A 66349-nucleotide genomic window follows, 5' to 3' on the forward strand; every position below is an offset into this window, starting at 1 on the left:
TCTTCCCTGAACCTAGTCATGGTCCTTACCAGCCATTGACCACAGTTGATCTCAAGTCACCTGCACACACAGAGACAAACCAACCGCTTCCGGGCACAGATATCGCAACCTGACCCACATTAGTCACACACACTCACACCAACACAATAACTGTTTACAAACTAAATCTATCAATTTACAAGCCAATTGTTCATCATAAAATATAGATCATGACTATGATCTTACAAGCTTTGCTTGCTTCAGTTGGATCTGGCGGTGGCCGGTCAGAGGCGTCGTTGTCCCTTGAGGTGGGACGGTTGGGTCAGTAGAGGAGTACAGGAACGCTGCAGGGGTTAAGAACTCGAGGACAGAAGGAGGAAGAAGGTCTTCACCGTCCGTTGATGGAGGATCCCGCAGCTGCCATGAAGAGGATAGGAGTGACCAGATCGCAATTCGCAAGAGGATAGGAGTGACCAGATTGCAACTCGCAAGAGGTAGGCGGCGGTAGGGAGTCACGGGACGGGATGACGGTAGGAGGAGCTAGGGTTTTCTCTGCTTTTATATCATTGGTATGGGTCTATGGCTGGGTAGACAGGTGGGCTTTTTTGTCTGGTAGATAACTGACAAGTGGTAAGCAAAAATCGGGGTCCCCGATGGGGAACGGGGACGGGGACGTGGGGAACGTTCCTCGCCCCGCTTTACCCGATGGGGATCATTTTTTACCTATTATGATCCTCGCGGGGAGTAAAATTAGCCCATTTTGATCCCCTAATGGATGAAATCCCCGCCGGGGATCGGGGATTGGGGCCCCGTTGCCATCTCTAGTCCATCCTTAACAAGCCATGCATGCTCATGATCCATGACATGAAGAGATTCATCTTGACCACTTCCAAAACTTTTGTATAACCGTGCTCATCCTTGGCAAGTCATGCTGATGTATCACAAAACAGATCCATGCTGTCCACTTGCAGCCACGATCGAGCATTCGTGGGACAGAGCCTTGCTAGATTTGAACTTCTTTATTTTGTCTATTTTAAATATAATTTTCAAAACTAGACTTTTGTTTTAAAAAAATAGCAAACCTAGCCTTCCAACACTCGGCTGGTGGACACGAAATATAAAATGCCCGCTAGTTGGACGCGTATACTATGTGACAAACAGCAAGAGGTGGACCCCTTGCCACCCAATAGCCAGATGTTTTATCCCCTGATAGGGGGCGCCTGCAAAATAGTCAAGGCGGTCAGTGGAGAAGGACTGACCATTTTGCATACGACCCTCTTGCCACCCTATAACTAGACGTTTAAGGCCAAGCAGGGGTTGCCTACAAAATATTTCTATCTCTAGTGGAGAGGAGAGAGTGTGCACCTTATTTTATTTTTTGATATTACCTATTCATCTAGGAGCACACGAGAACTAAGCACATAAATTTGTACTCAAATGGACGAAACATGTGACGCGCAGAATTTTTCATTGGTTTATCAAACGGGTTTCCGACACTTCTTGGCTCAAAAACGCAATCTTGCAGGTGAGCTATGCAATTTTTTCTTTAGACGTTTGTGAATATAAATTTTATCCTATTCCAGTTCCGTATGAGAAAGTTATCCTAATTTTAATGAATGACACTTGAATCACAATATTTATACCTCTTTGGTGGTTTTGCACACGTCCCCGGCTCGGGTTTAAAACACCCTCTTACTTGGTGGTGGGGGTGTGGAGGGCAGGGGGCATCTACAAGCAAAGGCCTCGACCCCTTGGCGCCCACTTTTATATTTGTAGATGGCCCCTACTAACGACAACGCGGCCGTCTATAAAAGTGACATTCTCCGTCCAACCGCCGCCATCATTCACCCAGTAGGTGTTTGCCATGTCAGAATTTGCGTCCAGTTAGTGGTTGTTTTATATTTCATGCCCACTAGATGAGTGTTGGGAGACTAGATTTGCAATATTTTAAAACAAAAATTTATTTTTATTTTTTAATCAAATACATTAAAAAAATACGTTAGATCGTAGGAATTTCTGGCAACAAATGGCAGCAACAGCTCTGCAGGCTCAGCCCATCCACAGCAAATACTAGCCCATGATCATCAATCTAATGGGACATTGAGTAATCTGAATGTGCATCAGATGTTCTGGCCTTCGGTACCAAACTGCTTATCATAAATATAACGGGCCCTGCTGAATCAGAAGTTCAGAACACATCCTTAAAACCGAGGTCAGAGAGAGAGACAGATAAAACTTGTGTTCACCATATTGCAATCTGCAGTATGCAAAGATGACAAAGGTGTAACACTGCTTCTTGATGAGTACATCTGCAGACGTAGCAACGAGGCGTAGCAAAAAGAAGGATGCATGAGGTGTGTGAAGATGAATTTTCATTATTTTCTCGATGTCAGCTGAATAGCCATAAAAATTAAAAAAATATTAACATGGTTTAATACAAAATACTAGCTTTATTTAAAATATAAGTATTTTTATTTTATTTACAGGGACAGAGCCATGATTTCAGGCACCGGGACACCGAGGTTAGAGCATCCCCAGTAGATCATCTAAATTTGGTCATCCATATCTTCATTTAGATTATCATCTAAAATATTTTCATCTTTCATATCGCTTTGTACTCCACCAGATCATCCATATATGACATCCTTCATATTTTTTTAGAGGATGGAGAAAATATCCAAATATAAAGTTTCTCTCCAAATATGGATGACATCTAAAAATAGAGGCGGCATGAGATGGATGTTCTGCTGGAGTTCAACTTTTAGTTTTACCTTTCATCTTCTATTTTTAGAATGGAGGATATGATAGATAAACTGTTGGGATGCTTTTATACTAGCCTAAGATAATACCGTGTTTTGCAGGGCTAGCTCTAATTCTAAGATCAAACTTTTAGGCTACTTACTTATCTTTAGATCCATGCGTTTTTGGAGCTAAATTAATTATGGATTGAAATGATGCATGTGAGATATTAATATTTTAGACAAAACAAAAGGTGTTAAATATTTTTTTTGTTATTTACACTATAAACTCGATATCAGCAATAACTTATGAGCTAGAGATAAAAGATTGGCTAACAACGCCTACTTCTTTTGGCCACAAAAGTACGCTCTCAAAGTTCTTTATTATCTAAAGAGGCATGATGTTTAGTACTACTTTTGATTAGCAGTAGAATTACTAGCCTAATTGACGTGTATATATATTTTGTGCGACCATCCTAATTGCATATATACATACACTAGTACATAGCTAAAATAGATAATTTGTAAACTAATTAAATATGCAAATAGGTTGTGTGATGGCAATGGGTTGACAATACTAATCAAATATATAAGAAGGATGTTGAAAGATGCACAGTTCTGATACTTTTATGTAACTATGTATTGCTAGCGTGTAGTCTGTGAATTGTTGCAGTTTAGTGGACCGGGGTCAACAACCATTTAATTAATAAAACATAATTTATTAATAAAAAATAGTGATCTAAAAGTAAATTTGAAAATAAAATATGATACTCTAAAATTAAGGTTGAAATACAAATTTTAACTTATAAGAATACGACGAGATCTGTAAACTTAATCACATCATACGGTCCAAGAGACCAAGATTTGTTTTTTTTACCAATGGTTGAATGTACGGTCTTATCTTTTTCTTCTGTTTATATTTGTCGACAAAATTTAAATTTTTACTTTAAATTTAGAGTTGATTTTAGGGTTTTTTATCGTAGTTTATTTTTCAGCATTGACTTTAGATTGCTAAGAACATTTATTTATATAAAAGTTTTACTCACATATTATTTTTCATTTGCATATATATTATTTGACCTGTTTCTTGAAAAAAGTCAAAAGATTGCCTATAATATTTAGACTGTCAAAACATCTCCAGCAGTTACGCTTCCTCACTCCTGTTTTAGACAGTAAATTCTAAAAACACATCGGTATTCGGTTACTCAAATAGCTATAATCTTTTTTAGGAAAACAACTAAGATTAATATGTAATACATTACTCCTTAAACACATAAATTCAAATTTGGTATAAAAACAAATTAAACTTTAACTAGTATACATATATTTAGTTATATTTTTTAATGTAACTTGTAAAATTCAAATTAGAAGTTGTTGCTTTGCAGAGTGGCATATCACATATTAATCTATTATTTTTTTAGTTTTTTCCAAAAATATTTGGATGGCATGCTGGACATCCCCTTGGCTGATTATACGAGTTTCCCCTTCACATTGCCTTGTATTGATGCCAAATTCAGTTCTATCACTCTATCAGTGCTAAGTACTACAACATCTTTTACATTAGGGAAGTCGTTTTACTCGTTCGCTACAGCGACTTACATTGTGTAACCGAGGGAACCAGTCATTTCTTTCTGGTGGAGATCAAAACCACCGCTTAGTTATTGTAACTTTGCAATTCAGTTCTTCTAAGATATGTAACCATGTATTGTTCGTGCAATTGCTAGAATATTTGTTTTGCAGACAGCGGATTGTTTAATATTTGGGGCGCATGCCAGTAAGCGATCTCTGTACGGAAAATGAGTATAGATTTAAATTCTCAACTATACAGATTTCTGAACGATTTTACGGTCATTAAAAAAATACTATGAGATATTAAAATTTTAATGTAAAATTTACTATCCTCGGTACCTACTTAAGGATATTGCTCTGGTCCTATGACTCGAAATCAAGTCCTGAGGTATACACTCACAGCTCAGCTGCAGAGCTGAAATGTGATGTTAACCAGTTGTGCCATATACTGAAAGCAGAGTGTCATGACCTGTAGGCGGGGTGTTCGTCCTCGTCATCGAATGCCGTGAGAGCCTTGGCGATGTCGTCCATGGTCGGCCTGCTGTTCCTTTCATCCATACACGCCAGAGAGATCCTCACCATTTCCATGGCCTGCCGAGGGTTGAACTGCCCCTGCAGCCTGGCATCCACCAGGGACATCACGTCGCCGCCGTCCAGCACATGCCTCAGCGCCTGCGCGATCTGCGGCATCTGCAGCCGCTCGCCGGCCGCCGTCCTCTGGTCGGCGACCCGGCTCCCGACAACGATCTCCAGCAGCACGATGCCGAAGCTGTACACATCCACCTTGGCGTTGATCGGCACGTTGAGCGCCCACTCTGGCGCGATGTATCCCGAGGTCCCCCTCATGTGCGTGAGCTCCACGCCGGCGCCGCCGTCCCGCTTGGACAGCTTGGCCAGCCCGAAGTCGGCGATCTTGGCGTCGAACTCCCGCGTCAGGAGGATATTCTCCGGCTTCATGTCGCAGTGGATGACCCACTCGAGGCACTCGTGGTGGAGGTAGGCGAGGCCCCTCGCCGTGCCCAGAGCAATTTTGTAACGCTCTTTCCACCCCAGCGTCGTCGTCTTGCTGCCGCTGCCGCCGCCGCCGTCGGACGCGTCGAACAGGTGCCGGTCCAGCGACTGGTTCTCCACGTACTCGTACACCAGCAGCTTGTGCTTGTGCTCGGAGCAGAAGCCCCAAATCCTGACAAGGTTCATGTGGTTGATCCGCCCGAGCACCGTCATCTCCGCCCAGAACTCCTCGTCCCCCTGCATCGACACCTCGACCGCCAGCTTCTTCACCGCCACCACCTTACCGCCGTCGAGCACGCCGCGGTACACCACGCCGGAGCCGCCCCGACCGAGCTCCTCCTTGAAGTTGCTCGTCGCGTCCTTGAGCTCGCGGTACGTGAATCGCCTGAATTGGCTCGTCAGGACCATCCTGTACCCTGCCTCCAGCGAGCTGGGGATGCTCTGCTTGCTGGAGAGGAACCACCAGCCCGTCGCGATGAACAGGAGGTCCAGAACTCCGAGCACGCCAGCGAACGCGAAGAAGTAGGTCCACTTCCAGCTGTTTCTTGCCGGCATCCCGTACACGGCAGCAGACACGGTCAACACGGGCACGACGGGGCTGCAGGCAAGGCCGGCCGCCGCGCTCTGCGCGGAGACCCGCAGCGCCGAGGCGTTGATGTCGAGGGGCACCTTGAGGTAGATGCTCCCCGGGAAATTCGCCGACGTGTAGCCGTTGAACAGCATGCCTTTCGTGTAGCATCTCCCCGCGCCGTCCAGCCTGTAGGAGAAGGCGACGCACTGGCAATCCAGCAGGCACTGCTCCCTGCATATCTCGAACGTCATCGACATGTTGAACTTGAGGTCGTAGCCGTAGAAGTCGGTTTGGGCCACCTTGAAGGACATGAACTTCTCCGACGCCGCCCCCTGGCTGCAGTTGCCGACGGCGAACGTCGGGTTGCAGCCTTTCCCCCAGTCCTGCGCGTCATTCATTACGTACCCTGGAGGGCAGGAGCATCGCTGGCTCGGCAGGTACTCGCAGATGCCGTTCTTGCCGCACAACCCGTGGGCTTGGCACGGCTGCTTGAGCGCCGACCATGTCACCGTCCAGCCACCGGTCGACGCGTTCAGGCTGTACATCCTCAGGTTGCCGTCCTGCTCGATGGTAAGTCGCCTCCTGACGCCGACGCCCATGTCGGAGGCCAGGGCCTGCAGCCTGTCGGAGGACCGGAAGACGCCCGCATCGTCGAGGATGGCGATCCTCGAGCTGTTGTAGCTTGTCCGGTCGTTGCCGAAGACGCGCAAGTCCGGCAGCGGCCAGTAGATGCTGGAGATCTCCGGGCCGTCGTAGAGCATGCGCAGCACGTTGTCGTTGTCGAAGTAGAGGCTGTAGTAGCCGGCGGCGAGCTTCGTCTCCTTGGTGAACGGCTGCGACGGGAGCAGCGTGTCCGTCGGCCAGTCGAAGCTCTGCCACACGGCGCGGCCAGTCGACGGGTCCACGACGACGAGGTTTCCGGTGTCGCGGAGGGAGACGGTGAGGCCCCGCCCGCCGCCGCCCGTCCTGCTCGCCCACACCGTAGTCCCGTTGGTGTCGGCGAGGGCCAGCTCGCCGTCGTGGCGGAACGAGATCCTCGAGCCCCTGCCGTTCACGGGGGAGTCGCGGTTGGCCGTCCAGACCACGGCACTGCTCTTGGCGGCAGTGAACCATACGGAGAAAGAGAAGGCGTTGTCGCCGACCTGGACGAAGCCGCAGGCGAAGGTGCCGTCCGGCGACACCAGGAAAGCCCGCGCCCTGTCCTCCACCGACAGGGAGGAGCCGGTGCCCAGCGTGTGCTGCGCCGTCGACGCCGACGAGCGCAGCAGCAGACACACCAGCGGGAGCTGCACGGCGAGGCAGAGGGTGCCCAATCCAGCCATTGTTTCAGCTCGCTGTTTGGTTGTACTTTAGTGCCAAAGAAATTTATGGGGCAGAGTGTATAAAAAAGGTGATCAAGCAGGCAACGCAACTAATGATCATAAATGTTATTTGGAGATGTGGATACGCAGCCGTGAGCTTAAGGAAAACGATAATTCCTTGTCCGTCTAATGATTAAATGTTTAAAAATTTTAAATCCATTAACCAAATTTAGTTATATTGTTGGATGATAACCTGAAGGCATGTATGTAAGTTAAAAATCTCATACTCTCCTCCCCCTCCAGCCCTATGCATTGCGCGTATGTTTAATAGAAAAAAAAATCAAACGTTTAATCAATAGTAAAAACATAATTCTTTCGAGTTTCCGCTAATTGGTGCGTCGAGATAATTAGTACTACATTCGGTCATGTTTATTTGACGTTTTGGATAAACATTTTAGCTTGTTTTCTTTATAATTTTATGGTCCTAAACGTCATTTATTTATGTCTGAGAGTAACATTTTCCTCTTTTGTTACTGGATTGTTCTTCGCAAGTTTTCGTGTGGACGAATGTGCTACTAGCTTGAATTCTGACACCAATATGTACAGGTCATTTTCTGGTCAAGGTCGTCGACTGGTTGTGCGTCACTAGTGCCATGCAAAGGGATAACCATTCATTCGTGAAGGGAAATTCCCCACGAGTGATCAAAAAAAGACCTTTTGACCATCAGCAAGACCCCAGCGTCCGCAGGATTTGATCTCCTCTTTTGATTTCGTCTTACCTGGTTTGCAGAGGTGTATGGGAACTAGGCATAATCGATCGGTATTGTCTTTGACTTTTGAGTTAGACTCGAATCAATTGGATGGGTTGTTGCACTATATGATAATTAAGCTCATAAAATATGATATGCTAGCTAGCTGTACGTCGGATTGTAGGGTTGGCCGACCAGCAAAAAATAGGCAAACAAAACTGCTCCTAGCTAGTTAATTAAGTATGTAGGTAGACGGTCGGGTTTTTAGATAATCGATACCAGTATATATCACACACGAAATGCGGGAAATTATTCTAATCTCTCGAGGAGATATACCCTCGTCTATTGCATACTCTCTAAATAGGCATCAAAAAGTTTAGAAAAAATTATAAAGATAGATTAATATAAGATATATCACTACACAAAAATGCAAGTTCAAATATGACTTATATAATTCATAAAAAAATGATAAATTGAACTCTGAATAATATATGTATTGATATATCTTATATTAATCTATCTTTATAATTTTTTTAAAATTTTTTAATAACTATTTTAATAACATATAATAAACGAGTGAGCATTTCCTCTAAGGGTTTAAAATTCATTTCCACGAAATGCTCATGACAGGTTGAGGGCGCTTGAGGGTTCTGACTTGTGTGCAATTTGCTACTACAGCCGTCTACAGGCGTGGCGGCGTGCAGATGCGTGCGTAAACTGGATGCTTTGAACCCGTATGTGTGTGTGTGTATATATATATATATATATATATATGATTTTTACTTTCATCTTTTCTTTTGTATCTCGAGGTATCGGTACCTCGCAGTACCAAATCGTTTCTGATTGTTGGATCGAATATTGCACATCCTACTTAGATCTAATGGTGAGAAACGATTTAGTACCTCGAGATACAAATGGAAGGATAAAAGTATATATATAGAAATCCTCTATCCTATTTGGTAGCTACTCCCTTCACGTCTAATTTTCATATATATATATATACATGTATATATATATATATATATATATATATACATGTATATATATATATATATATATATATATATATATATATATATATATATATATATATATATATATATATATATATATATATATATATATATATATATAAAAGAGAGGAACAACTCGCTGAAAGTGAACTGTTGATATCTCCTGTGCCGAAGCGTGATCGTGAGAGTCCATATGGTATTAGTGTCTAGTGATTTCTTAGTCCACGTTTGCGTGGGTACACATTTTTACGTCTGAAATCATGCAAATGAGTGTAGGGCTAGACCCGAGCGGCACTGTATTGGCTAAGTTATTTTTTTTTCTCCTTGTTTTTTTTAATTAATAAAGTACTCGTTGGTCTATGATGACTTTATTTTTCGCCGTCCCATTATAATTATTATCCACTTTATCTGCTTCTAATGTATTTATTCTCTACTTTCACACGCTCCAATAATACCAGGATTGCTTACCAATGAATTTATTTGGGGTAAAGAAAAGGTAGAGAAAAATGATCTAATTTATGGTAGGAGGTAGTATATTTTTTCCAATTTATCAATCACAGTTTTTATATCGATTTTGTTAATAAATATATAAAAGTAAGAACATGATATTACAGTGAAACTATGAGCTAAAAAATGGGTCTAATGCGTGCCAAACTTTGATAAGAGCAAAGGGTCGTCCAAACTGGGTAAAGCCATTTTGCCCTTTAAGTGGATATACCTCATTCTTTATATGTCAAATAAAAATTCCAAAGCAATTGATAATATAAATTATTAAGTAATATATCGCTACATAAATATACAAGTTTAAATTTGATATCTACAAATAGAAAAATATCAATTTACAAATAAAGTTTGGAACTATTTTTAGATGATAAATGACTATTGTTTTCAGATCTTTTATAACAATTTGATTTACTAGCTAAATACACGTGCTTTGCAATGGATAAAAATGAATTATGCACGTGGTAGCATTGTTTAGAGCAAATTAAATGTGAGATTTTTCAAACTTCCATCCCTACATATGGCCTTGCCTAATATCTGTCCCTACAAATACGTACAAGGATTTTTTTTAACATTAAATGACATGGAGTAGTTGGTAAAAAAACAACATATTAAGTGGAATTGCATATTCATCAGAAACATTGTCTTCTTTTAACTGTGTATAGACATAGATATTTGAGAGGTTAGAATAAACCAGGACGACTAATGATCTCGATCCGTCTAAAGTGAAATTCAAATATTCAATCTATCTTTTTCATGTCTTGAGAGGCTAGAACAACTGTTTTAGCTTTTAGGAGTTCCAAAACTGCTGTCCTGCTAGGAGTAGCGCCTTTTTGTTGATCATTGTGGTTGTGCATGAATAGCGTTGTTTTTTAAGCAAAAATATGTATTCTACATTAAAGGTTATCTCCTTGTTTATCATGTGCCTCTGTTCTTAGGTCATCATTCATAAACCGGGAACATGGAGTTTTGTTTATCCCCGAGCATGAGTGGCGATCTAGTTTTTTAATATGCATTAAACCTTTATGTTTATATATATATATTTTATTTTATTACTTATGTTTGGGTGTGTTTTAGTTGTGTGTATCCTATTTATGTATAGTCCCGGATCGAGTATTCTCAATTGAGTTATATCACTTTCTTATAATTAACAGATAGCGATAACAATAAATCTTCTACTGTCTTGTAAAATATTCTAGCTTAGTAGAAGAGAAGCAGAAGCATCACCAACCGCTACAAGACCAAACAGGTCGTTTTCAACAGCTAGCTAGCCTGAGAAATTGGAGGGTGGGGAGTCTTTTTTAGACCTTGTTCGGTTAGCTGGGAGTTGATCCATAAGAGGGGAGGGATTGGATGAATCCCTCCCATATCACCTAAACCCTTTGGGGGTTAAATTTCTTGTTTCCCTTAATCCCTCTCTTGAATCCCTCCGTTCGGTTCAAACTATAATTCTGGCTATAAAACATCATTTGCTTTTGATCAACTAGCTGTCAACATTAATTTGCTACATATCATTAGGAACAACCGAACAACAAGCATACTACATGATCGTTAAAATATCCAGAAGTTTATCAGTATTAATTTGCTTTCTGTTAATTAATCCATCAGACATAACTTCTAGATAAAACATCCATAATTTATCCAAAACAATCTTAAACTCTGTTTACTCCTAAATAACTGAACAATAGATGTTGCTCGTCAATAAATTGATCAAAAATATGGTCCGGATGCTACTGAAAATTGGAACCAATGAACATTGAGATATACATTTGTTGCTGCTGAACAAAACCAGCATCTTGCAGAGTTCCTTTTCTCTAAAGCCTGCATATAAAAAAGAAATATGCTTCAGTTTTCGATGGTAAACTACAATAATTTAAGCTATGCTTATATGCAGTTAGCAATGGACTAGAATTGGACCTTCAGAACTATTAACTAGCAATATTTACAGCTAATGTATACATAACATCCATTATGTATGTAGATAATATCAGATGCTACAGAAAGTCTGAACCTGTTCAGCTGCTACTGAATTTCACCATACAGTACGATTCTTATCTAGATTCAAAACCTTTTCTGATCCACATTTTGATCTGGTTCTACAATTTGTAAATTCGTATCTAGATTCAGAACCTTCTCTGATGCACATTTTGATTGGTTCTACAATTTCTAAATTCTTATCTAGATAATAAAATGCTAAGATTTGCATATTGTTCTGCAGCATAATGAAAAAATGTTCTGTAACATAATGTAAAATTTAGTTTTAATGAGAATCATGACCTACACCTTCAGAACTATCGGCTAAATAATTTTTTTGGTAAAAGATGGCAGTAATAAATTAGAGAATCGAAAGAAACAAGAATCTAAAGGATGCAGTATTTTGACCAGTTGAGCTACCTAATTAAAACTTAAATTACCAAAACCATTATTATGTTTTGATCTCTTATTGTTTTGATCTCTTCCCTCCTCTTTCTAACATGATCTCTTATTGTTGTAATCATTGCAAAACTAAAAAAAAAATTGAAGCCATACTTAAGAAATTGAAAAATGATAGAAATATTATGTTCACATCATTAAAATGCACAGGCTCCAAAATAAACAAGTCTTGATAGAAAACTGTTGCACAACTAAAACATGCATAAGTGAAAAACTCTAATAAAAGAAAATAAAATAGATCACGTACTTCTTGGAGATGGTACAGGGCTCCAAGATGGTGGGGGTTGGTCTTCTCCAACTCTAACTGGTACAGGGACAATCTACAAAGTAGATATAACGTAGATGAGTAAAATTTTGGAGATATAGAGTAAATCAAGTTTGTCAAATACTACTCAAGTTAGGTTAGTGTGGGAGAAGTCAGAAGAGTTATCATATTTAACACTGGTTGTCACAAAATTAAGGCAGAAACATATATGGTTGTCACAAAATTAAGGCAGAAACAAAATAATTTAGATATTGAACATGTAGTTATGGGCTCAAACAAAATAATTCCCTTATATCACAAGAAAAAACTGAAATGAAGGGAAAATGAATCAATTCTTCAAACAAATTTAAAAAGTTTACCTTTCAAACATGTATAAGTTACTTCTGAAAATGGTTAAAATTACATATAACATCTAGAAACATTGATTATACTTTATTGGTTTTAGTTGGTTCTTGTTTATTCCTTTTATAGTGAATATGTAGGTATAGGCTCAAAGTAAAAAAAAAATCAGATACTGCAAGAGAAATGTGAAAAGAGGAGAAAAAATCAATTCTCTAAACAGATTTGCAGAAAGTTACTTCTAAAACATGCAGAAGTTACTTCTTTGTAACATATAAGTTAATTTTGGAATTGTTAACATTACTTCTAAATTTCAAACATCAAAGTAGCAGCATGTAGGCAAATAATTGAATCACTCTTGAAATTACATAAATGAGAGAAGGAGAAAACATGGAAGCATCTTAATGAATTTTTAGAACTCAGCTGTTAGAGAAGCAACATGCATACAAGCAGCTGAATCACAATTCAGATCCATAATCGGAGAATCAACTAGCATGCAATGAAATAATCTCTACTCACTGCTCTACTCGATAGTGCTTGTTTCTCTGTTACTGCAGTGCTACTTCTACTCATTTCCTCCACTGCAGCACAAACTACAAATCTACCGTCATGGTAACAACCAAGGAAGAAAACATAACGAGTTAGCACATCACACAAGCCTACATCTCACTAATCACCAGTGCAGAACAGCAATGGATCTCACTAATCACTATCGCTGCGCACCAAATGCCACCTCGGTCGTTGTCTCACTGGATGATTTATCCTTTGACAGGCTCGAGGGGGTCACACCACCGCTCTTGGCAATGGCGCGGACCAGCTTTGCGGACTCGTCACGGACAGCGAACCACGACTGGGCGCAGCGGTGGTCGCAACATGCTCCGAGAGGTGGCAAGGTGCTCGCCCAGGAAGGAATAAAGAACCCTAACCCTAGGCAGAAGATGAAGGAGGTGAGGAGATGTGGGGAAGAAATAGTTACTTACCGGCGAGAAGGTGGCCACCGGAGAGGACGAGGATGACCACTAGAGAAGCGGACTCAGTCCCTTCACCGTCGGCTGTAAGTCGCATGCGCTGCCATAGCCACCTTCTCCTCGGCCTCTCAGCGATTTTTTTCCACGCCTTACACCCTGGATCTACGTGACTTTTTTTTTAAATCCCTGTCACATCGAATGTTAGATACTAATTATAAGTATTGAATATAAATTATTAATAAAATCCATATCATACTCTGAACTATTTCACGAAACAAATCTAATAAGCCTAATTAATTCATGATTAATGAATGTGATACTACAGTAAACATTTGCTAATCATGAATTAATTAGTCTTAAAAAATTTATCTAATGAAATAGCATTTATTTATGTAATTAGTTTTATTATCAATTTATATTTAATACTTTAATTAACATCCAAACGTCTGATGTGACAAAAAAAAGTCCCCGGATCTAAACACCTTAGCCCTAGCCGTTTTTTCCCCGGCTCGAAACGAGGGGATGGCACCGGGTTGGGCTTGGTTAGTATCTCTCCGGGGCTGAACCGAACGTGCTTTTTTCATTGGGTTAGGATTTTTCCCACACCGAGATGATCCACAGGGATTTCGGCCCAATACCGATCATTCCCGGCCCAACCGAACAAGCCCTTACTGGGCAGGGCTGTGAAGTATTGGAAGAGAACGAACCGTTAGATCACTTCGCTGTCTTCTTCCTTTCGATGGAAGCTTTTACTTATGTTTTCGTTCGTCGCTTTTGCTTATGCTTACGATTACATATTAAAATTTAAATTTTCAACATTAAAATTGGAGTACACTTTAAAGTTTTCTCACCATACTTTATTTTTTAGGATTGTTTTTTACTCATTGAGAACACTATATAAAACTTTTATTTATAAATTATTTTTACTTTGTAAATGTGTCGTCTGGCTTCAATCACCCCCTTTATTTTAGGGAAAATTAATTATTTATCATCCCTTCACGTGGTGTTTAATAAATATGTCTATATATGACATGTGGGTTTAGATTTTAAATTAACTTTAAATTCAAGATTAAAATTTTCAAATTTTAACTTATAAACATAAGCAAAAGTGAAAAGATGGGATGATAATATGGGCCGCATTAGCGTGATCGAGGGTTCAGACGTCATGTATGATTCGTCAATAATTTTTCAACAAGCGAGGGCGCGTCATAATACCGGACGGGGTTAATTTGGATTTATCCCAATCATAAGCATACAAAAAACGGTCATATCCAAATCAGTTTGCTCTGACTATATGCATTGAATCCTGTATGATGGTAGGCGAAACCGATGAATCCCTCGCTGGATTCTGTCGATATCTCCTGTACGGTCCAAGAGTGACGGCTTGAGTCCATGAGACCAATATTATGAGTAACCTGAGCACACAGACTTTGTCCAGTTTAGCACGTTTGAAATCACGCTAGAGATGGAGAATCACTTTAGCACGGGACGCACTTATGAGTAGACAAAAAGCCGTGGCTTAAATCAGCTCGTACTAAGTTCGATCCGGATCAACTCGAACCGGTAGTCTTAATAAGTCGATCCAAGCTCTAATTTTAGCTCATAATTTTAACAACTCAGCTCATCAGCTACTCATTTAGATCGTTGAAAAAACACTATTTTTTCATATACTTATGAATTTTAATTAGTAGTTAGTCTTATAGCCACATACTGTTTGTGAGTTATTTATTAGATAATGTATAATAAAATGATATATTTAATTATTATAAAAATAATTTTTAAGTGATATATACTACTAGATCGTTAACAAGTTTAACGAGTTTAACAAGTTAGCTCGCTCAAAACACGAGCTTAAAGTGAAGTTTTTCGCATTACTGTTGTTACTTACTCCATCGATCTGTCGCCGCTCGTTGGCCCCGACGGCTGCGGACTTTGCACGGCAGGTAAGGAGCACCTCTCCTGCTCTTTGTGTTAGCCGACTCCTCTACAGAATCCTCGTGAGCACCGCGTGGATATTCCGCACTCTGTTACATTGGTAGGAAAGAGCAAGTTTACCCCACTAACCTATATAATCTTGAATATATATAGGTTATTGTTCATTGTAAAGCCACAGGAATGAGTTTAGATCTTCTACAGTACTGTAGTATGGCTCATTGACATGTGGAACAATACTGCAGAAGCAGTACTGTAGAAAATCTCATTTCACAAGAACGTGTAGACATTAAGCAGGCTATTAGCCTTTGATTTTTTTTCGGGTGTACGTAGATGCCGTTGGAAACTACCGGGTGCATTCTTAGGATAAGGATCAGATTACTAAGATTGTTTGAGAAGTATTACTTCATTTATTCACCCTTTGTTGTAATATTCTACAAGAACGTGTAGACATAGGCATTGTTGTGGAAGGCTGATAGATCTAATTGAAAGTGTACTAGTCTCTCACCTCACAAGCTAATTTCAGGCATAGGGAAGCCCTTGCAATACAGAAATTTACTTCCCATTCTAAAGCCATCTAGAACACTATTTTCCTCGTATATGATAACCTGGAGTTGGAATCTTTTCTTTTGTACACTTTGTTAGTCCAAAAGTCTGCTATTTTGGCTTTGCAATCTTAGATCATGGGTTTTCTACAGAATTGTTGGATGCACCTCATAACGGAAAACCCATTCAAGGCACTCATAGTGGACATAAGCCAGGGCTTCGTAGTTCCCAAATCAATATTGATTTGAACCACTTACTTCGTGTGAGCAAGTTTTGGTTGATGTTAATGCCTAACAGGTACCCACAAATCTCTATACCGCTACTTGTGTTCTACATTTTAGCAAAATCCCCTATCCCAATTGAATTCATACAATTGAGAACAAGAAATTCCGGTAACAAGAAAAATAGATTTCCTATCACTGAGATGAAGCCTTTTTGTTTGTGAATACAAGTAGTCTAGCAATTGAAAGAGGAACCATAAGGTCGGGAAGTATATATAACTGGGTAACTTACTAGAAAAGGATAAAGAGAATTATTAATCTACAAACATATAGTATCAAACATAAACATTAATAGCATTCATTGACATGAACACATTGTAAGTTTGATTATATAGCTTTTTACATCCATGCATCTGAATGGTCCTTTTGCTTTGTTTTTATACTTTTGGCTTAACATTGCTAATTTTGACGAGACTAGTTACATTTTTCTATTGCATGCTATTGTATATACTATATATATTTATCTTCACAAGAACATGCCATTAGAGCTTTGACGATTTCATCCATTGTTGGCCTCTTATTTCTTTCTCCTATGCATGATAAGGATATCTTTACCATTTCCATTGCTTGGAGATGGTTAAACTGTCCATGTAGCTTAGCATCCACTATGTGTGTAACATCTCCACTAGCTACCAATTGTTTTAGTGCTTCCAATATTTGTGTCAAATCCAATTTCTCCCCTTCTGTCGTTGTCTGGCTAGAAATCCTAGCTCCCATCACAATTTCAAGAAGCACAATTCCATAGCTAAAAACATCAACCTTTGCATTAATAGGCAAACTCAATGCCCATTCAGGAGCCATATATCCTATTGTTCCTCTCATATGGGATAACTGCAAGCTAGAGCAACTTCTTTTGGATAGCTTTGCTAGGCCAAAGTCCGCTATTTTCACTTCAAAGTCTTGGGTCAAGAGTATGTTTTCTGGCTTCATATCACAATGCACAACCCACTCAAGGCACTCATGGTGGAGGTATGCCAAGCCCCTTGCTGTTCCTAGTGCGATGATGAACCTTTGGCTCCATCGAAGAAATCTTTTTGCATCTATGCTTTCAAAGAGATGCTTTTCCAATGACTCATTCTCCACATAATCATAAACCAATAGTTTGTGTTTGCCTTCTGAGCAAAAGCCCCAAGTCCTAACCAAATTAATATGATTAATCCTACCAATTACGCTTATTTCTGCCTGAAACTCCTCTTCAGCTTTTGTTGCATTTGTTAGTCTTTTCACAGCCACAACTCTTTTTTTGTCAAGTACGCCTCTGTAAAAAACTCCAGAGCCACCCCTTCCAAGCTCTTCCTTAAAATTTCCTGTAGCCTCCTTCAACTCTCTATATGAGAACTTCTTGAAGTGCTCAGTCATAAATTCATAACCATCCAATACTGATTTTGGAATATTTTGTTTGCTTTGTAGGAATACATAGGCTATTGTTATGAAGATCAATTCTAGCCCTCCAAATATTGCAGCACATATATAGTAGTACAACAACTTTTCAAGATGCTGATGCATTTCATGTGTATTATTATGTCTGCAAGTCAAGCCATATTGTTTCACAATCAAGATGTTGGTAGTTTTGGGTATCTTGAAGTATGTGCTTCCAGTAATGGATGGAGTCTTTCGGCCATTGAAGAGCTGACCTTTAGCAAAGCAACGACCATGTCCAGCGCGGTATGAATAAGCAACACATGAATTCATTGCAGAACAAATTTTCTCACAGCCTTCCAATGAAATGGGCATATTATAGGCCAGATCAAATCCATGAAAATCAACTTGTTGCATCTCTACAAACATGAAATGATCTACAACTTGGCCATAGTTGTTTGTAAACATTAGCTGACAACCTTTGCTCCAATTCTCTAGATCAACCATCTCATAACCTAGAGCACAGGAACACCGAGGACTAGGAGAATACTCACATATGCTATTTCCCCCACATAGTCCATGTACCCCACAGATTTGAGGCATGGCCTCCCATGTGACTGTCCATTTTTTTTCCAGTGTATTTAAGCTATACAATCTAAGATTGCCATCTTGATTGATCGTGAGCCTTCTATTTATCCCAAGACCCGAGTCAGAAGCAACAATGTTTAGGCCATCACTTGACATGAAATGACCAGTGTTGTCGAGGATTCCAATCCTGGAGCTGTTGTAGGTAGTTCGTCCATTATCAAATATTGAATAATATGGGTTTGGCCAATAAATACTTGAGATCTCTGGTCCATCATATTTGAGTTGAAGGACATTATCACTGTCATAGTAGAGACTGTAGTAGCCAGACACCAACCTTTTATCCTTGGTAAGGAGCTGCAAAGGTAATAAGGTATCAGTGGGTGAATCAAAGCTTTGCCACACAACACAATCCTTGGAATCGGTGATGACAAGATTGCCTGTTTCAAGTAGAGCAACTCGAGAGCCCTGTCCGGACATCATCTTGTTGTCCCACACAATGGAGCCTTTGCCATCACTGAGGACTAAGTTACCCTCCAGATAAAAGGATAACTTGGATCCATGACCATTCACCGGTGAGTTGGGGTTTGCTACCCAAACAACAGTTTTGTCAATTGTATTGGTAAACCAGATGGAGAGGGAGAAGGCATTGTGACCTACTTCATAGAATCCAAAAGAGAAGGTATTGTGGGGTGAAATGAGAAATGGTTTTTCATAGTCTTCTACCGATAAGAATGAGTTGGTTCCTAGCGTATGCTCTGGTGATGCCGAAGAGCATGCCATAATCTGTAGTGATGAAAAGAGGATGAGGTAGGGAATTGTTTTCATCATATTGGGTGCCTAAGTGCACAAAAATATGATTGTCTTGTGACTTATATGGAGGATGGGAATGGTGCATTTGCACGGTATTTATATAGCATTAGAAGAGCGTTATTCTTCTCTGAGGTCAAGGTTCGTTTAGTCTTCCTCCACAAGCATATGTGCTTCTGAAGACTAGCAAATGATGCCAAAAGTTCCTTCCATTGTTTCTTGCAGACCACTTTTGTAGTTTTCTTGATCATTTTTGTCAATCATAGGTGGTCCTTGTTTTGATAGTGTGGACTATGGACCGTGGAACGGATTTTGTGCCAGGTCTCCACGTAAAGTTTATTTCGGAAAAAAGAAAGAAAAAAAAAAGGAAACTTGGGTTCTCCCTTTCCTTCTGGTCACTTATGACTATAGAAGCTCGTCAAAGTATGCTAGTACTAGATTAGTGGATTGTGTTGAGTTGTTAACTCTTACGGAAGAGAAAAATTGTCATGTTGTAATACCAATTTGGATACAAGAATAGCTCCTTTTTTTCCGTGACTTGTACAAGGAACTGAACTGTGTAAGCTGTGAGAAGCAAAATTTTCCCTTGTTTCAGAATTCAGGGACAGACAAGCCAACACCGGGCAACCACTTCATCTCTACGACCCGGGGTATGCATGTTAACAGATGCATGCATTCACGTTGAAACGTGATTTCCCCAACTTACAAAACAAAGTGTCCTAAATGTCTTTATTTTTGTTCCAAGTGTGTCCTAGTTCAACAAACTCTTTGGTTTTTTTTCTGCGACAACTTAATTGTGAATTGGCAGAGTTCATGGCATGTGTCGTTTCAAGAAAGAAAATAAAAGTTAAAGAAGGAAGATAAAATAACTTGAACTAGCTCAAATTGTCCCTACTTTGTCCTGTGCTTTGCAAATGAACAAAGCGATTATGAACAGCCGATGCTGCCATTTACTGATTTACAAGATATTGTCTAGAAGGGAATTAAGTATGTTTTGAAGATCATCATCTGCGTTGGATTTGCACCGGAATCCAACATATATTACTTATGCGGCAGCATACTCCAACTAGACTCAAAAGGCTTATTTATGATGTCAGGTGCAAAGCAAGGATTATTATGCCCCACAAAGAAAAGAGGCCCTCAAGAACAGTATCGCCACTTGAAATTATGTTGTAGAAGAGCATGTCCCAACATAGAGCTTAAAAACATAACGGTACATGTAAATGCGGATTACTAAGAGAGTTTGAGACAAAAAATTGTATTAAGCGGTTGAAAGCTTAAAATCGAATTATGACAGTGATCAGTTCACCATTTCATCATCCCATGCGATTCTGTCCCTGAGCCCTACGAACAGGAACTTACACCCTTTCAGCCTTTCAGCTTTCTTTAGAAGTCAGCACCATTACTATTTATAATTATGGAGTAAAATTTAAATTTTTAATTTTAAAGTTGGAGTTGATTTTAGGTAATTTTCTCATCGAAATTTATTTTTCTAGCCTTGCTTATAGACCGTTAAAATATGTTATATAAAAATTTTATTTATAAATTATTTTTTATTTGTAATTTTGTCGTCAGTATTTTCTATGAAACAGCCAAACGGAAATACTTTCTAAGGACAATTCAACCAGCGTTCGGAGTTTTTTCAGGAATCACGTGACAGCATATCTTACAGCACTTGGCATGGGGTTGTCGGTGAGGATGAGAGGGGCTTGCTAGCTTTGCCCCACAATTACTAGGAAATCAGTAAGCAACTCGATGGTGTTTTCTTAATCTCAGCCTGAAGAACTTCCACTGACAAAACTGAACCATCATGATGAGAGGGACTTGCTAAGCTTTCTCCACAGCTACTAACAAATCAGAATCAGTAAACAACTTAAAATTTCAAAGAAAAAAAAGTAAACTCAAGGGTTTTTTTAATCTTCTTCACTACTATCTTTTCGCTTACAGTTAGTTTTATGAGCTAAAATTTTAAACTATTAACACATTAAATTTCTTATTTTTTAGCTTTGATTTCAGAACGCTAGAAACATACATATAAAATTTTTATTTACAAATTATTCTTTTTACACGTATATCGTTTACGATCGCCCAATTTACCGCTGACAAACTGAAACATCAATACAAAGACAAGGTGCATAAAAAAGCTTCAGGCCACGAACACGTCGAGCATGCACCAAAGGTTACGCAATTGAATGAATCCACGATGCTTATGGCCATCAGGCCATGTTTATTTTCTAAAAGTTTTCGTGTTCTCCAATTATCTTCACATACATGTATATAGTATTAAATATGGGTAAAAAAATAACTAATTACATAATTTGGAAGAAATTTACGAGACGAACATTTTAAGCCTAATTAATTCATGATTAGTCATACTGCTACGGTAACTCATATATGCTAATGACGGATTAATTAGACTTAAAAAATTCGTCTCGTACTTTCTGACGACCTATATAAGTAGTTTTTAATTAATCGTCAAAATAGTTCTCTAACATCAAATCAGATATCCCACGTGATACTAACCTAAAAATTTTCGAGAACTAAACTTAACCGTCCGATCTGATACGGGAGTCCTAGATCCAGAAGATGTACACATACGGGATATAGTTAGCGTTAGGAGACCGCTAATTACACCGGCGGCGGCGGCCACGAGAAGTCCGTCGACGAGCTGGCGAGGTCCGGGGTAGGAGCGGTCTGCTGTTGCCGCCACGCATAGGGGAGAGTGGGAAACCCCCCGCGTGAACTGCCTACCCCTGTGAGATGCCGTCGACGATGGGGCAGATAGTGGAGAGGATGGTAGTGGCCCGCAGGACGGGATAAATTTGATGATTTGACATTTTTTTGTTGGTCAATTGTTTATGTTGACACTCGTGAGTATGACATGTGAGATCATCTGAGTCAATAACAATGGGTCAAGATGTTAAATAATCGAATCTTAATGTTACGAGTGTTAAAAAGTCAAATCGCCGGAATCCCCACATGGGCGATGGAAGGGGGCGGAAAGGGTCCCGACCATTCGACGGGGATCCGACGCAGGGGGGATTAGCAGTTTGGTCATCCCCATGGTCCCAGTCGCGGTGTCGGTGGCGTCCCGGTCGACGGCGCTGCCACTTGTCCGTCGACCTCATCCAAGGTGACACCTCTCTCTTCTTCTCTTCGCCGACCTCTCTCTTCTTCTCTTCGCCGTGCTGTTATGCAGTAATTTGGTTCGTGGTTTTTCGATTCGAAATTGACATAGTACATAAATTGGTAGAAGATGCTACTGATCTTGGTGTTTCATATAATGAAAGGTTGACATGGCTTACCAAATAACTATGTTACTCCAGTACTTTAGGGAATAGATATTAGACCCTTTATTATTGTGGAATTATCAGTATTTAAACAAAATTTGGAGATTTATAAACAATTCTGTGCTGCAAGAACAAATAAAAAAAATCAGTGTGCTTATACAAAACAAACTTGAAAGAGTAGGTATTTCTATGGCCCTTGAGATGTCATCGGAAGTTACCATATTTTTTATTACAAAAGATAGTTAAAAATCCTGATAAGTCGTACTCCTTTCATCCTAAAATATAGCAACTTGTGGTTATAATGTCTAGATTCACAGACGGAAGTTGTTATGTTTTGGAGGGAGTACAATAACTAGACAATGCATGAACTTGATTTTCACACGAAAAGGATAACTGGTGGATATTGGCCAAATGACAGGAGACAAGAAGTAATGTCTTGTCCTTTTTCCTGTCAGGTCTGAATATGTGTGCAAAACATTGCTAACAATACAACCTTGTTCTTTTACTGCTTTTAGTCCCTGTTGTTTGCAGATCCATTGACTAATGAAATAGCCAGGTTATTCTTTACAGTCCAGGAGAGTTTTGACAACTTCATGCATGGTAGGCCTCTTGCTTCTGTCTTCTTCAAGACATGATACAGCAATTGTCAACATAACCATTGCCTGCTCAGAATTAAATTGGTTATGAAGCCTACCATCCACGATGCACTTGGTATCCCCAGCAGTTAAAGCCTCCCTGACGTTCTCAATAAATTGTTTTGACTTGATAACTCTGCTTTCCCTTGTTGTATGGCTTGAAATTCTCTGTCCAGCCACAATTTCCAAAAGCACCACTCCATAGCTGAAGACATCTACCTTTGCATTGATTGGCAAATTAGTTGCCCACTCCGGTGCCATGTAGCCTACTGTTCCTCGCATTTGGGAAAAGTTGAAGCTGGAGCCCTCTCTCTTATACAATTTTGATAGTCCAAAGTCTGCTATCTTGGCTTCGAAATCTCGGGTCAAGAGTATGTTCTCGGGCTTCACATCACAATGGAAAACCCACTCAAGACACTCATGGTGGAGGTAAGCCAATGCCCTTGCTGCTCCCAAGGCAACATTAAAACGTTCTCTCCACATGAGCAATCTTTCAGTACTGACGGTATTGAACAGATATCTGTCCAGTGACTCGTTCTCCACATACTCGTATACCAGTAGCTTGTTTTTTCCTTCTGAGCAGAAGCCCCATATCCTGACCAAATTCATGTGGTTGATCTTACCAATTAAACTCATTTCTGCTTGGAATTCAGCTTCACATCGTGCGACATCGACAAGCTTCTTCACTGCAATGATCCTCTTATCATTGAGCACTCCTCTGTATACGATTCCAGAACTACCTCTTCCAAGCTCTTCCCTGAACTTTCCTGTTGCTTCCTTCAGCTCTTGGTAAGTAAACCTCCTGAATTGATTTCTTATCATCATGTAACCTCCCTCTGCTGAATTCTGAATGTAACTTTTTTTGGAAAGAAACCACCACGTTGTCAGAACGAAAACTAGTTCCAAGGCTCCGAATACTCCAGGGAATATATAGAAATATAGCCATCTTGTATGATCTGAAGATGTTGCAATCTCCTGACTGCCAAGGGAACATGTGAGAACTGATTGTTTTGACGAGGCCTCTATGTTAGCGCTGTAGGGCACTTTAAGATATAAACTTCCTGGAAATGCGGGAGATTTGTAACCATTGAACAGCAGGCCTTTAGGGTAACAAACACCAGTTCCAGTTAGCCGGTAAGAGAAAGCAATGCAAGAGCACGTCTTTAAGCAAATATTTCGGCACTCTTCAAATGAGATAGACTCGTTAAAGCCAAGATCAAAGTCATAAAAGTCGGTTTGGGGAATCTCAATGAACTTGTACCTCTCTTGCCCACAATTATAGCTAAATGTCGGCCTACAGCCTCTGCTCCAATTCTGTGGATCAACCATCTCAAATCCAGGAGGACATGAACAACTAGGTTCGGGTGAGTACTCACAAAACCCATTCTTTCCACACATGCCGTGCACATAATGCATCTCCACTATGGCTTGCCATGTGACTATCCAACTTCGATTTGATGCATCAAGGCTGTAAATTCTGGGGTTGCCATCGTAGTCAAGAGTCAGTCTTCTCTTGATCCCAAGACCAAAATCAGATGCCTGTACTGTAAGGGCATCACTTGAGAAGAAACCACCTTTGTCATCTAGGACCGCAAGCCTGGAGTTGTTCTTGACTTTGATGCCATACCGGAACATGGTATAATCATCATTTGGCCAGTAGATGCTTGAGAACTCAGGTCCATTGTATACAAGACGAAGGCTATTGTCGTTGTCGAAGTAAAGGCTATGGTATCCGGATACTAACCTCGTGTCTTTGGTCAATTGCTGTGCAGGGAGCAAGGTATCCGTTGGTGAAGTGAAGCTTTGCCACATGGCTGTGCCGCCTGAATCTCTGACCACAAGGTTTCCACTCTCCAGCAGCTCAGCCGTCGACCCCTCGCCTGCGCTCACTGTGCTCATCCAGATCGTGGAACCATTGACATCCGTCAGGACCAGGTAGCCATCGTCATGCAGCGATACCTTTGATCCATGCCCATTCACTGGGGACTGGGGATTTGCAGACCAGACGATAGTCCTGTCCACCGTGTTTGTGAACCAGATGGAGAAGGTGAAGGCATTTGTCCCAACTGGGTAGAAGCCACAGGAGAAGACGGAATTCGGTGATGCCAGGAACGTATGCTCGTGGTCTTGCACTGAGAGAGACGAGCCTGTGTTCAGTGTCAGCTGGGGCGAAGCAGAAACGCTGAACAGCCCAAGAAAGAGGAAGGGTGAAAGGATGATCAGATGGAGAAATATTGCCATTGTTTTTTTTTCTTTTCCAGCTTGTCTTGTTTGATATCATTGGCCAGGTGCTTCCATATGATCCGCAACTGAAGACCGAAGTCTTATGTTCATATTTGACGCATATCTTTTTGGTGATGGATGATAGCTTGGACCAGCGAAGATTCCGGTGCTTACCTGGGCGAGAGGTACGTGTTTGTCATATTAGAGTTAGGCACATATTAGTGTCTTTTTCTTTGTGGAATTTTGGGGGTGTTTGTTTCTAAAGGCTAAACTTTAGCCCTTAGTCACATTGATGTTTGAATACTTATTATAAATAGCAAACATAGTGTATAAATAAAACACATCCATAATCTTGGACTAATTCACGAGACGAATCTAATGAGCCTAATTAATCCATGATTAACGTATGTGATGCTACAGTAAATATTTGCTAATTATAAATTAATTAGACTAAAAAATCGTCTCGTGGATTAGCTCTCATTTATGAAATTAGTTTTTTAATTAGTCTATGTTTAATACTTCAAATTAGTGTTCAAACATCCGATGTGACATGAGGCTAAAAAGTTTAGCCCCATTTAAACAATCCTTTCTGTACACGTGAATTTTAGTGTGGATAGGGTAGGATAGGATATGAGTATGCCAGTTGACATAAAGAATGAAATTTTCATTTGTTCCGTGTGGAACAGACGCCTGAATTTTAGTGTGGAACTTTGAATAGGATAGGAGGATGCCAGTAGTCAGTTGACATAAAGAAACCAGCCTTCTTGCAACTGTTGCTGATTGTTGTGTGATCATGTGATATTCAAGCTTCATATAAATTGAAGAAGGATAATGGTATGCGACTATGCGTACAAGAGTATTTCCGAACCTTTTTTACAGCAATGATGTTGCATTAGAGCGATGCACAACCGAAGGATTCGTAAGTCCATTTCTAGTAGGATTTTTAATTATTCATCCCATCTTTTTTCTTTTACTTATACTTATAAGCCAAAATCAATTTTTAACTTAAATATAGAGTTGATTTTATGGTTTCTATCATAAATCGCTAAGAACACGTAAATAAAAGTTTTATTCATAAAATATTTTTTATTTACAAATATACCGCTTGGTTTTTTCCTTCAAAAGCGAAAAAAGAGACCATGTTTGTGTTTCCAAAAGTGGGACATAAGCAACGAGACATTTAATAGATAGTTGAAATAGGTCATGCAATGCAATTGTTTCATTTTGTTATTTCATAGACATTATACATATAAAAGATAAATTGTATTAGAAACAATCTAGAAATGGTTTTTATCTAAGATGAAACTCATGGTTTTGCTTTCTTCATTGATTCTTTATCACATTATCAAATATGTCATCCTATTTAATGTGAATGGAACTCTTATAGGGAGTGGCCTAATAATCATTTCGTGTATCTATGAATTACTAAAAGCTATTGATCTGGTCTATAGCTCCTATCATTTTGTGGTGCTGATTATAAGCTAAAATTTGTATTTTAAAACTTAATTTTGGAGTTGGTTTTGTGATTTGTTTCGTCATATTTTATTTTACAGTATTTTCTTTTGAATTGCTATTGACAAGTATATAAAAGTTTTACCTATAATTATTTTTTGTTTACAAATAAGTTGTTTTGTTTTGTTCCAAAAAGCAAAACAATGGGACCCTATATATTTATTATCAAGCTGGATGCATTCATATGGGAGTTCGACCTTGAGCATTCTTCGGGGTGATTGTTAGGCTACCTTTGAAAGAGCCTTTCCCAATTGCCACTCCCTTATTTTTCACGCACATATTTATTGAAGTGATAAACGGTATGGTTTTTGTAAAAAGAAACTGCTGATTTTAAATTATGCTAATCTGTTTTAAAACGTTTTAGCAAATACTTAATTAATTATGCGATAATCGGTTACCCTATTGGAGTAAGGGTTTCCAACCCTTAAAACGAACGCAGCAGAAGAAGGTAAGGGTACTTGCACTGGCTCATGGCATTGTTAGTCATTTGTGCTGTGTAGTGCACGGTTGCGCGAAGGGTACTCATCTTTGGTTTTGTTGCCCAATTAGCCTAGCCTAGCAAGGGCAAATCAATTCTTTGCCTGCTAGCTAGACTTACCATACTCCATTTTGTTTGGTTGGTTTGCTTGCTGTGTACTGGATTTTTGCAATCAAAGGAGGACCACTTTGTCTCGCCCTTACCAATGAGACTTTCATGGCCCCTTGAGGTTAGCTTGCCCCTTGAAGCTAGCTATTTTTTTGTGAGTTTTTTTATCATCCTTAAAAAAATATCTTATGATACCATACTTTTTAGTGTAAAAGTTTAGTATCTTGACGTATCAAAATTTTGCACTAAAATTTTTGATACCTTAATATACTTCTCAAATATGATAAAAAATATCTTTTTTTCAGTTTGAAACAACTAGCCTAGCCAAGCAAGTCTAGAGTAAACCTAGCTTAGAAATTAGAATCCATATCGGCGAAAGCAGTTGAACCCACCCCTAAAACTACTGTGTTTGCATTGCATCTGTGTTCGCATTGCATGTAGGGGTGAAAACGGTTCAAAATTTTTCCGGAATCCGAACCGATTTTTGGATACGGAACCAATCGGTCAAAATCTTTTCAGAAATGGTATCGGAATCGGATTTTTTTTTGAAAACGGATACGGTAAACATACTATCCGGCGGAACGCTGGATCAGTCGGAAAAATTCCGAAAAAATTTTTGGAATTCCAAAAAATAACATCATATAAATTAATGAAAGTGGCCCAGCCCAAATTCCAAATCGGCCTAGGCGGCCCATGAGTGCTAGCCGGCTAGCAGCCTAGCCAGCGAACCACCACGGCACCACTACACAGATGGGAGGCGGCAGATCGGCGACCGCACCTATGCGTGCAGGCGAAGGGGGCTGCAGCGGTGCTGCCTCGCGTCACCGGCGTCATTGCCCGCTTCTAGCCCCGCGTCCCCTCCTACCCCCGCTGCCCTCCTCTGTCAGCCCTAGCGTCGGCGAGATCTCGCTCCACCCCGTAGGTGCCGGTCCCCGACGCCGCCTCTACTCCATCCACCTGCCTGCATCGCCAGCGCCGGCCATGGACGCCTCCGGCCCCCAGCGCCGCCTCTAGCTGATGTCTACTTTTATTCTACTGTATAAATATGAGCCATGAATGTTTTTTCTTGTGACACGTGGTATTTTAGAATTTATGATGTGTTATTTTTTGGGTTCCTTTGAGAATATGATATGTCGTTTTAGAGATCTTTATACTCATTTTAAGGTATTTTTATATTTCGATAAATTTTTGATACCGTATTCAGTCCGTTTCGTATCCGCTCCGTTTTCGTTTTCGATATTGTCCCGATGGCGAATCCGGGGTTTTCGGTTCCGGTTCCAAAAAAATATGGAAATGAAAACGATAGAGGTGGTTTCTGTCCGTTTCCGAGCCATTTTTATCCCTAATTGCACGGAGGCTTAGATGAGCCCACCACCAAAATCATTTTCTCCTCCCACCTACCTGACTACCTCCCTCAAGAAAATTAATGAAAGACACATCACTTGTGTCCCCGGTTCCATCTCCACTAGCAAAGAAGCGGAAGCGAGCGAGCGCAAGGCAAGATCGTAGCGGTCGAGCAGGAATTAACATCGGGCAAGGTTGCAACGGACATGGATAGGACAGTGAGCTAGTAGATATAGGCAAATCTCTGACGTACTCCCTATTTTTTCCATTCCCCATCATCAATCATCTCTTGCCCCATGTTTCTCCAACCTCAAAGCCAATGGTTGTCACTGCCCTACCACCCCTGACTCAATTGCTGCTTGGACCAGGGCTAGACGAGGGCCTAGGCAGGAGGGGCGACCGCCTAGGGCCCCAGCCCGGCAATCTGGATTATCTGATGTAGCGAAAAAAGTCACAAAAACGCTAAGTAATATGTGTCTTGCGCTACAGTACCCTGACTTTAAACACCGTAGCTACAGTAAAAAACCGTAAATATACTGTGTCATATGTACTGTTTACCAGTAATGTAGCGATCGATCTCGAGCGCTCGTTGCAAATCGGACTGCTGAAAATATATCCAAAGTCACGGTACAGTGTATATCAGACTTTTGAACGAGATGTTACATAATCCCGTTCGCCAACCGGGAGGGGGAAGTCAAATTTATATTTATATGCTCATATGGTTTGATTTATGCTTCTATTCTTTCTACAAGTAGACGATTAATCGACTTACAAAATTAATACATGATAATAATCTATTGGTCAAAATTAGTAGTTCTATCATCTACTTGTTGGCTTATTGTCATAGCCAAAATTTGAATTTTGAAACTTAATATTAGAGCTGATCTTAATGTGTTCTTATTGTAATTTATTTTTAAGCATTGGTTTTTAAATTGCTATGAACACAAATGAAAAGGGTTTTTTATTCAGTTCATTTTTTATCATTTTATTTATTTTAGTTTTCAATTTACTATCAACATTCAAGATGTAGAACCGAGAATATATTGTATATTAACTCTTAAGAGTCAGTACTTTTTTTATCATGTTAGTGATATTTATTTATGTCACTTTTGCGAATAAATGATTATATAATATATATTAAAAATAAAAAATATTTAGCCTACGACACTAAATTCACCTAGGGCTCATCAAATTATGGAACCGACCCTGGCTTGGACCACTACTTCTCTTCCTAAACATCACATCCTCTTCAAACAAGACATTTTTTATCATCTCTCCTCCATGGTAGTTAGAAATGGCAATGGGTCAGGTTTAGGGCAGGTTTTATGAAAAAAACTCACCCGCTACAAAACCCATGAACATAAGCTAAAGCCATACCCATAAATCTTCATGGATGTAAAACTAAACTCGTATCCATACCTGCTAGATACCCGAAACTCAATAGATATCGACTGGGAGAAATCATGTCAAACAAAAAACATTTTAATCGAGACATCTCCACGAGTATATTAAGGTTTCTCATTATTTAATTGTAGGCAACAAGCAAATAAGCATAGAACATAGTCGATTGATTAATATAGCAACAAGAAAATAAAAAAGGTACAATAGTAAGCAAGTAAAATTAAGCTCATCGAATTCTAACGTTCAGTATCCAATCACATCAATGCAAACATCAAATCATGCATCAACAATAGTCTCGTGCTCTCGGCTTATAATACTAAACAATAAACATGCTCTATACCGAATATTTCAAGGTGTCGCTAGATTTTTGGACCTCAATGGACACCATGGGTTAAATTTAAAACCCGCACCCAACCTATAGCTTCACGGGACCCCATCCACAAACCTATAGGTGTAAATCTTCGCCCATACCTACACCTATTGGGTACAAAACCCGTTAGGCCCCGGACCTATGGGTCTAATTGCCATTCCTAATGGCAGCTTGACCCCAACGTGGATTGACAAAACCACTCTAGTAGAGTGTTTTTTAAAGGTGGCAATGGATACCCATAATCCAAAGCCCGATGGATATTACTCCATTAAGGTCTTTAAGTAGGTTTGGTTATGTATCCGTCTGTCACTTAACGAGAAAAAACACCATCCAACATTTAAGTGGTATGGGTATGAATTTGTTCTATCCATACAGTTTCCCAATGGACACCCATTATATTACATAGTCAACTTAATTTTTGGTCCATATACCATCTAAAATTAAATGAAAATAGTTGCATGCTCGGTTAACCCAATAGCTAGCGTATAAAATAGGAGAAACCTTGGAGCATGTAGATGTAGCCTCCAGGAAATAGAGCTTTACACATTCTCTAAGTGGTAAACTTGTTGAATTGTTAAATTCAGAATGGTTGTATTACGTTATCTGTAAGTATTGGTTTATTGTCCTACTATTTTTATCTATATTCATATGATTGTCACTTGATGGGGGTGACTTGTTGGGTCCGTTTGTGGATCACCCACTAGGTACCCATTACTCGCATGCATATGGGTTTAAGGAAAATTTATACCCAGAAGTTTATTTTGATCCTCCAATAGAAAAACTCATCTCATCCATCGTGAAGGTGGATACGTGGTGGCGATACCCGACGGTTATAACCCCATTGCCACATTTACGCTCTAGGGTTGTTTGTTGAGAAACACAGCCTGGAAGAGTGGAAGAGCAGTACTTTCCGCATCCTTCTCAGCTTTTATTGTTTCGCCCTTGCATCACTATACGTTCCAGGAGCAAACAAACACCTCCGAACGATCGCCAAACTTTGGAGATTGGAAAAAGATCCTGTCTTATCGCACAAGCCCTCTAAATTAGAAATTGGAAATGAAGTGTTGCTAACATAAATAAGTCATCTAGAAGAGCTTGTCTTAACGTGCAACTGAAAATCGCAAGGTCACGCAACATAAATGCTGATTACAACGAAAGCTTAAAAACATGAGTTACACTAGAGATTCAAAGCTTAGAAGTACTTTAGTGTTGATTTCCTCCTTTTCATCATCCAGGATGTGGCCTGACAAAATGCTAGTAATTGGAGGCAACAGCACGTAGAGGGATGAGATAGCCAGAATGGAAGTTTTGTCCACCACCAGTAAAAGAGGGACACTCAAAATACCGCTGGTCACTATTTCTGCATATACTCCCCGGATACAGCAAGTGTATCAGATCATCGTATTCACTGCTGAAATATCAACCACCCTGCCAACAACAGGTCTTTGCTCATGAACCTGTAAATTTATTTCAGTTAACAAACAGTTACAGGAAGAAGACGCTATAAGAATATTTCATAGAGCCCATACCGTGGCACAACTGCTTCCTAGTGATTTTGGCATCTGTGAATTTAAAGACTGGAACCGAGAATGATAACTGGCATTGCCACAATCCACTTCATTGCCTGCCTGGGTCTTTTCAGTCAAAGATATACCAAAGATTTTGCAGCCATTTGTATTAAGACACTTGTTATTTGATTCATGCTCTGCACCGCTAACAGGGGAGTTCAACTTCTCAGTTCCCATACATCCATCTAGTGCTTTACCTGACATACGACGAGGCCAGAGTCGTAATGTTTCATCAGTTCTTCCTATATCTTGGGTAGGTCCAACCTTAAAACGTCGGCTATTCTCATTTCTGTCCAGGCATCCATATATGTATTCAAGGCCAGGCATCTTTGAACTAGTTTGTGGAAACATTAGCACAGATGATGGAGAGGACGCTTGCGGCAGAACTGGTGTGGTTATCCCATGCTGACCACATCCTTGTGGTGCAAGCCATTTAAGCGCTGCACCAGATGCATGGTTGCCATCAGGTTGACGGAAGCCAGAACCTCTTATACAGTCATCAGATAAAATCCCTCCTTGGTAAGGACGAAACACTTCTTGACCTTGCAAGACCTCTTGGAATCTTTGAGATTCCCCAGAGCCTAAGCAATGGTAGGAAAACCCAGGGTTTCCACTTGGAGTTCTCACACCAAGTCTTGGAACCCCTAAGATATTGTTACTCATGTTGATAGAGCAACTCCGTTCATCAGTGTACTGAAAATTTCTTGCTTCAGTCGCCTGAGAAGCTGTATTAACAGTACCACCATGGTTTTTTAAACCCAACAATTCTTGACCTTGCAAGACCTTGTGGAATCTGGCAGACTCCGCAAAATCTGAAGAAACACTTCCATCTGCCAGTATGGGAAAAAGACAAGTTCAGCAGGGAATATGCAGCATAGAAAGTGATTGTACTTTGACTTGTCAATGGGACCTACTTGGAAGCAGAACATCTGAATTAACTTGAGGGAAGCATGGTTTCAGCCGTTTTGAATGGGGAGTGGATAGATGAGATCCTGAAGCTGATCCACTAAGCTCAATCTCCCAAGGAGATACCCCATTAGGCCGAAGGCACTCCACATCATCATCCCATTTCACCTAGCATCATCACAATACAGTATAAAAATCAAGAACATGATAAAGACTGGAATCTAAATGGAGAAAACTTTAACGAAGTAAAGACGATACCCTACCCATCATGGCATGTAAAGTATGCCTTTCAAACCCTACATACTATGCCAACCTATAAGGTAACAAGCAGAAATGCAGGTTGATATTTTCAGGGTTCATGTGATCTTGTTAAGTGTATTAAGCTTTAGCATATTGCATGCTTCTAAACTTATTTGATCAGAAATTCATAGATATAGATATAACATCTGAATTATACATGAATGCACAAAGAATTTACGTCTATACTGCAAACATTGACATTTTTACCGATAGTCCCTCGTATAAGTTCATAAAGGAGCTTTAAGCTAGTTTATTTCACATACGAAGGTTAAATACTTTGGTTTCAGTACTTTTTCAAAATTTTGACTGTACAAACTATAATTTCCCAACAGATGAAAAGCTAAGATATGGGATTTGAACAACATGGACCCACAAGGCAGTACAGCATCACTTAATAGAAATACTGGCATCCATCTGATATGCAAAGCAATATATAAGTGAGCATACCACCAAACATTTCCACTTCGAACCATGCCACATTGGGTCTGCCTCTCTGCTTCCAATTATTATCCCAGTGCGCCTGAAAACAAATTCTTGTGCATAACCAAGCACGAACTAGAAATATATTTACTGGTGCGATCCCATTGACAAAAGATAAATATAACTATTTCATTGCACCTTCTTTCAGAAGCATCCTCGTTCTCATATATCAATTTGAATCTCATTCCAACAGAGAAGGGTTGACTGAAGCTTCTCATAAACTTCCAATAGGGTATAATGAACTCAGACTGACTTAACCTGCAAGTCCAACTAACTTATTAAAGGCAGGAAATGACTTCAAGACATATCCAACAAGAGAGAGGCGGAAAAATATATAACTCTGAAGACCTTTAACCATCTCGATATTCAGGAGATACTATGTCCCAAAATACAGCTACCTTTGCAGTTCAAGAGGGAGTAGAATGCAGAAGAACAGCCAGAATTTGTACATTAAAAATTCATGCATATCATTTGGAAGAAAGAACACTATCACTGCAACGAAACTAAAAATTATCATTTGTTCACTTATTTTATCTGATGCCTCACATGACCATTTCCAAACAAGAAATTTAGAACTATAGTGTTCAGGCGGGCAGTTGTAGGCGACAGAGCGCACTTGTTCCCACATCCGCTACCTGGTAATATTTGTTGTCAATGGTTTTATTATAATTTCGAACTATATATTCGAAATTAATTTCTTTTTTTACAGCAAGGTACTATTTAGTTGATGCAGGATATGCTATGACGACGGGGTATTTGGCACCTTACAAAGGTGAGAGAAACCACGTGTCGGAGTTCCGACATCATGAGCCTGATGGAGTTCAGGAGTTCAACTATGCACATGCGTCGTTGCGCAATGTCATAGAACGAGCTTTTGGTCTCCTGAAGAATGAATGGCGGATGCTGCTCCAAGGGGATCCTTTGTACAGAGGAACCGACAAATGTAGATAATTATTGCATGCTTTGCTCTCCACAATTTTGTGCTTGATTCTGGGTCTGACGATCCGGACATTAATAGTGTGGAGTTCGATGAGAATTATGTGCATGCGCATGGTAAAGCTGATGAGGATGCTGACCCGGACAATGACAATGATTACATGAAGAATTTACATGATTACATGGCGTACAATCTGTACGTATGATAGCTATTTATGTTCCAGTCAAGCAGTAACTTATTATTTGTAGGACACCGATATGTAATATTGATAGTCTGTAAGACGTAATTCTGGGTTGTAAACTTGTAATCACCCCCTGGCGACCGTGTTTGGATGTTATGGTACGACTGAAATTAAGTACTGTAGCAAAATCCAAAATTCCTAATCAGCTTATTAACCATATAGAAATTATGTAATCCATCATGTATGGGCTAATTACGGTTGCCAAATTGTAGTAATGCAACCAGCTGGCCGTGTATAAGTGTATTCACATTTGCCACAAGAAAATCCTAAATCACCTAATTACCCTAAACACCCAATTGATGGGCTGGCTGCCGCTGCTGCTTGCTGCCAGCCGCACCGCCTGCTGCAGCCAAACGATGGCCATTTCTGTGCATATGTGACTTGAACAACTTTTTTTGGATAATGGTGACTTGTACAAACATCTGTGCAGAGATATTTAAATGTTACCTGGGATTGTAGTAGATATGAAAAATATTTTTCACGGCAACAGCATGCGCAACTTCACTAAGACTTGTAGTGCTTGAGATCTGATTATGAAGGGCAGGAAAAGGGGTGACATTTTTTAGCTGAGCAGCGCGGCGCACTCCCAATCGAAGCTCTCCATCTTCACCTCTGGAGATCATTACAAGAGGGAAGCTTCAGTACGTTTCTAGTTAGTGGTTCATGAGTACATGAGCTATAGACCTACCTGAGGAATAACACTGCATCCCCTGAAATTAGCTTCTTCTTAGTGATAAACCCACTCCATCCAGTGGTTAAAAGGTGCCTCCGTGGTTGACCTGTAACGATGGGAGGCAGACCTATGAGATATTATGGATCATAATTTCTGTAAGATTCCTTCAAAATGCAATTAGCCTAACTATTTGAACTTTTGTCACAATAGTTGTAGAAGACCGCAGTTTCTGAATGAAAAGCAAAGACTTAACCGGTACCAGAGTAAGTGAGCAGAACCTAAAGAGAATAAATAGCTTAGTTTGCTCGTTTCTATCCTGTCGGAACAATTTCTAGTAGTCTTTTTTTTTTTTTTGCTTGTTTCATCAAAACTGGCCACCTCAAACAGTTTGCCGTCCCTAGGCATGGTAAAAGGTATCTGAAATGGGACCTGGTTAATCATTACCAAAACACAGAACTATAATAATGTGCTGTTCGTTGAACAAAGTACACTAGTTCCGCCTGAAGAGCCTGCTGATGTGCTATAGGAAGGTGTATGACCGTAGCTTGTACGTTACTAGGTTCTATCGCGCGTTAAGCAAATTAATCCCATGTTCCCGGGAAGAAACCAAACAACCACGCTGTATGTATGTACATATATGGTAGTTAGTGTCTAGTACGGCTGATATCCCCATCGCAAAGATAGGCTAAACCGGTGAATCACCTCGATAGATATGTCTGAACCTCCATTCCGTGCCGTGCAGATCCTTGGCCACGAGCTCCTGGGACGGCCTTTGCAGGCTGTAGTCCTGCAGACACCAAGCTGAACAGAGTCACCACACGAGCAATCCACAAATCACAGCGAGGTAAACTAGTCCCAATCGCAAACGCCCGGCCAGTACCAACGGCGGGAAGCAGTCCTCGGCGGCGCGGCGCGGCACGGAGAAGCCTCCGTGCGTGCTGGTGTCGGAGGCCGTGAGCGTCTTGCAGAACATGTGGGGAATCCGGGCCGGCCGCTTCACGGCGTCCTCGCCCTCACCGTCGCAGCCCGCGCCGTGCTCCCTCTCCCGCATTCGCCTCTTCGCTTCCTGCAGCAACCACCCCAAAAGATAGTAACTCTGTCTGAGCTACTAGCACTGACCGAACTCCCAGATATCATCCCATTTTTGGATCAGCACACACGAACGCACCTCGTTGTCGACGACCAAAGAGACCTGCGCGTACACCTCGTCCGACGCGGCGTCCGCCTGCACAGCACAACGGAAGCAGACCGTCAAATCAATATCTCGAACACATTGCGCTCGCGCGCGACAGAGCACCGGGGGCGAGTAGCAAGCGGGCGGGCGCGCCGCACTCACGTGGAGGCTGACGTCGAGGACGCGGCAGAACACGTGCGGCGGCACCGCGGCGACGGCGGCGCCTGGCGCGGCCCCGAGGTGCTCGAGGTGGCCCTGCGGCAGGTACACCACGGCGCTGCCCTTCCGCGGCAGCGGCGCCACGGGGCCGGCGCAGGCGTGCCACAGCTCAAGGCACACCCCGCCACCCGCCTTCGCCGGCGCCGGAGGAGTGCCGGTGCCTCCCTCCGCTTCGTCCTCCTCCTCCTCCTCCTCCACGGTGTTGAGGTCGATGCCCACCATAGCCGCCGCCGCGCTCTCAAGTCCAACGCACGCTCGCGGCCGTCAACGGAGACAGCGGAGGGCGGAGAGCTAATCAAGGGAAGCGATCGAGGCGGAGCTTGCTTGGGTTTTAATGGAGAGGAGCGCGGAGTGGGTGAGGAGAGGCGGAGGTGAGGAGGCGACACATGGTGGTGATGGCCATGAATGGCTTGGGTATACGGGGAGGTGGTGGTGGGGGGAGGGCTCGTAGGCGGCAGAGGGGAGGCCAGGGCTACGGCCTTACAAATATTGTTGGATAAAGAGAGCGCTAGGGGAATGCAGTGTTCGAGCAGGCCCCAGTAGCTTTGGATTTTTTTTTTCTACTAGTAACAGTTCAGTACTCCATCCACACTATTTTTGTCGTCTATTATTTATCTTAAAATAAAGTTATTTCTTAGCATGCCTAACAGTTTATCAAAATTTAATCTTCTCTATATTGAATCTAGATCATCTCCGGTATTATTCCTACCGTGCTACTCACTGGATACCGCAGAAGATCTCATTTATTATATCTTCATTTAAATAATCATCTAAAAAAAAGTTTTCCCCTCCATATATGATTTTACTCCAGCAGCAGATCATCATATTATATCATTTATATCACATCCAATTATATTTTATTAACAAGGGAAAATGTGTTTTTGACCCTATTTAAAGTCTAAGTACCAATAACTTCAATCAATCAAGATTATTCTTCATCTAATTTTCTCATTTATATATTCTCTTATAAACCAATCATGACTTTTCTCCAATAATTTTCACATATTTTCTTAATTCCCGTGTTCTAAGAATGGTTATTATTTTCCAAAATACCCTATACTTTCAAATATATAATTATTTCTAAAATTTAAATCTTGTATCAAAATATAATCATTTATATTTGTCCTAGGAATCACTTCTCGATCAAAATCCCTCATTTTATCCTCACTTATACTCTCACTCACATTTATTTCTTATTTATTAAGGTGCATCATATATTTTACTTTTTAACCTTAATTTCTACTAAACGGCATAAATATTTATGTTTTTTATGTTTTGGGATAGAGTTAGTATTACATTTCTAGACGTGGGTATGAGTATTAAGAAAGTAGATGCAAATGATTGGGCAAGTGTTACCATTGGTTAAGAAAAAAACATAGATATAAAAGTTAAATGGAGAATAATTATTGAGAAGGTCGATCGAGAAATAACAATATTTTAGGATAAACGACGAGGGTTAGAAATAGTTTTATTTTAGAACATAAATAGTAACATCTTCTACTACCTTCGTCCTACCAAGATTATACTTTTGTTTTTCTCTCATTTTTCCTAAAAAAATCTTTATTTCTTAAGTTACTGTTACATTAGAATTTTACAAAGTATGGGACAAGTACACTAAATTTAAGCAGGAGACATATGCACCGAGACATTTTAGTCCTTGTGACTTGTTTATTTATATGAGGTAGGCTAAAATGGAGTTCTTTTCTAGAGGGAGGTTCTAATACTTTACAAATGAAACCTCGCTAAAACATTGTGCACGTGACAAAATTGTTCATTTCTAAAACAAAGTGTAAGTGGTTTTTAAAAAAAATTAAAAAAAAACTCATAGCTTTGACATTTTTCCGCTCCGAGTAGCAGCGGAGGTGGTAATGCATGCACCCCATCTTTTGGCTTTTACTTATTGTTATAAGCTAAATTTTAAATTTTAAATGTAAAGATGATTTTGAGGTTTTTATTGTAGTATATTTTCTGTTTTAAATTTTAGAACGCTATGAATGCATCTCTAAAGTTTTATATGTAATTATTTTTTATTTACAAATATAATATTAGTTTTTTTCTTAAAAAGACAACAGATGACACATGGACAGTGATAAATAAATTCTACTGTTGCTTCCTTAAATTATCACATTATTACTTGCTCATAGCAGTACCGGCTTTTGCAGTAAAAGGAGACAGGCAGCGCAAGAGGCGGGAGCCGAGCGCAGTGATGGAGGGGAGACGAAGGGCGCGCAGAGCAGAGGCAGCCCACTGCGGCCGGCAGCGGCAGAGGCTGCCGCAGTGAGGCTGTCCCGGTGGTGAAGCGCTGGCAAAAGTCTTTATTGGTGTTAAAAACGTAATGCTGCTGCTGCGTGCTTGCTTTGCGTCACTGGCTCACTACTGCCTTTGCTGCAGTCTCGGCAAACATATGGGGCCAGCAGTCACTTGGGGGTACGGAGCCACATCTCTCACGAGTACTTGCGTACTTATTTACATGTTTGTTTTCTAAAAGTTGGATGGCTTCTGAATGTTGATTTCTTGTACAGTACAGTTTACCTAAAGGGCATTAAATGATGCAAATCGCACTTGCATTAGTAAAAACCACTCTTGAAGGTGAACTCCTCGATCGGGAAGTCGGTGGACCATCTATTCATGTTTGGCTCGTTAAGCGTAGGGAAAGCCACAGAACACGGATGTTACGGTTCGAGAGATAGAAGAGAACGAGGGCCGTTTGGCACAACTCTAATTTTTAACTCTAATTTATCTAGAGCTAGAGTTATGTCAAACGGTATATATTCTATGTTATTTAGTGGAGTTAACAAAATTGCTCCTAGAAATGAACTATAGGGGCAAAGCTGGTTTTCTCTACTCTACAACTCCACTCCATCAAAAAAAAACCCCATTGCACTATAGTTTATGATGTAATTAAGTAAAAGTCTCGCTCACCTACCCCTAAAACCACAATTGTATTATTGTCAATATACACATATAGTCTCTTCCAAGAATTCTTGAGCTGAATGAGCTATCCAAACAATTTTGAGTTGTTCTCCATCTTAGGGTCGGCGGTTACCCCGTGGGACAGGGAACTAGGTGGGGACCCACACCAATGGAGTCGGGGGAGCGGGAAGGGGCAATGCAAATTCATGTGTGGTGCCTAGAAGTCTATCTTACCCCCTTCATCAAAAAATGGCATATTGGAAAAAAGCCTAATATGCCCAACATACTAGAGGACCCTAATTCTAAATCCTCAATCCTCATTGTTGCTAGCACCTAGCTTGTCGCCACCACCGCCCAACAGGCCAAACAGTTTTGAGCTGTACTTTAGCTTAGGGTTGGCGGTTATCCCGCGAGGTTAGGGACTCGGTAGGGACCTGCACCAACAGGGTCAGGGCCCCTGCAATTGCCGAGGAGAGGACGGGGAATGCAATTCACCCACGAGGCCCCAAAGTCTATATTGCCCCTTTATCAAAAAAAATAGCATATTGGAAAAAAAAAACCCAATATGCCCAACATCCTAGAGGTATATATACTACGCAGTAAACCATATTCCCAATCCTCAATCCTCACTGTTGCTAGCACCTAACTTGTCAATGTCGCTACCCAATAGGTCTGCCAGCCATCGCCCCCACCGCCACCTTCGTGGCCCTTGCCTCCACACAAACGTGCTCTTGTCTCGCTAGCCGTTGTTGCCTTCGAGTCCACAGGACCACACCCATCATCGCGCCAGCCAACACTACCCTCAACTCAGCCATCGCTGCCTCCGTGCACACCACCTCGTTGAGAGGTCAGGCCCTTGCCATCTACTTGCAAGGCCTCGGTTGGGGGCCGGGCATGTTTTGGACCGGTTTTGGCTTTAGGGCTGGGGAAGAAATCAAGGCGGGGCAAGGCCGTTCTTGACCTTCCTAGCCTCGAGCACCACGTTGTGAACCCTACTCTAGCTCTCACTGGAGTAGGAATTTGGAGTTAGGAGTTAGAGTTTAGAGCCTTACCAAATAGGGTCGGAGTATGAGTGAGAGAAATCCCACGAACAAGATGATTTATCCATATTCAAACCGTGTGGAGGCGTAATACCCTACTCATGTGGTATTTGTGTGATTTTTTTTGTGGAATACAGGTAGAAGATCAAGCTAGAATTCCCCTTCTATCAGGCATGACCCCATATATTGGTGGCTCTTATAGTCCTCTGAGTCCCTATATTCTCTCCTGGGCATAACCCTCTTTATTAATCTCAATTGGCAACACATTACCTCAAAGGGTAGCTATAGAAGCCTCATTAACGAGAGAATGTAGTCTAGTAAGCGGTTGTACGCCATAAAGAAAGTGATGTTATTGACGGGACTAATGATACTAAAAAGAGGTATCCCTTCTTCTATGTTCGGTGCTTGTTGATGTTAGGAGTTTTCCTATTATATTTAATGCATCGAGTGGTAAAAGGTGTGTTAGACACCATGCATGCGTTGGTCCTGATATGTGATGGGGAGGCAAAGAGGTCCCGAAAACCGGTTGGCATGGTTGTAGAGAGGTCAAGGTGGCTCGACTGCCCTAAACAGAAGTCGAGCCCAAGATCCCAGAGGCAGGAGGGGGTGAAGGACTTGGTTCGACCGCAGGGGATCCGCATGGTCGTCCGACCCCTTTGAAGAATGAGCATGCCTAGGTCCCATGTGCCACAAGCTACTAATACGAGGACCCTTGTTCCCATGACATCGACAACCACACTTCTAAGAAAGTTCTCTAGTTTTTTATATTTGGGATATTTTTTATTGGATTCCTTGTTTTATCTTAATTTGTTGATAAGTTCAATACTTTATACTAAACCATAAATATCAAATACTACACACACACACACACACACACACACACACACACACACACACACACACACATATATATATATATATATATATATATATATATATATATATATATATATATATATATATATTGTGTGTGTGTGACGTGTGTGTATTTGTATGTATATGTATATAATCCCACCGTATCGTATCCTTTTCCCCGACCCCTCACTAGCTTTGATCCCATCTTTCCCTCTTCCTTCCCTATCAGCCCCGCCTCTCCTCTTCCTCCCCCAGCGGCTTCCTAGTGCCTTTGCCCTTTCCCATCTCTTTTTATGATTGCAACCTCAGACAAGCTCCTAGCCGACGAGTGTCGTGTCAAAGGCAATGTACCCTAAGATCTCAACGCAGTCCAGATCAAAGTGGCGCCTTGGCTGTGAGCACAAATCGAGGTGGCGTGGCACTTCCTTGGACTCTTCTCCTAGGTCACCATTGCATCTTCTCTTCTCATCACTACCTACGGATATGCTCCAAGCAGCGTCGTTGTCAACATATTTGCCTAAGTGGTGGTGTCAAAGACGGATTTGGCATGAACAGTGATCTAGGCAATGACTCCAAAGCCCACACGGTCATGGCTTATCTTCCCATCAGTTGTTGTCGCCAGCGGTCCCCACTCCAACCGGCATAGATCGGGAGCTTGCTTGGTAGGTGATGGCCTCAACAGTGGTGAAACCAACACAGATCGATGCGGCGAGGGTCAACAAAGGTTTCGCCAGCCTAAATCAATGGTATTTTGCTCGGTCTATTTCACTCAAAGAGTGGCAACATGCATGCTAGGGGGTGAAAGATGTTATTTTAGGGTGAGGCTTGGCGAGACCACATGTATCTTCTATCTTCTGCGAGGCACGCAGGGCCTACAGAAGCCACTCACCCATATACTCTCTCTCCACCGCAAAAGGTAATATCCGATATGGCATGTTGCAACCACTTGCCATATCCTTGTGCATGGCCTTATGATTTTTGGATTGGTTTTAACGTGGACAAAGTACTGTTCTTGATTCTTTTAAAAAACTTGATGTTCCTAACCAGCCATAACTTACTGCCTCTGTTTTAAAATGATGTTGTTTCTTGAACTAGACACTAGAATTAAGGTGATTGAATGGAGTTTATGATTGGCTGATAAGAAAATATAATTAAATAGACGACGCTTAGGATTAGTTATGAGAGCGTGGATGGAGAAATAGCCATATTGTAGATAAAAAATTGAGTGGTACACGTTCAAAAAAAAAATGAGTGGTAGAAATAGTTTTATTTTAGACCAGAATATCTCTTAACCAAATAGCTGCCCAACCTGGCAGCCTCCCATAGATGCTAACTACTACTATATTTTCAGGTACTCCACTACGCCAACACAGGAGGATAGTTCATATTTCAGTTTTTGTTATGGTCTTTTTTGGGGCTGTTTCGATCTAGTGATTTTTTTAAGTCTCTTATCGCATCGGATGTTTGGACGTTAATTAGAAGTATTAAATATAGACTAATAACAAAACTAATTATATAAATAAAGGCTATTTCACTAGATAAATTTTTTAAGCCTAATTAATCTACGATTAGCAATTGTTTACTGTAGCATCATATTCGCTAATCATGGACTGATTAGACTCAATAGATTCGTATCGCGAAATAGTTCAGAGTATGAGGTAAGTTTTATTAATAGTCTATATTTAATACTTCTAATTAATATTAAACATTCGATGTGTGACTTAAAAAAAATAGGAGGGATCCAAACACCCCTTTTATTCGTCGCCTCCAACCGTATAGCCTCCAACATGATAGCTAGGTTCCGTATACCTCTAGCTTCATGTATAGCTAGTATAGCCACCGCCGCTATTAATTGTCATGGTTTCGTATGACAACACCAAGTTATAAGGAGTAAACCGTAAGCTAATAATCATGGTCGGAGTCGGATCAGCATCTCGTGTTCACTGTACACATGGTGAGGAGCGTGTGAAAGTTGGAAAGAGTGGGGAAGAGTCAAGGATGGCAACTTGACTCGTCCTAGTTTTTTCGCTTCTGTTTATAAGTTAAAATTTAAATTTTTAACTTTAAATTAAAATTAATTTTAAAGTTTTTTTATATTGGCGAAAAGACGATGGTGAAATTGCAAACTCCATAACTAGCTTTATTCGATTATACGATTTTTTCCCATGTTTGCGAAAATCAAAGATTAGATGTACATGGAGTGATTTGTAGAATTAAAATCAACTAGGCAAAAATTTCATGCAGCATGGCTTACGTACTAAGATGCTCATGAGGTTGTGTAATTCGTTAATTATTATAAATTGCATTTTTTTATGGATGCTCCTTATTGTTGTGCTGATTTTTTTTAGACCACTCCTCTTTCATCCATTATTTAATACTGATCTCATATTGTTCAGCTAGCTATATCCATATCCACATTTAAATTTACTATATTTTTTCAATTTTCTAATTATTTAGTATGACAAACAACACATCATGCAGTCATGAATAATATTTTAATCTTTATCTAGGTCTATTTTGTGCCAATTATACATTCAAATTTTAGTTCATTCATAAGGGCATAATGGATATTTTAAATCAAGCTAACGTGCAAACTGATGTGAGAGGCATGGAAGGGATCCACGTGAAATATCGAGGAGACATGGAAGATCGACTATATTTCAGGTGTACAGAAGATTGAGTAAGTTTCGAAGCACATACAAGGAATTTTTCCTATTTATACTATTAAAATTGGTAGATTATTTAGTTTTTTGTTACGGCTAGAATATAATGAATGAAAGATAACACTTTATACCTACAAAATTTCAACGTGATACTAAGGGTGACTTGGTTTGCGCAAATCAGCCGAGCAACTTCCTCATTTTCCGTTAACACGCTTTCTAAATTGCTAAACAGTGTATTTTTTAAAAAAATCTATATTAAAATTGCTTTTAAATCAAATAAACCCACTTTCAAATTGAAAATAAATAATGTTTAATTGCTAATAACAGCTGCCTCGTTTTCCGAGCAACAAAACTAGCCCACACTTTTGCCCAAACGAACTCGGCCTAAAGCAAACTAAACCCCCACAGCTTTTCCTCGCTGGTCCACCGAGCGTCTGGACCCTGATTAAACAGCATTGATCTTGGTGGATTTTAGGGGCCATGCTGCCCAAAGAAAGAACGGTTAGCCGGTGGCGCCTTCAACAACGCCGGCCCCCCGCGCCGTCCACATTGGCATTACTATCAACTTCCTGTAGCCATCTGAGCATGTTCTTGTCCATGTCTTTTCCCTCCTCCCCCCAGCCCCATTTAGTTCCCAAAAATTTTCACCCAAAGTATCACATCAAATCTTTAGATATCTAAATAGAGTATTAAACATATATAAATCGAAAAACTAATTGCGCAGTTATGTAAGAAATCGTGAGACGAATCTTTTGAGCCTAATTAGTACATGATTAGCCATAAGTGCTACAGCAACCCACATACGCTAATGACGGATTAATTAGGCTCAAAAGATTCGTCTCGTGGTTTCCATGCCAACCGTGAAATTCGTTTTTTCTTTCTTATCCAAAAACCCCTTCTGATATCCGGTCAAACGTCTAATGTGATATATAAAAATTTTTATTTCACCAACTAAACACCCCTAAGATGTGCTAGTACTACAACACAGTGCTCGCGAGTAATAGCAATGGGGGCCGGCCTGCACTGCATCCCACCCGGGACGGGACATGATTCGTTGAGCTGTTTCCGAAAGATCCTCCCCTTGCTTGCGTGCTAACAAACTTTGGTTGCGATGTTACCTTCCCCCCCGGTTGGCCCCGGCTTGGCTCCGTGGTCCATAGCGAGCTTAGATGTGTGTGTGATACTGTGACTTTTCGGGTGTATTTTGGGGCAATGATTTGATTTGCTTTGTGATGTTGCATCCTACATTATTGGAGTGAAAGAGTGGATGTGCTTGTCAATTATTATATATCGAAATTGCTCTTTGTCGATCTTCTGGTGAAAACTCCTCTCTTTGTCCTTCTCTAGAGTGATGTGGTTTTACAACATATGAATTCAAAAAAATTTCCATCGCACGTGTAAAATAATTTGAGTGAAATACACTAATAGTCCTAAACTTACTCGTTTGTATGACATATATCCCTCAGCTTTAAAAATACAACATAAATATAGATTTCAAAACTTGCTAAATTGTGTCATCTCGCTAGGAGCTAGCAATGGGTGTCCTAGGAGAACACGTTTTGTTTTCGGTACCGTCAAGATCAAGATCAACCTTCTTGTTGCTATGATGTAAATTTCAAGATTTTCAATACAAACAAAGACACGTGATAATACGAAAGGAATAGGTAGATAGTTGTACCTCATACAAAGTGTGCAAATTATAAACAATGAAAATATTATCCAAATTAAAAGTCTAGGTAAATAATCATATATGAAAATTAGACCTCGCAATATGAGAAACAAATTACATGTCTTGCAATTATTAACTACCACCTTCATCCCAAAATACAGTAAAATTTATCTATATATTTGATCAAGCACTTTGTTAAGATACATAAACCAAAAAATGTTATATTTTAGCAGAGAGATACTAGTAATTTAGGAAATTGAATTGAAGTGAATAGACAAATTATACATATGGAATGAGGTTTGGTTAATATTAGCTACCTACGTATATAGACAATATATACATGATAATTATATACTTGAATTAAAATGCAATAACAAAATTATTATTTTTTATTTGTTGGGGGTACATGGTGGGCTGTCGTTGGCGGAGGGCAGGCCCCCTGGCTGCGCCCTGCCAATGGCTGAATGAATCACTGACCAGAGCTATTGTCTTGCCCCTTCAGATAGATGGAAGAAAGGGGAAGCAGGGGTGAAAAGAGGAGGAAAACAAAGGGAAAGCAAAGAGAGGATGTGATGGTTTTGGACTGAAATAACATAGGTTAGCAACTTTTTGAGACTCGGGTATGCATTTTTTAAGTTGAGGGATCTACATGCCACATGCCAACAAATTTATGGAGTGCTTGTTTTTCTAAATGAAAAATGGAGTAGGTGACTTCCAACAAATTTTCTAACCCGTGATTTGGTTGGAGTATATCATTTTACACTTATTTATTATAAATATATTGTGCAACATATTATTAATAGAAAATCATGACCATACGAAAGATAGAAATGCACATATCTGTGCATAGTATAATCAAATTATGATCAGAGACGTCACTCGATGGGAAACCAACACACATATAGAAGCTAGGGAAAGACTCCAAGTAAAAAAGACATAAGAGCACATCCAATCTGTTGAAGAGGTTTGCAACATGTTTTATAAGGATTTAGTGTTCATTGTCTTAAAATTACCACCGTGTGACAAACACGCCATTGGTATTCTTATGACCAGCTCCTTGGTAGGGATGGGCTGGAAGTGCATTTAGACATACTCGTCCAAGATCAACAGTGTTCTCCATACTCGTGTCTATCGCCACTGATGGTGTTTGTCCATTGTAAAAAAAAAAAATATGTGTAGTGTATATGAATGTAACATGAAGTAATCATTAAACTCGTGCACGGTGGAATGCTTTGGTGTACACACGATAAAATATATATCCATCGATGTATTATCATTGTGCTGTTTTTTTCCTAGTAAAACACAGAGTGAATAAATAATGTATAAAAACATCATGTTGTACCATGAGCGTAAAGTTTTTATTGGTTCAGAAACAAAGAGTAAACAAAATCACTCATGTTCGGTAGAACATTTAAGTTTTTATCAGTTCATAAACAGAGAGTAAATAAATTACATATAGAAACATCATATTCGGTAGAATAGAGTAAATAAACTACTAAGATAAAGTTTAGTGAGTAAATAAATTACTAAGATAAAGTTCCGTGGCACAATATTCGTTTACAAAAAGCACGAAGACCAGATCAAGTAGAAACTGTTTTATTTAGGTATCTTTTAACTTTTGAGATGAAGAGTCAGCACTTAGCAGTAAACTTTTTATTCGCCGGTAGCAGAGAAGAGGTGTGTAGCCCACTCATAGTAGGACATGTGCGGGGATAATGGATTAAACGAGAAAAAAAAACAAAAAACTTGTTTACGTGAGCCGGTAGCAGAGAAGAGGTGTGTAGCCCACTCATAGTAGGACATGTGCGGGGATAATGGATTAAACGAGAAAAAAAAACAAAAAACTTGTTTACGTGAGGCGCTCGTTGTCGTTATTTAAAGGTAAAGCTTATTATCAACTTTTATCTGATTCATGTCAGCAACAAAAATTTATTTTATAATAATACGTATAAATATAGAGTCAGATGTGATTTCTATATTAATACAATAAAATATATTTTATTGCACTGGTTTCCTTTTTATCCATCCTCATGTAAGAAAGTTTCCTTTAATAAATGCTAAGAGTCAACTCTAAGCCGTTGTCATGTATAACAACGGCTTTTCTCTCTCCTTTCCTCCATGTCATCAAATTTGCTTACGTAGCAATTAAGAGAGTCAAATAATAAGTAGTTTTACACACATACACATGCGTGCATACACACGTGGATGCATTAAAGCACACTCCGTGCGGGTTTTTTTAATAGACCCTACATCTCACAAGTACGTCCTCCCTGGTTTTTCTGTTCCCTCGCATATATGGTTCTCTTAGGCCTAGTTTAGAGCAACTTCAACAGCTTCCCATCCTAACTTGCCATCTCTGTTCTTTGGCAAATCGTAAAAAAATTGTCTCCAACAGTTTGCCATCCGGGTTCCTAAATTTTAGCAAGTTGTCATATCCTCTCGTTTGCGCGCATATATGGGAGTCCGAATTTTACTTGGCATCCATAAAGTACGACGTTGGGTTTCTCTCACGCCTCCACCAGAAAATTCGCGTGCTTCGTTCTTCTTTCCTGTGTGTCGTCCCGTCACCGTCCCGTCGCCGCACGGCGGCCGAGGCGCCGCCGTCCAGCGTTCCGCCGTCGCCGCCCGGCATCCCGCAGTCACCGGGTTCTGTTTCCGTCGCCGGCGGCTGCTGCGCCCCCGGCCGTGCCTCGTCGGCGGCGCCAGCTACCCGCTCATGGACTAGGTCCTGGTCCAGTGGTCCCCTACACGCACCAGAGCCTGACGTGGACGCAGCATGCCTTCAACAAGAAGGTGGACGACCACCGGCGCGTCGCCGTGGACGCGTTCGCGCGTCTCAAGGCACGGTGGGCGTGCCTCCAGAAGCGCACGGAGGTGAAGCTCCAGGACCTCCCCGTCGTGCTGGGCGCCTGCTACGTCCTGCACAACATCTGTGAGACACGCGACGAGGTGCTCGACCCGGAGCTCTAGTACGAGCTCGTCGACGACGAGACCTCGCCGGAGATACCTGTCCGCTCCGAGGCCGCCAAGCGCTCCAGGGACAACATCGCCCACAACCTCCTCCACCGCGGCCTCGTCAACACCACCTTCTTCTGACGATCCATCGGTCGATCGGTCACACCGCCGCTGCTTCTTGACTGGTTTCGCATTATCATTCCCTCCCCCCTTGGTACAAAATTCGTATTTGGGCAGGTTTTGTTTTCAAAATCAAGACAAGATATATACAGTTCAATTTATAACAAGGACACAGAAAGACAGACATGATTGAATTCAAGAAATACTTGCAACATCTGCATTGTTATCGTGTTATGTGAGAATGTCTGCAGCTCTATGCTTTGTCGTGAGAATGTCTGCAACTCTTCAATTCTTCGTACGGTGTTACGGAGTACTACTGTTAAACCAATTTGCTAATGTAAACTAAGCTAACGGCACGGGATGGCGCGGGCGGCAGCGTGGCGTGGCAAGGGCGGCCACGGGCGGAGCAGGCGGCATGGCGCGGGCCACAAGCGACGCGAGCGGCAGCGCGGCACGGGCGGCCATGGGCGGCGCGGGCAAGGGCGTGGGGGGCGTGGCCGCGTGGGCGGGGGAGCGGGGACCCGGGCGGTGGCGCGGCGTGGCGCCAGAGGGCGGCATGGCACGACTGCATCGGCTTGGGCGACAAGAGCGACAACAGAGATGGCAACATGCGATCTCCTCACGTCAGCTACCAACCGTTTTGATGACTAAATCTGTTTTTAGCAAGTAGAATTTGGATAACTGTTGGAGATAAAACAATTTTTTCTTTGTCATATTGTTTACAAAGTTGCTAAAACAGTTGATTTGGGAAACAAAATTTGGGTAACTGCTGGAGTTGCTCTTGGTTTCTAAAAAGTTTTCCTAAAAATATCATATCGAATCTTTGGACACTTAAATAAAACATAAAACATAGATGAAACAAAAAACTAATTACACGGTTACGGAAGAAATCTTGAGACGAACCTTTTGAGCCTAATTAGTCCATGATTAGCCATAAGTGCTATAGTAAACCACATGTGTTAGTGATGGATTAATTAGGCTTAAAAGATTCGTCTCGCAGCTTTTAGGCTAGCCATGAAATTCGTATTTTTACTCGTGTCTGAAACCCCTTCCGACATCTGGTCAAACGTCCGATATAACATTTCTCCTAAAAAATTTTTGTCATCTAAACGGGTCCTTAGTAAATATATTGCTCGGCACTCCTAATAAGTAAATAACTCAGTAGACACAAAAGTTTACTTCACAATGTGGAAATGGTGGAGAGGTATATTTTAGCTATAATATACCCTGGGTTAGTACGTACATACCTGCGTACATCCATATATTGGACGTGTGGAGGTATATAATAAAATACATAATTATAATGTTAAAGATGTGTATCTGCCAATTGGAAATACTCCTGCTAATAATGGAGGTAGTAAATAATACTCCATATGTTCCCAAATGTAAGTATTTTTACTTTGTTTAATATAGATTAAGATTGAAAAGAAAATACTAAGATATTCCTTAATAGTTGAGGGATGGATCAGGGTGAAAGGTAGATGGGGAAAATAGTTCGATTGAGGAAACACTATTAATACCTATTAAAAAACAGTTCTCTTATAACTTTATCTTTTGGTATGAATCTTTTGAGTCTAATTAATCCGTCATTAGTACACGTTGGTTACTGTAGCACTTATGATTAATCACGTCCTAATTAGGCTTAAAAGATTCATCTTACGATTTCCGGCATAATTGTGTAATTAGTTTTAATATTTATATATATTTAATGCTTTATTTAGATATTCAAAGATTCGATTTCAGAAACAGTTCTTGAGAAAGTCGGTACTTTCTTTGCTGCATGGCCAGCTCGATCACTGAACACCAAATTCAACCGGCTGGTTACTCGCATCTTTATGCAATACAGTGGCTGTTTGGATTAGGGACTTTTTTAGTCCTTTGTCACATCGGATATTTGGATGTTAATTAGGAGTATTAAATATAGACTGATAATAAAACTAATGGATAAATAAAGACTATTTTATTAGATAAATTTTTTAAGTCTAATTAATCCACGATTAGCAAATGTTTATTGTAGCATCACATTCGCTAATCATGAACTAATTAGACTCAATATATTCGTCTCGCAAAATAGTCCATAGTATGTGGTGGGTTTTATTAATAGTTTATATTTAATACTTCTAATTAGTGTCCAAACATTCGACGTGACATGGAGAAAAAAGTTTGGAGTAACCAAATACCCCCTAGGCAACATCTTTTGAGTCTAATTAATCTGTCATTAGTACACGTTGGTTACTGTAGCACTTATGGTTAATCACGTCCTAATTAGGCTTAAAAGATTCATCTTACGATTTCCGGCATAATTGTGTAATTAGTTTTAATATTCATATATATTTAATGTTTTATTTAGATATTGAAAGATTCGATTTCACAAACAGTTTTGAGAAAGTCGTTACTTTCTTTGCTGCATGGCCAGCTCGATCACTGAACACCAAATTCAACCGGCTGGTTACTCGCATCTTCATGCAATACAGTGGTTGTTTGGATTCAGGGACTTTTTAGTCTCTTATCATATCGGATGTTTGACGTTAATTAGGAATATTAAATATAGACTGATAATAAAACTAATGGCATAAATAAAGACTATTTTATTAGATAAATTTTTTAAGTCTAATTAATCCACGATTAGCAAATGTTTACTGTAGCATCACATTCGCTAATCATGGACTAATTAGGCTTAATAGATTCGTCTCGCAAAATAGTCTCTAGTACGTGGTGGGTTTTATTAATAGTTTATATTTAATACTTCCCAAACATTCGACGTGACATGAAAAAAAAAGTTTGGAGTAACCAAATACCCCCAGCAGCATGACATCACATAAGATTTCAAAGTGCTGGTACATGGCATGTAAACTAGCTCCAGTACTACTGCTAGCTAGATGGCTTCCGACCATAGGTAAACCGTTGACAGATCTGTCGTCGCGCGAGGAGGGGGATATGCGGCGTGGCATCGCTCCTCGCATCCAAACATCCAATCATCCTTCCCCCCGCGACCGGAATCTCATCATTCGATCGATGATGCTACGGCGCGCTAGTGTCATCTGTACTCGATCGACCGACCGTGCATACGAACTGTTGACGCATGCATTGCAGCTGCCAAAAAAATCTGACGGCCCCTGAGTGCCCTCCCTGTGCGCCAGGCTGCCCACTCGCTCGCTCCCTCGCTGGCTGGCTGCTGCTGCCACTGTTGACCACTGACGCTGCGCACGGCGCACCACGCCAACCATGCGAGAGCGCGACGGGTGACGATGCATGGTGTGCGTGATGCGCTAGCTCGCCGGCGACCCGTGGAGAGAGAGGTCAGGAGACTGGCGAGAGAATCGGGCAGGTGGGCGTGCAGGGTCTGGACATTATTATTATTATTATTATTATTATTATTATTATTATTATTATTATTATTATTATTATTATTATTATTATTATTATTATTATTATTATTATTAAATAATCACTCCATCACAAAATAAGTTTATTATACAGGGTTTGAATATAATGTTTGATTATTAGTCTTATTTAAAAAATCAATTAATATTTTATTGTCACTAGATAATAAAATATGAGTATTTTACACTGGACTAATGTTTTAAATTTTTTATAATTTTTTTGAATATAGCGGATGATCAAACGCCGGATAAAAAACAAAAGGTAATTTTTTTTGACAGAGGTATACTCTTTTAAGTATGAATAGAATTTTATATATTTCTAGAATATAAATAATACAAATAGTTATTTAAAAATTAAATCTGTCGAATAAAAGAAAACCAAATGGAGGACGATAACTCACTATAGTACTGTACGAACAGGGAACGGGGGAGTAAAAGAGGAAAGACCTCCCCTGTCGTCCGGCCGGCCGGCTGGCTCTCGTCGTAGCGAGGAGTATAGTAGCAAGCAAGCAGACGCAGGAGGCAAGCAGGCGGTGCGCAGGTGCAGCGGTGTTTACGTCCACCTCGCTTTCGTCCTCGCTTTTATCGGGTGTGTGGGTCTGTCAGCACAGCAGTGACAGCACTGTACTGCTGCCCTCGCCATGGCCTGCCTGGCGACGCCCCTGTCCCTGCGCTGCGGCATCTTGTTCCATTCCCTGAACCGCGTCCATGCCTCTGTCTTCTGGTGACTTTCCCATCTCAAATTTAGCAAAAGTGTTTCTTTTTTATCTCATGGGCGCGACTAGTCATCGGAATTTCGATGGAACTCAAAAAAATGGAATCTCATGGGTGTTTAGGCCCCGTTTAGTTCCCAAAATTTTTTTTCCAAAACCATCACATTGATTTTTTAACATCTAAATGAAGCATTATATATATATAAATATTAAAAGTAATTACACAGTTATGGAGGAAACGGTGAGACGAGTCTTTTGAGTCTAATTAGGACGTGATTAGCCATAGGTGCTACATTAACCAACATGTGCTAATGATGGCTTCATTAGACTCAAAAGATTCGTCTCGCGGTTTACAGGCGGAATCTAAAATTTATTTTGTAATTAGACTAAGTTTAATACTTCAAATGCGTGTTTAAATTTTTGATGTGATGTTTTTGCAAAAAAAATTGCAAACTAAACAACCCATTAGATGGCAAAAGTTTTTGGCAGAAATGTCACATCGAACGTTTGACTGGATGTCGGAAGGGGTTTTTGGGCACGAATGAAAAAACAAATTTTACAGCTCGCCTAGAAACCACGAGACGAATCTTTTGAGCCTAATTATGTCGTCATTAGCACATATTTGGTACCGTCGCACTTATGGCTAATCATGGACTAATTAGTCTCAAAAATTCGTCTCGCGATTTTTCTCATAACTGTGTAATTAGTTTTTTAGTTTATTTATATTTAATATTTTATTTAGATGTTTAAAGATTTAGTATAATATTTTTGGAGAAAATTTTTGGAAACTAAACAGGGTCATCGAATTTCGATGGAATGGAACTCAAAAAAATGGGACGCCCGCCCGGTATCAAACTCTCGTGACCACTGTAGCTTTGCCTTTGTATACTCTCGTGTCTCGTCCATTACGTAGAACTCTTGTCACTCATTTAACTTAGGGCTGGCTCTGCATGCTCATAAATCATGATATCACGTGCATGGGACTAAATTCTATCCTCTCGTTACTTTACTCACAAATGGAAAATGAGTTTTGGTATTTCCAGCTGACTGAGAGTTTTGATATAATTAATCGGAACATCTAATCAGCTATATGACAAATGAGTTGTTTCGAAAGTTATGATCCAAAGTTCCGATTAAGACTCACGAGTCGGCCCGGCCAAGTAGAAAGAGTTCATCGGAAGTTTCGATGATAATGATCAGAAGTTCTGATCACTTCTACTTAGTAACTTCTAAGTATGATCGGAAGTTCCAATATTTAAATCTGTGAATAACGAGTAGTTTTTGAGAAGAGCACATATTTATTACCCCTTTCCACTTTGACCGCGTTCGGTGGAGGGGTGATAAAGTTAATTTATCCGGCGTGGAAAACGTACTAATAAATTAGTACATGATTAACTAATTATTAATTATTAAAAAGTATAAAATAAATTAATATAATTTTAAACAACTTTTCTATAGAAAATTTTTATAAAAAATACACCGTTTAACAATTCGGGAAGCGTCCGCGTAGAAAATGAGAAAGTTAAATTAACTTATGGCCGAGGGCGAACGCTACCTTTGAGGGGTTGGTCGTCACCTAATACTAATTTACTCCATACGCCATTTCTTCCTTCCTATCTTGAAACTTATGTCAAATCTTACTCGTAAGTTTGGTTTTGAGAATCCAGAGAGAATGAGAAGGTAGGTTTATGTTGAGTACTTGGAGATCAACCTCGAGGCAGCACGTGAAGCGTTTTACTCTCGGAGGACACTCACCTAGCTGGCTATGCGTCACAAGAAAGCATCTGATTCGGCTCTGATAGCCCGAGAGAAATTTAAATGAATTCTTTCTCAACTCCATAAGGACACAAAATAGCTACAGTGCATACTATCCTCATTCATTGAAGACCGCTTGGTAAAGCATAATGCAACATAGGTTGGAGTGTGTTACTTGGGTTAGACCTCCGGTGGTCACCCTAGAAATGCTCACTTTGGTGTGGATTCAAAAGCCAAGGTCTTCTCATGGTAGTGAGCTTGGTGAGGCAAGAGATCCGGTGCTACCTCTATTGTTTACCTGATGTCCCCTATTTTCATGTATTGGTGTGGCTCGGATTGAATTCCCAGAGAAGAAATCAACCTAGCCAGGTATTAGATATGCTGATCAGTCTTCTCTATCGAATAGAGAAGGCCGATCAGAAGTTTTAATGCTAATGATCGGAAGTACCAACGGGTAATTTGACTATGATGCTATAAGTGTTTTCGATAAACGTCTATTCATCTCTCCTCTGGAAGACTCAACGGTCCTTTTAAGTATGAATGACCTACTCGTACTACAAAACTAGACATTGGGGACCATCAACATTTCTACCTAGAAAATTATCACCGAGCACCGTTTGAAGTGGTTTTGGCACATAATTGTACATGTGATATCAACATGGTAGCCAGACCAGCAATAAAAAGATTAAAAATTAGCTAGGTCCACATGTCATATCCTTATTCCTCAGTCCATCTCTTTCTGCTGCTTGCATGACACAATAGAGACGGGAGAGGGGCTAGCTATACGATGACCCTATATTTTTCAAACATGTCTTATGTGCCCCTGCTTACATAAATGATACACCTCTAACAAATAAGTACTTCATTATTCTGGTACAAATAAATGGTAACTATGTTATTTAAATTATTTTCTCAGTTCATATACCTAAGTCTAAGCTATTTACATTAAAATTGATGGATAAATCACTTACGTTAAAATCCATGTAAGTAAATTCATTTTTGTTACAGCACTCACGCACCATTATAAAGATGCACTGCGCTTAGGAGTGGAAAAAAGTTTCGTAGCTCGAATCGGCTAGTATGAAACTTGACTCGGTCAGCTCGAACTCATTATTTTAATGAGTCGAGCTGAGTTGTTTCTTAACGTACGAACTTAACAAGCAAAGTCTATAGTACAAAATATCGCGGTATATATGGAACTTATTAACTAGTATTTAATCCTAGAATCATATCCAAACTATTTGTATTGAGTGAGTTTTATTAGTTAATACCAATTGTCATGTTAATATATGATGAAATAATAAACTATAAATTATAAAGATAATTTAAATAAAATATACTTCCTCCTCCGTTCTATAATATAATGTACGACCATCACTAACCCAAAAACCAAGAAAGAGTTATCTCTGCCTTTTTGTTTAGATTACATAAGTGCATGTATGCATACATGTAATGTGATAGAATGCTTTGATGATAAAAAATATGCTAGTTAATACATACTTATATGCACGCCTTATATTATGGGATAAAAAATGGTTATATTATGAAATGGAGGGAGCATGTAGTTAATGAGTCAACTCATAAACCAAACTAGAGTTTTACTTAGTAGTTCGATCGTTAATGAGCCAAGCTAGCTCATTAAAATATTAGTCCAAACAAATCAAGTCTTAAAACTCTGACCGCACGCATAACCATAAATATACGGGTCCTTAACCAAATGTTTAAAAATTTTAATTCTATCAATCAAATTAATCAAATTAAGTTACCTCGCCACCTCTGCCTCCTCCCCAGCTCGCCGAGTAGCACAACCGCCGAAGTACCCTCCTCCGCCTCCCATCGTCGAGCTCGCTCCACCGCCCCTCCTTGCGTCTATGCCGCCTCATCCTTGGCCGGTCAGCCTCGATCCCTCTACTGCATGCATGTCAATTCCGTCGACACCGGCACTTCGGAACAGGGGTCCCGCGGTAACGAGGCCTCCGTTGGAACGCGGTGTACGAATCGAAACAGGATTAAACAGATTTACCAAAGAAGATGAATGGTAGATTGAATCAAAACCCAAAAATCTTTTAGCGAAAATAAAAGATTATCTCTGTTTACGTCGTTTCTGATATTACCTTGATTGTGCCGCTCCTGTGCCGCCGATCAGATCGTCGAGATCCAGAGAAATACCGGTAGATGAAAGCAGAATATGTAGATTGAATGCTCTCAATTTTATTGCTTCAACTGGTATTTACAAAGTGCACCAACAGCACGCCTATCAAAATTGTCGATCTAGAATCAACAACTAAATCTCACAAAAAAACACACCGAAAGCATACCCCTCAGTACCTATTTAAAATAATCTATCTCTGAACCTATCTCAAACTCGTATCGGAATCCGCACGGACCGAAGAAAGTCCATACGCACCTACGGCCACCAGTCCGACACCCGCACGTATCTGCCTCAACCTCAACCCGCGGGTACTGTAGCGACACGTACCGTAGCAAAAACTCCCTTTGCTTTTTTTCTCGTCCAATTTTAATCCGATTTACTTCGTTATTTTCCGGTGCTTTCACACACAACATATGAAGCCCGTTCCGATTACATCCCACACGGTGTTTCTCCACCATGTGCCACCTCGTATTCAACATCGTCACCCGACATTCTCGCTTGTCCGGACCTCAGCTCCTTCCTGAGCTTAGTCACGATCCCACCGCCGTTGACCGATATTGACCTTCAAGAATCACGACTTCAGTCCAACCATGTCACATGGCATCGCGACCATCCAGACATCGGTTCCTCCCTGAACCTAGTCATGGTCCATCCTGACCATCCAGACCTCGGTTTCTCCCTGAACCTAGTCATGGTCCTTAACAGCCATTACCACAGTTGACTTCAACTCACCTGCATCCATAGAGACAAACCAACTGCTTCCGGGCACAGATATCGTAACCTGACCCAAATTAGTTACACAAACTCACACCAATACCACAACTATTTCCAAACCAAATTCTATCAATTTACTAACCAATTTGTTCATCACAAAATATTGATCATGACTATGATCTTACAATCTCCCCTTGATGAACATATTGGCAACAACTCCAAAATGCAACTCCAAACAGTAAATTTGTTTTTGGAAAAATAAAAACAAATTAAAATGTCAAAAAGCATAAAATCGACTATTTTAAAATCGAAGCAAATTTTTGTTTCTCCCCCTTTCAAGATGCATTTTATATATTTCTCCCCCCTTTGACAATGATTCATCAAGAATTTCAAAAGAGAAAAATATGAAACATGAAAATGTACATGCCATGCAATATTAAAAAAAACTTGTCAAAAATTAACTTGAATTTTTTTTCTGAGAGCATTTGCAATATACCAAAAGTAATTCAAGAGCATGTATTGCAATAACAAGCTAGATAAAATGACTAGTTAACTAACAAGCATGCATTTAAGTTTAAACATGAATCACATCTATTACAATTAAGATCAAATCAATATTAAAGATTCATGATTTCAATGATTTATAATCCAACATATCTGCTAGCCTAATAAAGAAGAATAACAATCACATATAGACAAGAAGATTAAAACACTTTTTCTTAAATTGACGTGCTAATTCTCAAGACAAACATATTTCAGGTACGTCCTCGTCATAAAAACTGTTTCCAAGGATTCAGCACTCATTATTTTTTCACACTGAATACGTCCTCGTCATCAAGACTATCCAAGGATTCGGTATTCATTTTTTCTTTTTTTTTCTTTTTTTCACCACTTGAGACATTAAAAGAGCATACGAGGAATGCGAGAATCATCAAGCATATATATGAACGCCAATCATCCAAATTAGTGCTACTATCAACATTACATATTTACTTAATTCAAGTAAAAGAATTATATGTCATGTATCATATCACTTAGATGTAAAAACAATGACTCATATCAAAACTAAAATACATACAAGCTAAACTAGTAGCCACAAAACCTAATAAGTATTGCTAGCAAGCACAAGAATATAATTAAAGCATATAACAAAGCTCTCTTTTTAATTTTTTTATTTTTTATATATCACACCATGCAAGAATTTCACCATGTATGCAAAAACAAAATCAAAAGAAGAAAACAAAACATACACACTACAAGGAACCAAAAACTCCCCCTCAAATCAATCTTCAATTTTCCCCGAAAAGTAGCAAAACGAGAAGAATTAAAGTTTTTTTAAAAAAATATCCAATTGCCAATGATATTATCAAAGTTGTTAATTGTGAAAGCAATTGATATGCCCACAAAATAATGCACATGGAGAGTATGCCTCCAAAAACACTTACGCACGAGAAGATATCGAAAACTGCGTGTTGGGGGTTAGAAATAAGAAATTTTGGAATCCAACACTTAGTCACATGACCAACATAACCAGTAGGCAATGCGTTTTTATGTGCATGAACAAAGTTTGAATCAGACATACCTGGATTCATATCCGTAGGCTTTACGAAAGACCGGTCTGACCGTCGCACCGCACACAATCTAACCATCCCATAATACAAGTTTGACCGACATTAAAAAGTCGATCTAACTGTTACATGTGGCTGATCTGAAGAAAAATGTGGCCTTTGCCACCTTGATTTTGCAAATTCACGATCTCTATCATTTTTCTGTTTTCTTGCAAGTCTAAAACAAAAACCAACCAAGTGTCCATCTTTTCCACAAAAAGAACAAGTATACTTTTCACGAGTAGAAATAGATGGTTTAGAAATCACATGTTTCGTTTCTTTAACAGTAGAAGGAACATCATTTGCAATAGAGATCAAAGAGCACATATTGTAAGAGCCATCTTTAAATTTATTAATTTCAGTTTTAGCCTTTTCTAACTGATCAACACATGAAACATATGCCAAATTAATCTTTTCTTTTTCAGCAATTATCTTAGTGCAAGAATGACACTGTTTTATTTAAAGACTTAGTATTATCAATTTCAACTTTAGCACTAGCAAGCTTATCATGTAAAGCAGCACAAGAATCACATGACATAGAGGCATTGCACTTAAGAGCATTAATTTCAGATGTCATGCTAGCAAGAGAAGTTTTAAGTTCATCATTCAAATCAATCAAGGATTCATTTTGAGCAGTTAAATCTTTACAAAAATTTGATAAACGTAAGCAGTGTTTTGTTAGAAAATCAACTTGATATTCTAAACATTCTTCTATTTCTTTTAATCTCTTTTTTGTGTACGCACTAAAGCACGTGACATCAAGACACACATATCGGTAAACATGTTATAAAAGCTCAAGATCGATTAAGATCAAAAGAGCAAACTAGGCTCTGATACCACTTGTAGGATTGACACAGAGTTAAACATACCTAGTAGGTATGTTTAACTCTGTGTCAATCCTACGCGTGGTACGAGATGTCCCATTGTTTTAAGTTTAAATTTAAGAAGAATTTAAAAATTTTGAGAAAATTTAATAAAAAAATATATGTTGTATAGGTTGATATATAATACAGTTTTGTCAAAGGAATTTATGAAAAAGTGTATTTTTGACGTAATTAAAAATCATAACCAAGAATTCTGGAGAAAAAAATTTAAAAATAGCCTATTGCAAATAATATTTCGTAAGAATATGGTTAAGAATATTTTGTTGTTGAGTCATTATTAACTTGCACCGGACACCAGGGTACATAATTTTGAAATACAAATACAACGATGAATATAGGAAAAATATGTATAGAGGAAAATTATATGTATATGTAGTATATACATAATAGTTTTTTTAAAATAATGGGTAGTAGGTATAGTTATGATGTAATAATCAAAATGAAGTTGTTGTTACTTGTTATTGATGTGAATTATTTGGTGAAGAGTGATACGACGGTGTATGTTGCAATGTTAAGAATTTAGAAAAGATCATGTCAAAATTTTCTTGTTTTTCCTATAACATGCCCTAAATATCACAATATAGTCACAAAATATTTTTTTCCTATTTTTCCTGTAACTTTTTTAGATTTTCTAAAGTTCTTTTTTGCATTTGACATGTAACAGATTTTCTTATTTTTAAATCTTCTTCTCCCAGTGGTTTCCTCATGATAACCGTGATTTTGGCTACGAAAACCGTGTGGGAAACCAAGGTTTCCACCGTTCTCATCTATTATTCCGGCAAGCATTAGCCGCGGTTCCCATGCGAAACCGTGCGGTAACCGTGTAAAACCGTATGAAGATTTGAATTTAAATTCTTTGTTTTTAAATTTATCGTGAGTTTTACGAAATCCACGGTTAGAGTGGAACCCTGCTTCGGAGAGTACGTCTTGATGCCAAAGTCCCGAACAGATCGCGTCGAGCCAGCCGGCCCTGATCCACTGTTCCACGGACCGAGTGCACGCAGTGAACGAAACCCACATCACCAGAAAAGCTACGTTGCCTCTGTGCGTCTCGCTCGATCTCCTCCTGGGGACTCCACGCGTTTGTCCGCTGCTTCTCCGGAGGGGCCCCTCGCACGAATCAGGCCCCCACGCGCCAGCTTGCTCCAAAGCGCTCGAACAGTCAAAGCATTGTTGCCTTCCGACGAACGCGCGCGCACACAGGCGGGCGCGTTCGTGTCTAGCTAGCTCTGCGCCGCTGCACGGTCGCATTGCATGCGCGCGCCGCTCCTTTATCTTTTTCTGATCAGCGAGTGCATCGCATCGCCCCTCCTGTGCTTCATCCTTTTCGGGGGCCCCCGGGAGATGATAGCAAGCTGGGCGCCGTGGCAGAGCTCTGGCGAGAGGATCATGGGGGGACTTTTGGATGACGCGCGGGACCGAGCGAGGGGGAGGGGGCGGCTCCGCTGCTGACGCCGATACTGTGCTCCCGTTTGATGCGCATCTTTCATCGAGTCGTGCAGTATGATGCCGTGCATCGGCACGGTATGGCCAGGCCACTGATGAGCCAGTGCCTCTTCGCCGTATTGCCGGCACGGTTCCCCCCGGCCGCCACGCCGGTGTTTCGCGTGTGTTTGGGATCTCGACAATCGGTCGACCCCGCCACGCCGGTATTTGGCGTGTGTCTGTGATATCAACGATCAGCCGACCAAGGGTGGATTATGCCCACTAGCTCTCATGAGCCGTATAACCCGGGAATCGTCCTTATCTTTTCGCTTTAACCTAGCGCTCCCATAAAATTAGAAGGCTTTATGCAAAGTCTTAACTAGTGGTGTACGTAGGCTTTTATATTTGGATGATCCAACTTATATAACTTTTTAAATACTGTAAATATATCATGACAAAAAAAACTATCTACAAAATCCTCAAAAATACACCATCACATATTATTAAATAAGTTTTTTTTTCTCTTACTAGGTTTTATTTTTTTTGTTTTTTACACATATACATGAGTGTAACTTGATTATAATTTTTTGGGTGGTTTCGGGACTACCCCTTGGATATGCCTTTGATCTTGACAGAGTACTAAACTTAATCTATGAAAATAAAATGATATAATTTACCCTCTACGGGCCTTATTTTTTTCGCTTTTACTTATGCTTATAAGCCAAAATTTGAATTTTTAACCTTAAATTTAGAGTTGATTTTGGAGTTTTATTTATTTTTCCGTCTTTACTTTTAGATCGTTAAAACACATACATAAAACTTTTATTCACAATTTATTTTTCATTTTATATTATGTTTTTTGGGTTTTTCAAAGAAAAAAACAAATAATGAGGTGTATTAGATAGCCGATCAAAGAGCTAGGTTGTTTATCTAAATTGTTGCTTGATGGATCTTTCTTGGGCTACCGATGAGGTGTACGTATATACTTGGACTATTGGGCCTACGGGGCCCCCGGGAAGTAGAGGCTCTGTGTGGTCGCTCCGGCGGCACAACCCTAGGGTAGGGACGGTTACAAGTGTTTTTATCTGTAATTTGTTTTCTAATCTACTGTAAACATATATATAATTTTTATTTATGAAATACTTTTTATTTATAAATTAATGTTTAACTTTTTATGAAAAAGGGCAAACAATTACCCGCATACTGCTAGCTAGCCAAAGATTGAAGTAGCTAGCTACTATTGGATTGTGATGGTTGTACTAGTTTTGGTATATTTTGATATGTCTGTCTTCAAAAGTAGTCTATGGGTAGCTTAACCATCTCATTTCCTATTAAACTCAGGCTGTGTTACGTCATTCTTAAAGTTCTTTGCTAATAAATAAAATCATAAGAAAATAGTTAAGAATTATAAAAAAATTTAAATAAGACAAACATTTAGACGTTAATTAAAAAAATTAATGACGTCAAATAGAAAAATGGAGGGAGTATATTTCTTTGTACTATAGATGGAGTAGACGATAATACTGACATGCAATTTTTGGGGATTATATCGAACACATGTATAAATCATCATTTCTGGGTCATAGAGAAGAAGCCCAGACAAGCATGTTTTGCCTTTCGAATAACTGGGATCAAAATTCTTTTGCGAGGGGAACCAGCAAAAGTACAACGGAGTTGTTGGTATATGAGTCAATTAACTAGGGTTTAAATCATGGTACCTACGAACACAACACGTCAACACTCGTAAGTGAACCTTCCGCAAGAATTTAGTCAGACCGGAGATACGCCGCTTCGTTTTGAGCGTGTGTTAGGAGATGTATTTGTGTGCGCGTTCGTGAAGTGTGTTCTGTGCGTTGGGCTCTACCGGTATAGCATGAGATTTATCATGCGTCGAATGATTGACATATCCAGTACTAGCCATCTGATTTAAGGTGGTGTTTAGATTAAGAAAATTTTTGGAAGAAGTGTCACGTCAAATATTTGATCGGACGTCGAAAGGGGTTTTCGGACACGAATGAAAAAACAAATTTCACGGTTAGCCGAGAAACCGCGAGACGAATCTTTTGAGCGTAATTAATCCGTTATTAGCACATGTTGGTTACTGTAGCACTTATGGCTAATCATGAATTAATTAGGCTCAAAAGATTCGTCTCAAGATTTCTTTTATAACTGTGCAATTAGTTTTTTGATTCATCTATGTTTAATGCTTTATTTAGGTGTCCAAAAATTCGATGTAATATTTTTGAAAAAAAAATTTAGAAACTAAACAGGGCCTAAACAACCCAATCACACGGGCGACAGTTTCAGATCCGTCACTACCAACGCCTCCAAGCGTCCACCTGTGTCTGTGAGCCCAACCGCGAGCGCGCACACACACAACGCCGCCTTACCGCACCGCAGCCCGCGCACATTCGAGCAGCCCCCGTGCGGCGGAGCGCGCGCAAGCGGCAAGCCTCGTTCCACTGCGACCACGCGAGCTATCCGGCGGCAATAGCACGCCTGCGGCCTGCAGCACGCGGTCGAGCACCGGCAGCCTCAGTTGGGCCGAAATAAATTAGTTGGGCTTACGCGTACGCCTGCATGGCCGCGTGGGGGCACCGGTGCGCAAAATGAAACGCGGGTGTTGGGCACTTGAGGTTGGGGACTCGGGGTACTTGGGGTACTTGTGTAGGTCTATATCTGCTGCTATGATTATTGGACTTTTTCTACCGTCGTGCAAATTAATATGATGTTATGGAAAAAAAACAATTGTTCTGTGTAACGACGATTTAGAATTAACTCTTAGTATTCATGTAATATTGTTTTTAAATAACAAAAAATATTTTAATATATTAATTAAAAAAACTATACCTCATAATATACTTTCTGTTGGTAAGAGCAGAAACAGTTATGAAGAGGAAGATGAGAAGCAGGTTGTAAGCTTATAGCCAGCTATAAGATAGAAATCAAGAAATTATGTAAGAGAGACAAATAAATCATGTATTAATTATAAATAGCTAACTATTATATAAATAAGCTAAGAACAACCAGCTTACTGACTATATTTTTAGCCTTGTTCGATGCTATCGTCACGGCTGACGCCTCCACGTATCTAGTGGTCGTGAATCTTTACTTCTCCGACAGTAGGTGCCGCTCAATCACCCTAACTGCACCGGCTATCAAAAGCCATCTGTCCATTGTCTCAGACAACGGTTGGCTTACGAAGGTTGATGATGAGTGCAGCCTGCAAACCCTATCTCCGATGCACAACACCCAATGTCGTCCATCGCCGCCACTGGACACTTCGATGTTCCTTCTAGTATGATGATGTGATCGTCCACCTGGAACGATTCTACATGGTCACCAGAGAGGGCCTAGTTCAAACCTGGGAACATGGCAATGGCACAACGCCATTTAATACAAGAAACATTGCTACGTGGCTTATAGACCAGGAGGAAGATGGGGGTGATTGTTTGAGGTTTTATGGTGTATTTGTAAATAAAAATAATTTATGAATTATGTATACATATATATATATATATATGCACTTAGCGATCTAAAAGGTTAGGCTAAAAGATAAACAACGATAAATAAACCTAAAAAATCTACTTAAATTTTCAAATTTAAGGTTAAACGTTTTAATTTTACCTTATAAGCATAATTAAAAATGAGAAGATGAGTATGATGATCATTTACTAGGATGATTCTACATGGTTCGTATAGAGAGTTGAGTACAAGACCTAGAAACACAACAGTGGCATAGCACCATTTCCATTTGACCAAAAAACATTGGTCCCAGGCTTATGGCTGCATTCGGTAGTGAGTTGGGAGTGAGTTAGTTACCTGGCGCGAAAAACGTAGTAATAGATTAGTACATGATCAATTAATTATCAATTATTAAAAAAATATAAATAGATTAATATGTTTCTTAAAATAACTTTTCTATAGAAACTTTTTGCAAAAAATACACCGTTTAGCAGTTCAGGAAGCGTGCGCGCAGAAAAAGAGAGAGTTTAGATATCTAAACCCAACGACCGAACGCGGCCTATGAAGTAGAGCTAGGAGGGCAGCTTTGCCACTCTACTGTAGGCAGTTCCTGACAGGACCTTGAGGGTCGCTGGTGTCTCTTAGAGAGGGCGTGGATACATTTCCCGAAAGTACAAAATCTTGCTATAGAAATAATCTAACCAGTTCATCAGAATCGAGTCGAACAGTCCGACTACAATTCATGTCAGATAGTCCGATTGGTTCCGGGCAACTTGATATTCTTAGAGAATAACGTTAACAGACTTAAGAGTATTAGATACTGACAATCTGAGTAAGTAAGGATGGATAGTCCAGTCCTATACATTGACAAGCAAATCTTAGGAAGATAATCACTTAGCTCAGTCTCAAACCAGTCCAAATAGCTCAAGAGACCAAGAGAAAAACTAGAGAGATAAGTGGCGATCAAGAGAAGTAAGCTAGAGAGAAGAAGATCACCATATAGCTCAAGAGAAAAAACAACAAATGGAAGGTAATGAGAGAAGGGGAGATATTGATTTGTTTTACCGAAGTTTAGGACCAACCATTCCAAGTCTCCTTTGCAGAATAAATTCTTTCATGGAAGTTCCTCTATTTCATATTATCAGACACCTTGGGTTTATCTTATATTAAACTTCTTTAAGTTTAACCACGTCTATATATAGAAAAATACAGAAATATTTTTAACCC

General features: G+C 40.0%; 4 protein-coding genes and 1 long non-coding RNA gene across 5 annotated transcripts; all 5 read right to left on the reverse strand.

Moving 5' to 3' along the window:
- Positions 1-4484: 4484 nt before the first annotated feature.
- LOC102700843 (putative receptor protein kinase ZmPK1) lies at positions 4485-7206 on the reverse strand. The gene has a single exon (XM_006644436.3). The coding sequence runs from the start codon at positions 7188-7190 to the stop codon at positions 4749-4751; it is 2442 nt and encodes an 813-aa protein (XP_006644499.2). The 5' UTR covers positions 7191-7206; the 3' UTR covers positions 4485-4748.
- A 3817-nt stretch (positions 7207-11023) lies between these two features.
- On the reverse strand, positions 11024-13598 carry LOC107305098. Its single transcript, XR_001551175.1, has 3 exons — positions 13450-13598; positions 12113-12185; positions 11024-11253 (listed from the first exon to the last, which is right to left on the reverse strand). It is a non-coding gene; the product is annotated as an uncharacterized LOC107305098 (long non-coding RNA).
- A 3048-nt stretch (positions 13599-16646) lies between these two features.
- Positions 16647-18923, reverse strand: LOC102715442 (putative receptor protein kinase ZmPK1). Its single transcript, XM_015834060.1, has 2 exons — positions 18071-18923; positions 16647-17992 (listed from the first exon to the last, which is right to left on the reverse strand). The coding sequence occupies exons 1-2, from the start codon at positions 18921-18923 to the stop codon at positions 16647-16649; spliced, it is 2199 nt and encodes a 732-aa protein (XP_015689546.1).
- Positions 18924-22437: 3514 nt separating this feature from the next.
- LOC102715720 (putative receptor protein kinase ZmPK1) lies at positions 22438-25116 on the reverse strand. Its single transcript, XM_006646124.3, has one exon. It carries the CDS (start codon positions 25114-25116, stop codon positions 22798-22800), a length of 2319 nt encoding a protein of 772 aa, XP_006646187.1. The 3' UTR covers positions 22438-22797.
- A 6129-nt stretch (positions 25117-31245) lies between these two features.
- Positions 31246-37267, reverse strand: LOC102701118 (auxin response factor 2). Its single transcript, XM_040524036.1, has 11 exons — positions 36753-37267; positions 36585-36641; positions 36297-36482; positions 36119-36203; positions 35432-35522; positions 35191-35355; positions 33704-33823; positions 33533-33605; positions 32794-32953; positions 31841-32709; positions 31246-31768 (listed from the first exon to the last, which is right to left on the reverse strand). Exons 1-11 carry the CDS (start codon positions 37029-37031, stop codon positions 31703-31705), a joined length of 2151 nt encoding a protein of 716 aa, XP_040379970.1. The 5' UTR covers positions 37032-37267; the 3' UTR covers positions 31246-31702.
- Between the last annotated feature and the right edge of the window lie 29082 nt (positions 37268-66349).

Source organism: Oryza brachyantha, chromosome 1 (genome assembly GCF_000231095.2).
Source record: "Oryza brachyantha chromosome 1, ObraRS2, whole genome shotgun sequence".
Lineage (NCBI taxonomy): Eukaryota > Viridiplantae > Streptophyta > Magnoliopsida > Poales > Poaceae > Oryza > Oryza brachyantha.

Excerpts from the sequence above, each read along its gene's own strand:
- LOC102700843 (XM_006644436.3), bottom strand. The coding sequence starts at position 7,190 with ATGGCTGGATTGGGCACCCTCTGCCTCGCCGTGCAGCTCCCGCTGGTG.
- LOC102715442 (XM_015834060.1), bottom strand. The coding sequence starts at position 18,923 with ATGGCATGCTCTTCGGCATCACCAGAGCATACGCTAGGAACCAACTCA. Across the intron at positions 17,993-18,070 it reads TCGGTGTTCCTGTGCTCTAG|ATCATTTCATGTTTGTAGAG; the intron begins GTTATGAGATGG and ends GCCAAGTTGTAG.
- LOC102715720 (XM_006646124.3), bottom strand. The coding sequence starts at position 25,116 with ATGGCAATATTTCTCCATCTGATCATCCTTTCACCCTTCCTCTTTCTT.
- LOC102701118 (XM_040524036.1), bottom strand. The coding sequence starts at position 37,031 with ATGGTGGGCATCGACCTCAACACCGTGGAGGAGGAGGAGGAGGAGGAC. Across the intron at positions 36,642-36,752 it reads TCCTCGACGTCAGCCTCCAC|GCGGACGCCGCGTCGGACGA; the intron begins GTGAGTGCGGCG and ends TGTGCTGTGCAG. Across the intron at positions 35,523-36,118 it reads GTTCAGACATATCTATCGAG|GTCAACCACGGAGGCACCTT; the intron begins GTGATTCACCGG and ends CCATCGTTACAG.